The 65,805-nt window shown below is 40.8% G+C and overlaps 3 protein-coding genes and 1 long non-coding RNA gene across 5 annotated transcripts; all 4 read left to right on the top strand.

Moving 5' to 3' along the window:
- The first annotated feature begins 4,629 nt into the window (after positions 1 to 4,629).
- Positions 4,630 to 9,080, top strand: LOC133506293 (uncharacterized). Its single transcript, XR_009796467.1, has 3 exons — positions 4,630 to 5,752; positions 6,485 to 6,627; positions 6,725 to 9,080. It is a non-coding gene; the product is annotated as an uncharacterized LOC133506293 (long non-coding RNA).
- An 8,805-nt stretch (positions 9,081 to 17,885) lies between these two features.
- Positions 17,886 to 26,118, top strand: coq7 (coenzyme Q7 homolog, ubiquinone (yeast)). The gene is made up of 6 exons (XM_061830865.1): positions 17,886 to 18,670; positions 18,989 to 19,164; positions 20,896 to 21,010; positions 21,283 to 21,422; positions 24,222 to 24,290; positions 25,146 to 26,118. The coding sequence occupies exons 1-6, from the start codon at positions 18,586 to 18,588 to the stop codon at positions 25,221 to 25,223; spliced, it is 663 nt and encodes a 220-aa protein (XP_061686849.1). The 5' UTR covers positions 17,886 to 18,585; the 3' UTR covers positions 25,224 to 26,118.
- A 10,032-nt stretch (positions 26,119 to 36,150) lies between these two features.
- On the top strand, positions 36,151 to 40,831 carry notum2 (notum pectinacetylesterase 2). Its single transcript, XM_061830226.1, has 12 exons — positions 36,151 to 36,261; positions 36,344 to 36,637; positions 36,817 to 36,869; positions 37,344 to 37,439; positions 37,557 to 37,617; positions 37,705 to 37,826; positions 37,922 to 38,024; positions 38,511 to 38,699; positions 38,788 to 38,888; positions 39,355 to 39,502; positions 39,597 to 39,644; positions 39,817 to 40,831. The coding sequence occupies exons 2-12, from the start codon at positions 36,360 to 36,362 to the stop codon at positions 40,118 to 40,120; spliced, it is 1,503 nt and encodes a 500-aa protein (XP_061686210.1). The 5' UTR covers positions 36,151 to 36,261; positions 36,344 to 36,359; the 3' UTR covers positions 40,121 to 40,831.
- A 2,793-nt stretch (positions 40,832 to 43,624) lies between these two features.
- Positions 43,625 to 49,541, top strand: rps15a (ribosomal protein S15a). 2 transcript variants are annotated; one of them, XM_061830843.1, is made up of 5 exons: positions 43,625 to 43,771; positions 44,883 to 45,020; positions 45,133 to 45,212; positions 45,395 to 45,480; positions 49,411 to 49,541. In XM_061830843.1, the coding sequence occupies exons 2-5, from the start codon at positions 44,888 to 44,890 to the stop codon at positions 49,502 to 49,504; spliced, it is 393 nt and encodes a 130-aa protein (XP_061686827.1). In that variant the 5' UTR covers positions 43,625 to 43,771; positions 44,883 to 44,887; the 3' UTR covers positions 49,505 to 49,541. The 2 variants fall into 2 exon arrangements, with proteins under 2 accessions (XP_061686827.1, XP_061686828.1); XM_061830844.1 differs by lacking the exon at positions 43,625 to 43,771 and adding an exon at positions 44,002 to 44,140.
- Positions 49,542 to 65,805: the final 16,264 nt, after the last annotated feature.

The raw sequence follows: 65,805 nt of genomic DNA on the forward strand, positions 1-65,805 counted from the left end.
ATTTGCAACTCATTGTATTCCATTTTTCTATTGATCGATCCAGCCATCCATCCATCCATCCATCCATCATCTACCACTTTTCTGTGTTGGGTTGCAGGAGAGTAGCTTTAGCAGGGATGTCCGGACTTCCCTTTCCCCAGTCACTTCATCCAGGTCTTCCGGGGGGATCCCGAGGTGTTCCCAGGCCAGTCGAGTGATGTTGTCTCTCCAGCGTGTTTATGGTGGGATGTGCCTGGAACACCTCACCAGCGAGGTGTCCATTAGGCCTCCAAATCAAATGCACCAGCCACCTCATATGGCTCCTCTCAATGCACAGGAGCAGCATGTTGACACTGAGCATCTCCCGGTTGACTAAGCTTCTCAGCCTTTCTCTAAGGGAGAGCCTGCGGAGGATACACATTTCAGCCGCTTGTATCCGGGATCTTGTTCTTTCAATCACAATGTACAGTAACCTGATGTAGGGTCATGAGTTGTGTATTGCTTTTTTAATTTATCTTTAACATACTGTCCCATGGTGCGGTGGAGCAGCTGTAAAGCGTTGGCCTCACAGTTCTGAGGACCCAGGTTCGATCCCGGCCCCGTCTTTGTGAAGTTTATGTTCTCCCTGTCCCTGTGCCTGTGTGGGTTTTCTCCAGGCACTCTGGTTTCCTCCCACATCCCCAAAACATTCTTTTATTGGAAACCCTAAATTGCCCCTAAATGTGATAGTGCGAGCGACTGTTTCTGTCTCCATGTGCCCTGCGATTGACTGGCAACCAGTTCAGGGTGTATCCTGCCTCCTGCTCATTGACAGCTGGGATAGACTCCAACACTCCTGCGACCCTTGTGAGGATAAGCGGCTAAGGAAATGAATGGATACTGTCCCAACTTCATTGGAATTTGGTTTGTAGATTTTATAGGAAGATATAGGGAAGAAACTTATTCCACACGCCGCAGTAAACATCTAAGATGGTAAAAATAGCTCTTTATGTATCCATTACTAATGTCGGAGAGCATCTGCAGACAATTGAGAGCTTCAGCATTAAATATAAGCCTTCAGTGTAACCACTGAAAAATTATTTCAACAATGCTCATCAGTATACTTGTGGTGTATCCCTTAACTCAAAACACAAGTACTCCTACCCATAAAAAAAAGTGAGTGGAAATCAATGTGACAATCCTCAGTCACTATTTTTCCAACAATGTTGATGTCTCTCTCCCTAATAGAAGTTGGAGCAAGACTCCTACTCACTCTGGCTTCCAGTGACGCACAATGACACCAGATCATTATAAGTCTCAACACTGGAGTGGAAAGGGTGGCATAAAAATAGACGTCTTGAATTTCCTGTTGATGATTGCTGATCAAGCGCTTCTAAAAATATAAGCAGGAAAAACTGAGAGGGCCAGGTTTGGATTGCAGTTATGGTGTCAATAAAAGAACTATTCTCTCCCACGGAAGTGTAAAAAATTCTCGTCTTCAGGGTGGGATACGAATAGCATTAAATCTGATGTGGTACAGTGCTGAAGTGACAAACTGCAGATTATAATGTTCAAGATCTCCCATGAGTAAACTGCAGTTCACTGCTCTTTTATTATAAACATTTGGGACCCTTTCAATTACCTCCTGGACAGCAACGTGTTCGCCTTGGCACTATAGAACTGGACGCTTGTTCGCGAATGAGAGTCGGCTCCTTCAGAAGGAGACCAACTGGCTCATAGTCAGGAGTCCCGGTGGAGAACTGGCAGACACTAGGGGGCATGAATGGATTCTCCCTGGGCATGGCACGGAGCGACGGGAATGATAAGGTCCTCCCCCTCTTAGCTGGAGGAAAATAGTTTGCCTCATCTTGATCTGGATTCCCTCCATCCTCGGAACTTAAGTCCTCGTTTCTGAATCCTGTTCTTTGGGAAAACACATGTTGCAGACACTCTGGCAGGCCCATCTTCGATAGCCAATTCCATCCTTCTCCTTCGATGGTCGCCCGGAAGCCTGTCGCCACCACGACATGGGTGTGACGCGGCAGTGAATCTGCTGCCAGCTGGGCTGGGGAAGGAGTCGATGGGTGCTGTGACGTGAGAATCGGTCAGCAGCACGTCTGTCGAAACCGCGACTTGAGCATGGCTAGGCGCCTGATCTGTTTCCACTGACACATTAGCTTGCAGTGAATTGGTTGATACAGCGACGTGGGAATGGCGCGACGGTGGATCCGTTGCCACAGCGACGTGAAGCTTTCTCGGTAGCAGATCCGTAGCCACTGAAGCGTGGACGTGAGTCAGCAGAGAGGCAAAAGGGAACGCTTGGCTTGGGCGTCTCCACTGGCCACCACACGGAGGACCCGGGTAGATGGCCAAGCAGGTTCCCACAAACGGATTGGAGGGCTCGGACCTACCAGGCGAAGACACTCGGGAGCTGGAAACGCAGGGAGGTGAAACAAACTGACTGGGATTAACAATCGGGCGAAGAGATTCATAGTCGAAGTAATCTGAGTCATAGTCAGGCAGGTGGTCATATAAATCAAGGTCCTCCTCATTGTCCGAAAAATCAGAGTCCAAAAGAACATGAGGTGTTGGACGTGTCGTGGTCAGGACGTATTCAGAGCTCACAGGCGGAGCGTGTGACACGGAAGGGGAGGACATCATGGAGCGTACCCGGATCGGACGGGCTTGGTCCTCCAGCAGTCGGTCTGCCTCGCGTCGGTCCCGGCGACACCGGGTCTTTCCTGCTGGGTCCTGTTTTGGCCAGATCATTCTGTCACGAACCATCGAGATGGAGGGAGGACCCAAATGGAGGACTCGGGAGACATAGAGGTAATTTGGGAAAAACGTTTATTGTTCCAAGGTTAGGGATCAGGCAGACAGTCAGATGCAGCAGCGGTAGTCAGGACGTCGGGTGTAGAGAGCAGGTCCGTGGGCAGGCAGGAGTCAGTAGACGGGAGATCGATCAAAGAAGGCAGGAGTGTCAAAGGAGTCAGGCTTACGGGGTCAGTCGGAGAACAGGCGGAAGTCGGTACACACGGGTTCACGATCAGAGATACGGGAGTGCTGGAACGGGGCATGAGTTGCAACGATCTGGCGCCTGACCAGTTGTCCCCAGGGTCCTATATACAGTGGGGCCAATCAGCCAGCATGAGGCGCAGGTGTGTGCCTCCCAATCAGCGCGGCCACGCGGGAACCCGCACAGCCAGGGCTGGACCGACAGGACCATGACACTCTAAGACTGATGAGCGACCAGTCGAGAGGGCAGCCTGCTTTTCCCCAAAATTCATTTGAGGTAGCCTCCAGCTCTCCGCAAGCCTGAACAAGAAACGCCAAAGGCAGAAGAAGCGGGGGACACTAAAGCCCCCCCACATTAGTTCCTGCAGTTCCCCTTTTGGTGTTGTACATTCGTAAACGATTCCTAAAAATGAACAAATCTTTTTAGTGAACGAACTAAATGAGTTTATGAAATGATTTGTTCTTTTTGCTTGGTCTCTGCCCACAGGCGTGAGGCGAGCGAGTCTCCTAGGGGCGGAAACGGAACTCTTGAAGTGTTCTGTCACTCACTGATGAATATCACCAGCAGTGCCACTCCGGCAATTGACCATTGAAAATCCAGCATCACGTAGTACGGTCCAGGCAGGAGAGGGACTAAAGTAAATATAAATTAATCCATTCACTGAACTGTTATACTAATGACCCCGTCACACGTTCTGGTCAGAGTTCTATAACGTTTGAGGAAACGTTGGTAGTCGCCCATGGTCGCCAGGATAGCTCCAGAAGAGCGTTGTTTGAACGCTAGTGAACGTCAATGATCGCTGGGAATCGGCAGAGAACGCCGGTCCGGAAAAAAAGTTTTGAACATGCACAAAAGTTCTCACCGAGACCAGAGTTCATCAACGTTTAATTTTAAACGCTGCAGAACATTAAAAATGTTCGTGGAAGGTTTTACTAAGGTTCGCCGAGCGTTGCACGCATTTGGCTATCGTTATTCAGTCGTAACTCTAGCTTTACTTGGTTGTTTCTTAATCGTTTGCTTTGCAGTGAACGACTCACTGGCGACCTGTCAACAACCACTGAACAGTCCCGTAGCGCACATAGTGTGTAACTAAAGTCAAACGAACGTCGTTTGGAGTACATTGAGTGCCATTCGTGCGTCCATGCATATGGGTATAAAAACCGATGCTTTGTAAGTGAGGTCCATTTAATATTAAGCTACACTAGAGAGCATCTACTATGGAAGATCCAGAAAGCAGCAGTTCGTTTTCGCGGAAAAACTCCACCAGACTATCCTCAACAGCCCGGTCCAGGATCCTGCAATCCTTTCTCTGCTTCTTTTGTCTCTTTGTTGGACCGTCCTCACTAGGGTTTGCAAGGTGTTTAGGGTCCCCAGGGGGTGTCACACGGTGTGTGACTTCGCGGACGTGCTCTTCCTCCTGCTGTTGTTTTTCCTCCAAACACATTGCTTGTGATGAAAGAGGCTTAGCTTTCTTACTAGCAGCGCTGGTTGGTGAAGTCCGCGCCCTAACTTTTTTTCTTCTCGGCGGCATGATGCTCACTGTTCTAACTCACGGCAACAACTGAAGTGACTCTGGACTTTCCAACGTTTTAGTGCCGGTTCCACTGTAAAAATTACATGCCAGCAAAACGCTTTTCTGTCGTTATTCACCCATTGCTACACGCTCAACACGCTCGTCTTACGTTGACAAATCGCTCGTCGCACCCCAATGACACGTTTGCACATGCTAATGGTTTTTAGGGGTATCTTATTTGGTCGCTGTTACACGTTTTTTGTGCGTTAGACACGCTTTTTGCGCGTTAGACACACGTTAAGTCATGCGTTAGACACACGTTAATCACACGCCAGATGTGTCATCCGCGTTTGAGAACGCTGAAAAATAGAAAGACTGAAATACTCAGAGGACGTTGACCAGAACGTCATGGTGTGACGGAGCCTTTAGGAACTGAGGAACTGGGTGATTCATTCACTGAATTTGTGAATTGAGGAATTGAAAAGTGATTCGTATCTGGGGAGGGTCTGAAGTGAATTTAGCGATTCGTTCACTGAACTGGTGTACTGAACAACTGAAGGGGGAATCATTCGCTTTTGATTCGCCAAGAATTGATGTGCTAGTACAACATGTGATTTGTTTGCCAGAGGAATGACATACTACACAATGAGTATACTCATGAGTGATTTTAAGGGGAAGTCCTAACATCCTCGCTGGGATAGCTTTCACTAGCAGACATTTCTTCAAGATAATGGCTAATTTTGAGTCAGTCAAGCAAAAGAAAACCAGCACATATATCTAAAATAAGTTTAAATTAATCATGGACATCATGGTGACACAGCTGTAGAGCATCTGCCTCACAGTTCTGAGGACTGGGGTTCAAATCCCAGTCCCGCCTCTGTGGGGTTTGCATGTTCTCCCCCTGCATGCATGGATTTTCTCTGGGCACTCTGGTTTCCTCCCACATCCCAAAAACATGCGCTTAATTGGAGACTCTAAATTGCCCATCCGTGTGATTGTGTGACTATTGTCTGTCTCCATGTGTTCTCAATATCTCAATATCTGTGTCTTTAATGTGATTATCAAATCCTTTTTATTTCATAATAGTCATAATAATAATAATAATTCCTTAAACATATAGTATTTCTCAAAACACAAAGACACTTTCCACTATCCAGATAACAATAACAGTGAGTGAGTGAGCAGAAAACCACGGCGGGAGATATTGACATCAATGATGCTACGCACCGAAAGCCTTGCTGGAAGTAAGCAGATGCAGAAGGGTGGTAAGTAACTGAGCTCATTGCACGCAATGGTGTTTTGTTTTCTTTTCGTACTTTTAAAGTACATCACAACAGCAATGCATACAGTGCTCCAGTGAACGTGTTGAATGAATGTGAACCTCACAGATGGATCATTAACTGAATGAGGAAGCACTAAAATTATTTTATGAAAAAGAACCAAATGATTCAGTGAACCAATCTTTTGAATGAATCTTTTTAAGGAACTGATTTGAGCGATTCAGTAGACTTAAAAGAACTGCCGTGCCCATCACTAGTCCCTTTGTTGCTTTTTATTTCAAATGTTTTCACACCCCTTATTTATTATTAGATCTCAACATGTTGTTTATCAATATCATAATTACATGTACCAACCCATCAAAGTGTAACATGTACAGGTCAGAATGGCACTGTGCACTCCACTTCACAAGTTTTTATGGCTTCTCTGGGATACGTGGTTTTGGAAATGGATGGGTGGATTTGCTACTTGGCTAGGATATAGAATGTACAGTGCTATACTACTTCTTTTATAATGATCATAAAACACATTGATAGTAACATGAGTGTAATAAAACCAACTCAGTAGCAGCCCCGTGAATTTTAAATGTATGCTAATTCTATCTTTGTGTTTTATGCAAGGCCTTTTTGTGCTAGAATTTTTAAGATGTGGAACATTCTTTAAAGAAAACAGAAGTGATTTGGCTAAACACGATGTCTCCTCAATTTCCCCTCTCTTAGCAAACCAACTCTTTCTAGGATTTGGGATATTATTTTGGCTCTACTGTGATTGGCTGGTGACCAGTACAAGGTGTACCCAGCCTCTTGCCCAAAGGTATACAGTAACTTGGATAAGATCAACCACATCAATGACCCAATTGAGGGTAAGCGGTATGAAAAATGGATGGATATTTACTCTGTCATGCTTCATTCATCCATCCATCCATCTTTAATCTTTGAGCTTCTCACCCTATCTCTAAGGGATACCCTGGACACCCTGCGGAGGAAACTCATTTTGGCCGTTTGTATCTGGGATCTTGTTCTTTCGGTCACGACCCACATCTGGTGCCCATAGGTGAGAGTAGGAACTTAGATCGACTGGTAAGTTGAGAGCTTCGCCTTTCGACTATGGTCCCTTTTTACCACAACGGACTGATACAAAGCCCGCATCAATGCAGAGACTGCACCAATCCGCCAGTCAATCTTGCGATTCATTCTGTCATCCCTTGCGAATATGACCCCAAGATAGGTGAACTCCTCCACTTGGGGTAGGATCTCATCGCTGACCTGGAAAAGGCATGCCACCCTTTTCCGACTGAGGACAATGGTCTCAGATTAAGAGGTGCTGATTTTCATCCCAGCCGCTTTGCACTCAGCTGCGAACGCCTCCAGTGAGAGTTGGAAAACACGGCTTGATTAAGCCAACAGAACCACATTATCTGCAAAAAGCAGAGATGTAATACTTGTGCCACCAGACTGGACTCCCTCAATGCCTGGGCTGTTGCACAGGTGTGCTTTAGGCTGCCCACAATAAAAAGCCACCCTGAAATGTGCAATTTTGCTTTATAGTGTGTGTGCGTGGTGGTGGGTGGTTGGTTGGGGGGCAGAAAAGTAGTAAACGACCAGCATTTGACTTGTGCAGTAAAACAATTTCCTTCGCATAGAGTTGGTCAGGTTGTTGATTGTGGACAGCATTTTCAGCATTCCAAATTGACGCTCACTCATAACTTGTGACGTTGTCGGCATTGTGTTGTGCGCTAAAACTGCACATTTCAGAGTGACCTTTTATTGTGGCCATATTATGTCACACCTGTGCAATAATCATGCTGTCAAATCGTTGTGTCTTAAAATTTCTCACCTGTAGGATGGGATGGACTTATCTTGACAAAAGAGAAATGCTCACTAACAGATTTAGATTTGATTTAGAATTTGTGAACAATATTTGAGGGAAATGGGCTTTTGTGTTTGGAGAAAAAGTTTTAGATCTTTGAGTCCATCTCACAACAAAAGGGAGTAAAAACAAAATTTTCACTTCCATTTTTTTTCTCTGTGTAACAATTCCAAAATACTGCTACAATATGCAAATTCGTGAAGACAACAATATTAAAGGCTTTGAAGCAAGCCAAAGGTATGTAAAATGGTTTTGAAACAATTGATCTATTCCCACTTTCTACCATCTAATTTTAAAAAATGAACAGTACTATATACAGTACACACAATTATATATTTCCCCACTTAGGGTATCCAGACAGAAGCAGGCATCACTCAGCACCTCACTGCAAGGCCATTTGTACCACAGTACAGTATGTACTTGTCCACAGCTAACCCATAGTTTGCACTCTGTAAATCAGAGAAATGTGAGCCACATCCTTGGGCTGACAGGAAATTCTGTTTAAATGACATGTTTGATAAATGAGCATGACATCATTCATTAAATAGATCCTTTCCTTATCTTCCTCCATTCCCTTGTAATCTCAACAGAAAGATTATTTTAGTCAATCTTAAATACAATTAATCTTTCTCTTCAACATTCATTTTTACACATTTTAAAAGTAAATGTCAAAACTATCCAGTAGGCTCGTTCTGTCAAGCTTGTTCACATAAGTGTTGCATAGTCGCTGAATGACTTCGAAGAAATGAACAAAAGTACTATAAAATGGCATGTTTGAACCAAAGTGCTACCAAGCAACATGAGCGTTTCTGGGATTGTATAAACTCTGGGTGAAAGGCTTTACAGTAGTCTAAAACCATTTAGGATAGAAAACATTTCCAAATAAATGCTTGATATATGCAGATTTCTACATGATGAGCTACAAATTGAAAAGCAATAAAATCATATCTTTCAAAAAGATTGCATAAACCGATTTTTTTTACTGCTTCACCGTCATAAAGGTCATGGGCATGATGGAGCCTATCCCAGCTATCTTCAGGCAGGCGGTGGGGTGCACCCTGAATGGGTTGCCATCCGATCGCAGGACACATATAATCAAAAATCCATTCGTACACCTAAAGGCAATTTAGAGTCCCCAATTAACCTATCATACATGTTTTTGGAATGTGGGATGAAACCGGAGTGCTCGGAGAAAACCCACATAGACACGGGGAGAACATGCAAAATCCATACAGGTGGAGCTGCGATTTGAACCCCAGTCCTCAGAACTGTGAGGCGGATGCTCTCACTGGTCAGCTAACCCGTTGTCATTACATAAACCATGTCCATGCCCATTTTCTAAGGCGCTTATCCTCACAAGGGTCACGGGAGTGCCGGAGCCTATACCAGCTAATATCGGGTGAAAGGCGGTCTACACCTTGAACTGGTTGCCAATCAGTTGCAGGCCACCTATCGATACCATCACAAAAAAATACATTATACAATGCAAGCACAGTGACTAACGGGTTTGCATCGGGGTTTTTTTCTGTGCAAGTGACCTTTTACATGTGTCTTCAATAACGCTATATGAAAATGACATCAAGCTACACTTTACAACGACTCAAGTATGCAATGTTTTGTAAAGCTAAAAAACAAATATGTGTGTCCTTCTACCTTAGTGGCTTAGCTGGAAAGCATTGGCCTCACAGTTCTGAGGTCCCGGGTTCAATCACAGACTCGCCTGTGTGGAGTTTACATATTCTAGCTGTACCTGCGTCGGTTTTCTTCAGGCACTCCGGTTTCTTCACACATCCCAAAAACATGCAACATTAATTGGACACTCTAAATTGCCCCGAGGTGTAATTGTGAGTGTGAGTGTGGCTATTTTTCTCGTTGTGACCTACGATTGGCTGACAACCAGTTCAGGGTGTACCACACGTCCTGCCCATTGACAGCTGGGATTGGCTCCAGCACTCCCCCCTCGTGAGGATGAAGAAAATGAATGGATGGACACTAGCAGAGCACCGCTATTTTGTTCTAAATACGTTTTCAGTCAAAATCAATCTTTATTCTGAAAAATAAGTCTGTCCTTAGAAGGGCCAGACTGGAATCAATATTTTGAGTGCTATTTCATGATACTAGGGGCTATAACAGGAATGCAGGAAGTTTTTCACCAGCCTGCCTACCTACTCCATTTGTTTATGAATATTATTACATTTTTACTGAATATCTAGTGAGTTCTGAGAGGACACTTTTTAAAAATGTTACATCCCCAAGTCACAATAGGTATTTTAATCAACCACTAAACTTTACATTTTCTAAAATTGTGGTGTGAAAAACACACACACACACCACACACACACACAAGGAACTATGCCAGACAGACATGGGCCCATTTAGTCGACCAGACGTCGCTCCATGAAAGCAGTGATTTTGACTGTGTGGCATTCTCTTCAGCACACAAAATTGTGATGTGTAAACAACCCAATAATACAAGAAAAATCACTTTCTTCTGGTTTTATTTCAGTACACCAAGCAAAAAAAAAACATTGGATGGCTTTTCTGAAAATGCAATCTTTTTCATACCTTTCCTGAGCTCTCATGCTGTTTGACTTTTTAAAAGAATGTTACACAATTTCTTTCTTAACCCAGTTTGTTATAAATTTGGATTGGTGATTGCAGAAGAGTTGTTTTCTGAAAAGAATAGCATTTTATTGTCTTCACTCATGTGATACTTCTGAATGTCAACAACTCCTTCTCGCCGCTCTCTTTGTTACACAAAACATTGATATAAGAGAAAACTTCCTGAAAAGCTACTGGGCCTTGAGGTGTGACCAAATCTTTTGTTTGGAATATACAAATACCAATTCCGATGAAGTTAGGATGTTGCAAAAAACATAAAAAAAATAATACTGTACATTTATTTGTAAATTATTTTCAACCTGTATTTAACTGAATACACAACAAAGCCAAGATATTTAATGTTCAAACTGACTGTTCAGACTATTCTTCAAACGTTTTTTTTTTTTCATTATTGAAAATAACTCATTTTGAATTTGATGATTCCTGCAACACATTCCAAAAAAGCTGGGACAAGTGGATGTTGATCACAGTGTTTCATAACCTTTTAACAAGACTCAATAACGACACAATGTGTTATAGCTTTTAAGGTGGAATTCTCTCCAATTCTTGCTCGATGTACAATTTGAGTTGCTCAACAGCCTGGGGCCTACGTCAACAGAATTTTCAATGAGAGACAGGTCTGAACTGCTGGCAGTACTTGGACTCTTTTTATAACGAAGCCACACTGCTGCAACTCATGCAGAAGGTGGCTTGCCATTGATGTCCATTAAAAAGCCATTGCTTGGATGAAAGCATATATTACTCCAAAACCTGTATGTACTGTACCATTCATCATTATTAGGTCCTTCACAGATGTGCAAGTTACCCATACTATGGGTACTAAACCCGCCCCATGTTATCACAGATGGTAGATTCTGAACTTTGCAGTGAAAACTACCTGGATGGTCCTTTTTCTCTTTGGACTGGAGGACACGACTTCCATGATTTCCAAAAGCAATTTGGAATGTGGAATTGTCAGACGGCAGCATACTTTTCTACTTTGCTTCAGTCCTCCTCAGATAAGCTCCGGCCCAGAGTAGCTGGCGACGTTTCTGGGTTTTGTTAATATTTAATTTTTGCTTTGGACAGTAGTTTAACTTGCAATTTCTCACTGTAATAGTTAACAATGGTTTGGTGAGAATTTTTCCCATGGCAATATCATTTACACAATGATGCCGGTTTTTAATGCAATGTCACTTGAGGGATTTAAGGTCACGGACACTCACTGTTGGTCTTTGGTCTTGTTTCTTACATGCAAGGATTCCTCCACATTCCTCGACTCTTTTGACGTTATTACAGATAGTACATGATAAAACCCCTATAATTCCTTGCAATTGTACATTTAAAAATGTTCTTAAACAGTTGAACGATTTGTTCATGCAGTTGTCCACAAAGTGGTGAACCTCGCCTCGTCCTTGCTTATGAATTGTGTGTGTTTCTGTCGGCTTGTCCCTTTCAGGGTCGCCACAGCGTGTCATCTCAGATGAACGCACATATATGTTTGGCACAATTTTTACGCCGGATGCCCTTCCTGACGCAACCCTTCTCAGGGAGTGGAGGCCCCAGTGGGATACAAACCCACAACCCCTGGTTTACCAAACCAGTGCTCTAACCACTGAGCTACGGGGCCTCTTATCTTTGCTTATGAATAAGTGAGCATTTTGGGGATTCTTCTTCTAAGCCCAATCATGACACTCAGTAGTTTCCCATCAATTTGTTCAACTGTGGAACGATCCTTCCACGTCTCTTTTTATCCTTCCTCAACTTTCCCAGTCTTTGGTTGCTCCTGTCTCACATTTATCAAAAAAAAAAAAAAAAAAAAAAAAGATTTGCAAATCACTCCGGTTTCCTCCCACATTCCAAAAACAAGCAACATTAATTAGACACTCTAAATTGCCCCAAGGTGGTATTGTGAGTGTGTTTATTTGTCTCAATGTGCCCTGCAATTGGCTGGCAATCAGTTCCTGCCCGTTGACAGGTGGGATAGGCTCTAGCACTCCCCGCAACCCTTGTGAGGAAAAGCGGTGAAGAAAATGGATGGATGGATGGATGGATTCTGTTACTATTTACATTTTACACAGTTTCCAAACTTCACTAGAATTAGAGAGACAAGGTAACTCAGTGTACGTTAAATGATTAAAAATATTTAAAAGCAAGCATAAGTTATTTAAAATAGAGTATAGATGAATCAAAGACGGGAGACTAGAATTGCCAAAAATGTACAGTGCAAGAAAGATAATATTAAAATGGAAATGTTCAAATATTCTCAATCATAAGCCTGACAAAAAAAGAATAGTTTTCAACCTGGACTTAACATTGACACTTGGGGCTGACTTCACTTGTGTTTGCAACCTGTTCTGTTTTTGTGCAGCATAACAGTTCAATGCTGCTTCACTTTGTTCGCTTTTGACTTCGTGCTCTACTATTGGACCCGAGTCTGTAGATCTTAGATCCTAACTGAATTTATATTCCATGAGCATTTCTTCAGAGTATTCAATGTAAACCATTCCAGAATTTATGGACCTGCAGCAGAACTTTGAAATCTATTCTAAAGATGACTGGGAGCCAATATAAAGGCTTTAGAATTGGATGAATGATCTTTTTGTTCCACTCTTATAGACTAAATGAATACAATTTAAAGCAGCAAATGTTAGTATTTACCAAGGTTGCTCAAAATAACTGTGGGGCATGTCACTTGTAAAATTTCTGCCAGATGTGATTTCACTTTTCGGGGATGATACACAAAGGCATTCCTAATGAATGTAGCAATGTACACATGACTGTACATCAAATAGAAGCATTATGGTTTTACAGTTAAAGTTTTACAGAGAAACTTCTTGAAAGCATTCTTGGGAGAATATTTCAGCAATGTGTGAGATGCCCTCATGATAACGTGAGGCCAAATCTACAAACGATACCGGTTACCAGGTTCCTGAAATAAAATATCAGATGAAGGCCCAAAGCAGAGACCAGTCCTGCTCATAATTTGGTAAACGAGCATATATAAACAACATTACATTCAGGAGAACAGATTGTAACGTGCAACAGGCGTCCTCGTCAGAGACCAAGTGAGACAAGACCTGTCACGTCTCCTCGCAGTGAGAGCAGACATTGTTGACTCACTGTAGTCTAGGGGCTCTTTGCCTGCGTCCCACCACAGCTATGCACTTGTCTGACCAGAGCCTCGGAGCAAGGCTGCGCAGACTTGCATTTGTCCACAGAAGCATGCAAGCATTACACAAAGACACACATGTTGAAGCACAGACACTTTCTCCAGGTCTGTGGGCTGCTCTTTTATCCACTCATCAGTCAAAACAATCTCAAAGCAGGAAAACATGTATTTTGGAGCTTTTATTGGATGATTACATTTCTAACCTGCTTCTTTCATTTTATTTGGAGAGTGTTGACCATCTTCAGCCTCGCTCCACAAATGTGACCAAACTCTATTTTTAGGACCTTGATTTTAGAGTGTGTGTGTGTGTGTCTGTGTGTGAGGGGGCTTAGGGGCTGCAAGGTCACAAGTTCAAGAAAAATTGGAGTGATGTCTAATGATGTCTCTTCACTTTCAGAACATTGTCACTGTACCCTAGAGCAAGGCATGAATTGAAGAATAAAAGATTTTGGAAGCAACACACATAAACATCATAGTGAGCCAAGTAGGCCTACTAATCACATTACTGGTTGCACATTGGTGGTTAATTGTGCTGTATTAAATAAGCTTCTTTCAACGTGTTGCCACAGCGTGACATCTCAGATGAACGCTCATATTTGTTTGGGACAGTTTTTACACCGGATGCCCTTCCTGACGCAACTCCTCTCGGGGAGTGGAGGCCCCAGTGGGATATGAACTCATAACCCCTGGTTTACCAAACCAATGCTCTGTCCACTGAGCTATGGGACCTCAGCTAATTATGCTGTATTATGATATTGAAATAATTATAATAATCCATATCCATTTTCCCTTTTCCGGGTCGCTTATCCTCACAAGGGTCGCGGGAGTGCTCGAGCCCATCCCGGCTAACTTCGGGTACACAGGCGGATTACACCCATCACTGAGCGGGAATCGATCCCACGCTGGCCGCACCAAAATCAGGCGTGTGTACTCTATTCATTAATTTAATTGAGTTATTGGTTGGTTGTTTCCTAATTTACAGATACTCTACATCTACCTCCTTATTTTGCTCAGGATCATGGTAGGGAACTGATCCCATCCGAGTGTATTTAGGGTGGAAGGTAGAGACGACTATTTATTATCATTCACAGGGCATTCCATGTCAACTGCATTGAATACCATGTCAACTTCATTGAAGTCAGCTTTGTGAACTACAAAATTAGAAGTGGCTGTATACACAAATCTATAAATGCAATATGAACTCAAAGAAGAGTCAGATGTCAATATCTGTTTTCAAAGAAATGCTGATGTGTTTTCAAATCTTACACTCTCCCTTAAACTGTATAAACATGACCTTATGCGCAAAAGGCTATGGTAACAGAGCTATCCTCTAAAAAAGGGACAATTTGTCGGACACACAGCTTTTCTGTTATCAGGGTTGATACCTGTTGCGTACACACAAAGACTCCTGTACTGGGGACACATCAGGTCACCAACATTACCTAGCCACACGTGTTTAGGCAAATCCCACAGTTAGACGGTTTGGGAACACAAAACAGGTGTCTCACCACAAAACCAAAACCGAAACAAAACAACCCCCCCCCCCTTCCCCCCCAACACATACACACACAGCATACTTCGCCATTCACCAGTCTTGTTTACTCCTGACCAGCAGCTCTGCAGCAGTCAATCCATCATTCCATAGATTCCTATATAATAGCACTAGTTTATGTGCTTTGTTACAAGCAGTCATCCAAGTAGTATAAGTATGTGTAATGACAGCTAAAATTAGTGTAAAAACCAAAAGAAAATAAGAAACCTCTCCATTAAAAGATAAAAATATGTTTTTAATGCGAAAAAAGGGCTCGGTGCAAATACGAAAACAAATTACACTGTATCTCCATCAACTAAAAGAAGCGTTCATACAGCCGCTTACAATCTTATTCGTGCAACACTGCCATCTGCAGACCATTGACGATTCATCAGTTTGCCCCACAAACCTCTGCAAAGCAATTTCAATACCAATGCCATATTTTCAAGTCTGATCTTACATAAGAATCGTGAACAAAGGTTTCACTCTGCATTTGTTTGACCTAGAAGAGAAGAAGGTCCCCTGCCAAGACATAATTACAGTATTTGTGTATTGAGCTAAATGTGTGGTTTCCTCCCACAGACCAATGCAAAAACTAGGCCAACAATGTGAATTTTAAAATGCCCACTGTTTGGATTTGTATTATGAGCGTCATGGTCCTGCTTCTCTGCCATTTTGTTTTTGTTGACACTGTCTCCTTGGCGAAAGTTGATCGGTGCAGCCTCTTCCATCGCACCCATCAATCAATCTGGGTATTTATTTGCAGAACAAAGATGCCAGATTATTGCATTGCTTTTCATCATAGTCGGTTGGTTTTCCACACTTGTTCCTTGTCAACTGTTCATCTTCTAGTTCCATCTTCCACTTATTTACTGAGTGTTTTTTCATTCTTTATATGGAACTTTGTGTGGCACGGTGACACGGTGGATCAGTTGGTAACGCGTTGGCCTCACAGTTCTGAGGTCCCGGGTTCAATCCCGGACCCGTCTGTGTGGAGTTTACATGTTCATGGGTTTCCTCCGGGCACTCCGGTTTCCTCCCACATTCTAAAAACATGCAACATTAATTGGACACTCTAAAATTGCCCCTAAGTGTGATTGTGAGTGCGTGTGTCTGTCTCAATGTGCCCTCCGATTGGCTGGCAACCAGTTCAGGGTGTACCCAGCCCCCTGCCCATTGACAACTGGGATAGGCTCCAGCACTCCAGTACTCTCACCCTAGTGAGGATAAGCGGGGAAGAAAATGGATGGCTGGATATGCAACTTCTGTGACCTTCTGCTAGTGTTTTTACCTTGTTTGTTTTTTCTTCTTTCCACTGTGGCTCCATCCACTTTTAGTTATTTTTGCGCTTATAGTAGTTATGAATGTTTTTTCCCCCACCACTTTGTATTGAGTATTTCTTTCTTGCATTCACGTGGTCATGCACCCTTTGCAGCTTTGTCAAGATGTCATGAATGACCTTCAACCTGTGAATAAACCACCACACAGAAGATAAAATTTGAAACTGTTAGCGCAAGTGTTATTCAACCACAAACTCTTAACTAGAATGGAGCAGACAACAACTACAGTCGTTGGAGAAAAAAAATAACTGTACACTAGAAGATTGCACCCAATTGGTGGAGTAATCCAGATTAAAACAACATAGATAAAAGTACCAATCAAAGAGTACTAAATTTGATTTCAATACAAAGACCCAAAAAAAAAGGGTTGGATGGACCCACAGCTGGAGGAAGATAACAAAAAGCTGAAAAAAAATCTCAATCGATACAAAAACACCAAACTCAAAACAACAAAAATACTTTGTACACACAAACAATTTAAGTACAGCTGGTAAACCAAATATAGTTTACAAAGCACAAACAGAAAAAGAACCTCGCCATCCTAGCCTGAATTCTTGGCAGCCATATTTGGCCCTGTTTCTCAGCCTTTTCAATTTCCACATCACATACAGACCTGAGTCCAAGATTGTCAAATCAGATGCCCTATCTTAATTTTACTGTCCTTTAACTGATGTATTTACTTCAGTGACAATCGTAGCTGTGGCCCCAATTGTTGGCCCGTCCCAGTGGGATGTGGAAAAAGAGTGTCTGGACACTGCAAGAAACGCTCAAGTGTCTGTGTGGTGTCCGAATGACACGGTGTTTATTCCTGTAGATTATAGACCAGAGATGTAACAATTGGGGACACGGATCGAGAGTAGTATGTCATCCAGGATTCAGACATACTCAATTTCTGATTGCTTGGAGGTTTGGGCATCCATGACCAAAAAAGGGACATATTACAACCAGGATTCATCTGTCCCTACTTGGTCTGTGCTCGCAATATATCTTATGGTGCTACAGCTGGTCTGCTGCATCTTTTGCCCATCCCACCCTTGGTCCCTGTAACTCTGTCATTCTCAATGTGGTTGTCTGATTTTCCAACACAGCTGACTTCATTCCCCTTTCCAAATTTCCCTTTTGTCTGGAGAAGCACATTCTCCCAATCCACAAAATCCCCTATGGCCTGGTCTCAGAAAGGGGATTTCACTTCATCTCTCAGGTCTGGTTTTGCAAAGCAACGAGAGCTTCTCCAAGTCTGTCCCCCCCAGGACATCATCTTCAGATCAACAGTCAGACCGAGCAGGTTAATGAAGACTTTGTAAGCCCACTCCTTTGAGTCTGCCACCATTTTGTTGACATTGATCTCCATCGTATTTGGTGGGATCCCCGTGCCATTCCATTTCATACTGCTGCTCACAACCAGCAGTTCACTACTCTTGAGGAGACTTCATGGCCCTCTAGTGCTGAATGCTTCCTCTATCTCCCACCAGCGACTTCCACTTGCTCCCTCCATATATAAAGGGCCATCCATTGTGGAGGGGTTTTGTAGCCATTCTACTTAGTGAACATTGATTGGGGGAGGCTTCTGCCTCGCAAATGCTTTGACAGGGAATTTAGGGGCAGCGTAAGGAAGATGCCAGAATAATGCATTGCTTTTCACTAGTCAACAACCCATGAATCCAAACAACCAGAGACCAGAGAGTTTTAGTGGGAGAAATAAAACAAGGTCAGCGTTCAAAGGAATAAACAATCATCCTGACGTTGAAAGACTTTCCACGGCAGAACATGATATACAATGAAATGGAAGCATTTCAACATATGATTGTTAGAAAATATGAACACGGAGGATATAAAAGAAAAATAAATGAGAAAAAAATTAACAAAAAATGAAAGCATTACAGATTTCATTTCTCATATAAGAAAAAAAATTGAACATTTTTCACCTTCTATTTTTATCTATTTATTTATTTATTTATTTATTTTTTCGTCTGTAGGGCAACACAGTGGATGGCTGTTTTACCACACCTGCCTCACAGGACCGGGGTGGGCTTCCCCCCACCCCATATCCCAAAAATGCACAATAGGTTCATTAGCGACTCTAAACTGGATGTATATCTGGTTAATGATGAATGGGTGGTGAAAATCCATTCCCATAATACAATTTGCAGCCGCAGTTGAACAGGAAGAAGAGGAAAAGTGTCGCACGCGCGGTGACGTCATATGTCCGCGACACGTCAAGCCGCTGGCATTTGTCAATGACAGGTTGCGTTTGTTTTCCATGTATTGTTTGATAACTTGGATGGTTGGAACAGAAAACGGGGGAGCATGCATAGAGCCGGATACACTGTGTTACACGACTGGACAAACAAGGCCATCCCGGTGATTCTACGGCGGAGTTCAAAAAGCAGAGGTACACAAGCAAGGGAATGATTTTACTGCTACAGCGTCTAAAATGCAAAGCTTGTTAAAAACAAACGCCCTAATATACTGTAGTACAGCTGTCTATTTTTTCCACTATTAATAATAACTTATTTTCGGAACAAGTGTAGCATAGTAGATGCGTCACGTGGTTATTTCGTAAGTTTCAATGTTATGAAAGTGTAGACTAGTAGAAGGGAAGGAACAGTTTCATGGGCGGGGGCATAGCTTGGGGTGTGAAAGCCATAAAAGTGCCTCCAAATTGCAATGATACACGTGTATGCGCCCTCCGTAACATATCTGTCTGCAGCGTTCCTGTGGAGCTCACGCGATTACAGTGTGGTTCCGCCCCCTCGTGACAATGCAGAGAAGGAGATGCTTGACCGCATCCTCCGTGTGGACCATGCTGGTGAATATGGTGCCAATCGCATCTATGCCGGCCAGATGGCAGTGTTGGGCAGGTCTCGTACTGGAACTCTCATCCAGGTAAGAGAAGGAAAGAGAGGTCATAAGCAGGTGGAAACATGGGAATAGAGGTGAAAACGTTAAAAACATTCGATATCACAATTCTCACCTCATACAGTGCTGCTCACCATTATTACAGTGTTTTTTTGTTTGTTTTTGCAGCGCTCCCTTTTTGGAGTTCAAATTATTTTCAGCCCCAATACTTTCAATAAACACACACTGGCTTGGTTTGCAATAATCAAAAATCACTGCAGTGGTTATGTTTACAGTTAAATAATTACACTGGGAAGTTTCTAAAGCCACCAAGAATGAGCTCAAATTCAAACTTTTTTTTTTTTTGCAGCTCAGGTGCTCAACAGAGCAAGGAAGTCAGAGCACATAACGCCAATTCTAAAGTCTTTACACTACTATGCTCCAATTAAAAGATCCTGAATATAAAAGTTTGGTACATTTCCATTTATTTCTGAAGATATCATACAGATTATGCAAAAAATGAAGGTAAACCACTAAGGATGGGCAAAACTGTATTAAATAGTGGTGGGAATCTATTCGTTTTAAAATTTGTTAATGGATTATTATGTGTAGCGAGTACAAATCGAGGAAATGTGATTAGTTAGATTGTTTTGACTTAAAACATTTCTTCATTGTTTTGACTTAAAACAGTCTAAAAAATGAAGTTTTATTACGACTTTGTAATAGCTCATTTAATCAAACAAAAATATTGAAAGGATGATTCATGATTCATTTGGAGTTTGGCTGATGAATAAATAAATGTGAACATGTTCAATATCAATAAAAATGTTTCTCTCCCCTCTGTACAAAAAAAGATTACAGTGGAGCCAATTTTAACAAAGTGACATTATAGAAATGAAACGTCTAAATGAATTTTGAGCTGACAATATTCACAATTAGCCATAATCAAGACTGAAATATATTTTTTGTCAACTTTAGAACGCACTCATCAGATTGCCGTTTGTACTTGAGGCTCCAAGACCGTCTGAGTCACTTATTGACTACACTGTAGTTTATGAGTAAAAAGGAGACTACAGGGAGTCGTCAGGTTAAGAAGGTCTCGACCTAAGATGTTTCGACTTTACAACGCCCATCCCCCGTCCGCAATTTTGTCTGGCTAATTCTTGTCCGTGTTTGTGCCCCGGGAGTATATTCACATTTTTCGCCCTCCTTTGTAGGCATTATCGGCCCAAAGAAGAAAGCTGTGTCTTTTAGCAATGCTTCTGCAGCCAAAAGAAAATCCATTACCATGAAAACAAAGCTCAAGATCATAAAAAGATTGGAGAAAGGAGAGACACTAACACTACCAAGGCTTCAGTTATGGTGACAGTTATTAAAGACAATGCCTGTATTGTAGCGCATGTGAAGGGTTCCGTTTCTATGTCGGATGCAATGATCACAAAACCAGGTTCTTTGATACTTGTCGAGATGGAGAGGCTTGAGGACCAGGTTCCTTTGCAGTAGCTAAGCACAGCCTCCCCTTCTTCTTCTCCATCCACCTCTCATCAGTAATGCTAAGTACATCATCTTGTTTATTTCAATGTATTTGCTTTTTATATAAAGTCTTTTAAATTCTGACTTTAATGGTGGAATCCGACTTATGTCGAAATTCGAGTTAAGTCGCTACTGTAGGAATGGATTTCAGTCGTAGACCGAGGACTCCCTGTAATGCCACTGGACATAAAGTTGTTCAACTCATCACTAACGTTCACTTTGTGTGATACTGTTTTTTTATCACAGGAAATGTGGGATCAAGAAAAGAAACACCTTGAGAAATTTAATGAAATACTTGCTGAGAGCAGGATTCGGCCAACAGCACTGTTACCTCTTTGGAATATTGCAGGCTATTTATTAGGTTAGTGCGACTTGCAGAACTTGAGAATTTTAACATTGAACAAAAGTGTTGCATTCTGAGTGAAGTGGTATGCTTTTACCTTTATTTAATTTCCAATTAAATCCAAAGCTTTTTGCTGGTCATAATAAAATACCCACATCTGTTTCAGCACAAATCCAACTTTTTGTTAAAGGTGTCCTGTTATGTCTTTGTGTGGGTTGATGCTTTTATCACAGTTTTAGTCTCCTTAAGTCGGAAAGGTTATGTGTCATGCTGCAACTCTTCTTCTCAAGGGGCCTCAACAGCAATGATGGGGAAGGAGGCTGCCATGGCCTGCACAGTGGCAGTGGAGGAGAGCATCTCAGAACACTACAACAGCCAGATAAGAACTCTAATGGAGAAGGATCCCGACAGATATACTGAACTATTAAAAGTGAGTACTTTCTTTTGTGTCATACGCCACTGTCCGCCACAGATATTTGTTTGAGCGTAGAACACGGCACCATTTTATCTGATTTCCTTTCACATGTACTCTATTACCAGTACTCGTCATCCCACTAAAAATGTATATCCTTGATCATCTATCTTAAATTTTGTAAAGTTGTGATTTATTGTCAGCTCTGATTATCCTCTCCTCGGCACCTCTATTTATTTAGTTTTGAGACGCCCCTTATTTACATGGATGTTACAAAAAGGAGACGACAAGCAAAATAGTTTGTTCATGTGCGTGTGCATGTGTGGAAGATAGCTGAATACATGTGTGGTCATCATTTCTTTAACAGGCAGCAGTTCTAACAGTTCTCATGATTAGATGTTTTTGTTCTTGCTATCTCCTGCTAGGAGGCTGCCACGTTATCTAGGGCAGAGCAAAGCATTTCTTTATTGGAAGCAAATGTATGATAATTATGATCACAATTATTCCTACATTTATTTTCCCCTTAAAGACTCTGTAAAGTCAAATCAGAGATTTGTTTCTACATACAGTTTACATGTGAAGATAATTGCTGAAAACACGCAAAGACTAAAAACCATGTACAGTAGTACAGTAATTTTTTTCTCACCATTTCAGTTTTCCTGGTTCTTTTGGGGGAATAGCGTATCTCCGTTGTATAGAGAGAATGGCTCGATTCGATTTTTTTTTTTTTGCTCACTTAACAGGGACTTTAAAGTTCCTTTTTTAAAACAGTTTCACTTTTAGTCCTTTTGAACAGCAGGAGGCAGTACTACCTTCACTACAGCAGTCCAGCTTTCCTGAGCGAAAGCGCCGCAGAGAGATGAATAACATTTTTAAAATGTGAAAGCAGTGTATGGCGTCACAATGGCTGTGTGACATTGGCCAGCTGCAAATATAACTTAAATCAGTGTGAGACAAATGTATTTGACCCAACTCTATTTAAAGTTTTGCCCAAAATTAACTGCTTATTATTTGATTAGATTTTTTCCTGTAATAGATACTACACCAGTATGTTTGAAATCAAGTAATGAGTAGATTTAAAATAATCAGTAAAGTAACTGTTAGGTTTATAAGGTAACTGTGGCTACACTGCTTAAAATATTTTTTCCATTTAAAACACTAGGGGTTGCAGTTTTTCCATGGTAACAAGTCAGAATGAATATGTGAGACCCTAACCCTTTTTAAGAAGCACCCGCCAGGTTTCATTTGTTGAAAACACGTAATAAGTGACATAATGCTGTAGCTTTCCTCCTTATCTGTAAACTATATTATTAATGTATGACTATAAACAGAGCAGTGTAAAAAAAATCCTGCTTTTCTAATATCAAAGTGTTGACAGTTTTGATATGTATCTTAATGTTTTAGAGTGCAGTAATGTTGTGCTCCACTCCATCATATTGAGAGCTAATTGTAGTTTAAATTTCAGTGGCCAAATGGGACAAGCTCACAAACTGAAAAATGAATGAATGAATGAACTTACTCATTTAATGCCAGCTGAAGTTTCTCAAACTGGGAAAGCTGTGTCCCAGCCATTTTTGAAGGCTTACAGAAAATGTAGTTCTGTAGCTACATAAGTCACGAAGCTATTAAAAGAATGATTTAACCCTTTTCTTTCATCAGTAAAAAAGTACATTTTTACCTTTTACCATTCTGTAGTAAACAGCAGTTGAAAATTAAGTTTCTTGAAAATAGTAATTTCCAAGGAAAACTGAGAAAGAGCTTTTGTGAAAGGATGCATTTCAAGCAGAACTTTCATTTTGATGCATTTTACCCCAAATATCTAAACAATGCTTTCCTACTATATAATAACATAAACACCAAAATAACAGTTTATTGCAAGAAAAACACTGAACTGATGCATGAACTTGTCATGAACTGTGTGTGTGTGTGTGTGTGTGTGTGTGGTGTGTGTGTGTGTGTGTGTGTGTGTGTGTGTGTGTTACGTGGCTACGTGTGTGCATGTTCACATTGAGCCTTCTAAAAGTCCTTTTTTGTATGATAAATGTGAAAACAGTCTCCTTTGTGCAAGGGGACACAACAGGACACTTTCCTTGGCGCAGACAGACTTGGTATTTTCTCAGTTTTTTATCTTTAAAAAAAAAAGATCTTCTCATGATCAGGTAATGAGCAATGTTCTGGTCAAGTTCATGAACTTCATTCATGTGTATGTTGTATTTCATAACATACTCTGGCTTGGAAATGGGTACCTTTTGTTTATGTCCTTTTTTTCTCTCCACACATCCACTGTTTGCATTGTGTGGCAGTTTTGTTATGAGTTTATCCTGCCATGCAAAAATGCTGCCATTGTTGTAGGCAACTTTTCCCTCAGTCCTCAAAGTACAATTTTTTTTGTTTTTTGGAAAACACTGAAAACTTAACTTTACATTTGCGGCACTAAACGATAAGGTTTTTGCAGACATAACTTTGTTGGTGGCATTAAATTTGTTTTTTTTTTGCATTTTTTGCATCATCATTTTGAAATACTGTTCGTTTTGAATAAAGGGATGGAAGTAAAAAAAAGTTTTTATATGCCATTCAATAATTAATTATAAAGATAATTGACAAATTAATGGGTTATTAAACTAATCGTTAGGTGTAGGTGTAAACTTGACACTTTTTAAAATTATAACTGGTTCCAGTGATTGAAATTACTGATTACTGAGCTGCCATCTTGAAGTCTAATTTTATAATTGTCATCAAAGTTATCTCATCTAAGTCGGCAGGCTGATTTAACTATTGTGTTGTGTGTCTGGCACGTGTGTGTGTGCGTGTATTTAGGTTTTGAAAGAGTTCCGAGATGATGAGATGGAGCATCACGATATAGGATTGGAACATGACGCTGAATCTGTAAGTATTGGGATCTGTTGGAATGGAAATGTAGTTCAATAGCTACAGTGAGTTTTAAAAAGTATGCACACCCCTGTTTAATTTCCAGGTTTTTATGCTGTAAAAACTGAGACCAAGATAAATTTAAAAACTTTAAAAAAACAAAAGTGGGGGGGATTATGAACTGTTCCAACTATCAGTCAGTATTAGCACAAAACATTGAGGCTTCTGGTAGAAGGCTAAACATGAACAGGAATTTCATTTCTTTTCAAAGAAAGTGGAGACATATTGCCACATCCCGATGTGACACCCTGATAGATAAGTATATAAAACATTTGTAGACTAAAGTATTTATTTGACACTCCGGGCACCCCGGTTTCCTCCCACATCCCCAAAACATGCAACATTAATTGGACACTGTATATTGCCCCTAGTTGTGATTTTGAGTGCAACTGTTGTCTGTCTCTACGTGCCCTGTGATTGGCTGGCAACCAGTTCAGGGTCTCCCCTGCCTCGTGCCCGAAGATAGATGGGACAGACTTCCAAAAATTCCGCGACCCTTGTGAGGATAAGTGGCTCAGAAAATGGATGGATATCATTTTCCCTTTAAAACATTTCAGTTTGTTTTTCAGTTCAGTTGTATAGGTTATACTTCATATCGAAGGTGGAAAAGGTTTTGAAATAATTGTTGGTAAAAAGAAAAACTAAAAAATAAATTACATATGGTGCATTTGAACAGAGCTGTGTAGAATTATTTGTATCCACCGTATTGAACTTTTAAAGTAGTCATGAATGTGTTTTTAAATTTTGTGCAATTTTTGTCATTTGTTCTTACTGGACCCATTGACCAATATTATCACTTTCTTCTTGATTTAGGTCCCCGGATACTGGCTACTTAAAAATGCAATCCAGTTTGGGTGCAAAGCTGCAATTTATGCTTCTCAACATGTGTAACTTTGTATATAAAAAAAAATAAATAAAACTTTGCATGCATGGTAAGGTAATTGAAGACTCTAATTTGCCCGTTTGTGTGAATCTGATTGTGAATGGTTGTTTGTCTCTATGTGCCCTGCGATTGGGGGGCAACCAGTTCAGGCTGTACCCCACCTCCTGCCCGAAAATAGGCTCCAGCTACCCCTCCTCGCAATCCTTGTGAGGGTAAGCAGCTTAGCAAATGGATAGAAGGATGGATAACACTTTGCTTGTTTTAATACGTAGAATGTCTTTGCAGTTCCAATATCACATACAGTTGAGAGACATTGAACTATTTGTGAAACGTGAATTATTTGGAATTACCTAGATTTCTGCATGACTTGGCCAAAACATGTGAGCTGACTTTCATCTAAGGTAAAAAATAATTGGACACACTTTCGGCCATCAGATACACAGCAACCTCTGATAAAGACATGAAAGTTGAAATGATGCTGTTATTTATACAAAAAGTCAGCTCAATCTCAATGTCACTATTCCATCAACCGTGTAGACCAAGTCATATCTGAGGGTGATTCATGTTTGACACGTTTAAAAACATTTTGCAATGTTGAGAGGGTCACTTGCTGGCTCTTTTCAGTTTGTTCATTGGAAAACAAAATTACCGTTTGCAAAATAACCAACCTGTGGACATGCTGTAGCTTATGAAGTGATGAGTTTCCAAGCAGCTTTAGAGTTAAAAGTCCACCATACGGTGCCACCTAAGACATTTACAATGATCAGATCTGAGCTCATCTCTTACTTTGTTTTACTATGACCGCATGTTTCATTATTACCTTTAGAACATGTATAGACATCCTCTTTAGAACTTGTTTTATATACTTGATTTTATGAACCAATAAACACGGCACTGTCTATGTGTGGTAATAAATACTTTTACACAATTGTATTCTACACCATATGTGACTACGAGTGAGAAGAGGTACATGGAAAAGATGTATTACAACATAGCCCACCCAGCAAGTTTCGGAGGTGTAGATCGTCTCCATACAGCTGTGCAAGAGGAAATGGGGTGAAAAATAAATCGGAATGAAGTCAGAGAGTTTTTAGCCAGTCAAGATGCTTACATATTGCGTAAACCAGCCAGAATTAATTTCCCAAGAGAGAATTTTTGTTTCCAGACCTCTAAACCAGTTCCAAGCTGACCTCTGGGACATGCGAGATCTAGCAGAGTACAATGACGGCTTTAAATATCTACTGACAGTCATAGATGTGTTTTCTGAAAAAAAGCCAAAGACGCAAAGCTTTGAAGGATAAGATGGCTCCGGAAGTCGTAAAAGCTTTTGAATCTGTTTTATTAACTAGCAGTACACCCAAGAAGCTACCAACTGATGAGAGGAAAGAATTCTTTAACAGACGTTTTCAGAATTTCATTTAAAAAAATAAAAAACATGGTATTATTCATTTTGCTACAGTAAGTGACCTGAAAGCCTCTGTGGTAGAAAGGTTCAACAGGACTCTGAAAACTGGAATGTGCTTCTATTTCACAGCTAAAAACACAGAATGTTATATCGATATTGTGCAAGATCTTGTCAAAAGTTATAACGATGCATATCAAAATATAAAAATGAAACCCAATGAAGTGAATTCATCCAATACTTTTCAGGTTTTTCAAAACCTGTACGGTAACTTCGCCATAGGTCTTAGTGAGAGATTCAAAATACCATTTAAAAAGGGAATATGACTAGATCCAAATTGAGAGGAGTTTGTGACAAATATGAGCAGCGATTTACAGATTAATTATTCATAATTGCGGGTTGCATACCCCATTTACAAAGTGATTGATTATGATGCCCATCCCATAAAGGGCAGCTTTTACGCCTATGAACTCCAGAAAATTGAGATATTAACAGACCAGACATTTTACATCGATAAGATTGTTAAGAGACGGCCCAGACGCGGGCGTACGGAATTTGTTCTACGCAGGAAGATCTGGCCCAAGAAATTTGACAGCTGGAAGCCGGCTTCTCAAGTTGTGGTTATAAAAACAGCTGCGAGTACGGATGTCACCCAATATCAGTATGAACCCCACTCTCGAGGGAGGTTCTGATGTGACCTTACCAATTCAAGCTCAAATGTGCTTATGGAAAATACAATCGCTGAATACAGAGTGAATTTGTCTCATCATGTAGATCTCGAAGGGAACTGGGAAGTGCCTCTGACAGATCTCATACACGGACAGTTCAAATTCCCTGAACACCAAGGGTCTTTTGACATTGTAAACAATTTGTCGAAAGAAGATGACTACTTGCTTCATGTCGATGAAAAGAAATTTAACATCGGGACTTTTCACCTAACTATAGGTTATTATGAATTTATGTAAAAATTCTGGAGTCCCTTTTAAAGAAAAAACATCAGAAGCCAAAATGGTCTACTCACATCTCAAGGGATGACAAGTGGCTTTGTTGTGGGCCTAATTGGACAGTTTCCCCATGCCTGGCTGATAGAAAAGCGGGTTTCTAGCATCTATTGGTCTACACAGACGTGATAGAGCATCAAGCCATAGATGATCCGTTTGCACCAATATTAAGAACGGTACAGATAGAGGGTGCACATGGGAATATTGTATTTAAAGGTTTCAATGGCCATTATGAACTACCTGTTTATAGAAGACCTGTCGAGCCAAGCAGGAAGGTTGCTATCTGGTTTCATGGCTTACCGATTCAATATGGCTCCGGGCCAGGTTCCATTTTTGCTAAGTTATTCCGCTTTGTAGTCCCATTAGTCCAAAAAAATGTTCTAACATTCTTCAAACTGCCGCGTAAAAGATAGCAACATACGTGACAGGGCGTGTGAGACTACACCAGCTGCATAGCAGGTGTAAAGTATTGTTTTTGTTGAAATTTATTTTACTTATTTCACTCATCACAAACCAGGTTATTTTTGGTGCCCTAAACATACAAAAAAAATCATGAAATGTTGCACTTTTTGGGATGTTTTACAACTGCTATTAATGACACCTTGGAAATTAACATGACTTTGACATCATCTCCACTCCTCATCCTCCCTCCCTAACACTTTTGTAAGAAGCATGTTAAAAAGTGTATCTTATTCGGTCCCATGAAGGTGATGATGAGTGACTTACAATCCGTTGCCACCAGAGGCAAAGAGAAGTATTGCCACCGAGGCTTGGCAGCACGGCAGCGTAGTGAAATAACATGCACCAAGCAGCTGTTCAAACTTGGGCCGCGAGTAGTGACGGACTTTTTTTTATCCCCTCCAAGATCTTGAACAATCAGCTTTATGACCATGAGGATTCAATGTTCAGCGAATTACATAACAAAATACGGACGCCGTGTAACATTTGGTAGCTCTGCTATTTATAATCACTTGTAAAACATGCCAGTCTATTGGTTTTTGTTAAGGTTTTGGAGAGGATCCGAAAAGACGAGTGGTAAAAAATTCCTCCCGAGATGTGTCCAAACTTGGTGATCAACTCCAATGATGGTCTGACTATAGTACTGGCCAACAATGGGTTTGCCAAGTGCCAAGTGCCAAGTTAAATTTCAACAGAGGATCAAATACTCATTCATTCATTCATTTTCCAAGCTGCTTATCCTCACCAGGATCGTAGCAGTGCTAGAACCAATCCCAGCTGTCATCAGGCAGGCGGTGGTGTACACCTTGAACTGGTTGCCAGCCAATCGCAGGGCACATGGAGACAGACAATAGGCGCACTCCCAATCACAGCTAGGGGCATTTTACACTGGTGGCTGGATTTGACACCAGAGACAAAATTGTACAACTCCACACGGCTGGAAAGGGCTGCGGAGAAATTGCCAAGCAGCTAGGTGAAAAAATGTCCACTGTTGGAGCAATCATTAGAAAATGGAAGAAGCTAAACATGACGGTCAATCTCGATCAGAGTGGAGCCCCATGTAAGATATCACCTCCTGGGGTCTCAATGATCCTTAGAAAGGTGAGGAATCAGCCCAGGACTACACGACAGGATTTGATCAATGACCTGAAAAGAGCTGGGACCACCGTTTCCAAGGTGACTGTTCGTAAGACAATAAGACGTCATTGTTTGAAAACACGCATGGCACGGAAGGTTCCCCTGCTGAAACCAGCACATGTCAAGGCCCGTCTTAAGTTTGCCAATGACATTTGGATGATATGGAGGAGTCATGGGAGAAGGTTTTGTGGTCAGATGAGACCAAAATGTAACTTCTTGGTCATAATTCCACTAACCATGTTTGGAGCAAAACAAATGATGAGTTCCACTCCAAGAACACCATCCCTACTGTGAAGCATGGGGGTGGTAGCATCATGCTTTGGGGGTGTTTCTCCTGCACATGGGATCGGATGACTGCACTGTATTAAGGAGAGGATGACCTCGGCCATGTATTGTGAGATTTTGGGAACAACCTCTTTTCCTCAGTGAAGCATTGAAGATGGGTCGTGGCTCTTTCAACATGACAATGATCAGGAGCACACAGCCAGGAAAACCAAATAGTGGCTCCGTAAGAAGCATATCAATGTTCTGGCGTGGCCTAACCAATCTCCAGACCTAAACCCAATAGAAAATCTTTGGAGGGAGTTGAAACTCTGTGTTTCTCAGCGACACCCCAGAAACCTGTCTGATCTGGAGAAGATGCGTGTGGAGGAGTGGGCCAAAACCCCTCCTGCAGTGTGTGCAAACCTGGTGAAGAACTACAGGAAACGTTTGACCTCTGTAATTGCAAACAAAGACTACTGTACCAAATATTAACATTGGTTTTCTCAGGTGTTCAAATACTTATTTGCAGCTGTATCACACAAATATATATGTAAAAAATCATACATTGTGATTTCTGGATTTTTCTTTTTAGATTATCTCTCTCACAGTGGACATGCACCTACGACAAAAATTGCAGACCCCTCCATGATTTCTAAGGGAGAACTTGCAATATAGCAGGGTGTTCAAATGCTTATTTTCTTCACTGTACTTAGTGTCGTAGTTTCTCCAGTATGTACTGACAGTGGCACCTTGAAAGCTCTTGTGGGACATCACATTTGAGTGTACATGTGGCCAATCAAGTTATTTTGACGATCAATAAAACAGACATTTGTAAACTATTATCCACACATTCAGTCTTCATGGGCATTCCTTGTTTCATGCCAAATGGTACAATTTGCTTCAAGGGATTCTTGCTGATTGTTAAAAAGTTGAATAGCATGAAGAATTTGGATCACTACTTCTCATATGCCCTTAATTTTGTTTAATAGCTTATTTTTTCTCAACAGTCTTTATAAGCAGAAATGTCATAAAGATGAGTTGTAGCCTGGGTTGACAAGCTTTCATCTATTTTCTTTTGCTGTTATTTCAACTGTGGTGGATTGCAAAGCAGATCTGGACTTTAAGGGTCAGCATGTCGCATGACCCCCAAATTTCCTAAAAATAACTGATTCAACTGTCCTTCCTTTCAAATAACACTAAAACTGGAATGCTTGTTTTCATAACAGTAGGAGATCATTTAAGGCTGAGTGATTTAATGATTTAAGATTTGCAACAGAATACGTTAAAGCAATTTATCAATTCATCTTCCTGAAGGAGAGGGAGGACAAGCCCTTAGTGAACTGAATTTTATTTGTTGTATTCACTTGTGGCACATGTAGTAATATGAAGAAATATAATGAGATTTTTCCAATATCTGAAAGCTATGATTTGCTCAACATGGCTTTGCAAAATTGTTGTATAGCAAGATGACACTGAATACTTTTGAGAGTTCTGTGCAGGCTGTGTCCGTGAGAATAAGGAAATAAAGGTACAGTAGATCTGTATTTTTAGAACTGCCACAAAAAAACATTTTTAATTTGTGAATGAATGGATTTTGAACATTTTACCAAGATTAACATCCACATCATTCTGTCTTCATCATGAGTGTGTAAATTATTAACATTCCTTTCTTTCAATCGCTCACATTCAAAGGAATTTTCAGAAATGAAGAAACGGGCAACAGGGATTTGCACCGTCCAATAAAACTTAGCTAAGCAAGGACAGTCTGGGACAGCCATAAATCATTTTCATTGTAAATCTTCTGTCTCAACAGCAGTAAAATTTTTCGGATACAGGTAGGATTGCCCTTTGGCTTTAGCCTCTGCAAAATTTTCAGTGGCCTGTCTGTGGTCTATTGTAACTTACACTCAGCAATGATTTTGTCTGAAGTACTGATTTATATTCTACGTCTGACAACTTTCATTCTTGGTGATTTTTTTTTTTTTTTTACAAGGCTTCATCTCATCCTAGTATTTTTAAAATGATGGATTGCTTTTCGACTTTATTGTACAGTATGATCTTTGTTTCATCTGCATTGAGTTCCAGGGCAAATTCCTTACAAAGTACAAGCTTTTTTTTTTTTTTTTGCTACAATATCAACATCAGTACACATTAAACACAATTGGAGGTATATTAAAAAGCCTTTTAAAAAAGTTAGAAAGACTATAATAACAAACAGCTGTAAAATTAATACTTACAGTGTCCCCCTTGTACTTTTCAACCTTTTGCCACATTTCAGGCTTCAAACATCCATCCTTCTATCCATCCATTTTCTTCACCGCTTAGGCTCATGAGGGTCATGGGTAGTGCTGGAGCCTATTCCAGCTGTCGACGGGCAGGAGGCGGGGTACACCCTGAACCAGCCAATCGCAGGGCACATTGAGACAAACAGCGCACTCAGTGTCTAATTAATGTTGCATGTTTTTGGAATGTGTGGAGGAAACCAGAGTGCCCAGAGGAAACCCATGCAGGCACGGGGAGAACATGCAAACTCCACACAGGTGGCTCCGGGATTGAACTGGGGACCTCAGAACTGTGAGGCCAACGCTTTACCAGCTGATCCACTGTGCTGTGGCTTCAAACGTAAAGATATAAAATGAAACCTTTGTCAAGATTCAACAAGTAGGACACAATTGTGAAGTGGAATGAAATTTATTGAATATTTTACACTTATTTAACAAATAAAAACCTGAAAAGTTATCTTGACCGATCCTCCCTGAACTTCTGGAGTGAGTTTGCTGCACTGAAAGTAAAGGGGCTGAATAATATTGCACGCCCCACTTTCAGGTTTTTATTTGTTAAAAAAGTTTAAAGTATACAATACATTTTGTTCCACTTCACGATTGTGTCCCACTTGATGTTGATTCTTGAGAAAAAAAATTGTATACCTTTATGTTTGAAGGCTGAAATGTAGTGAAATGTTGAACAGTTCAAGCAGGCCGAATACTTTCACAAGGCACTGTACCTAATAGTTTCAATCAAAACTGAGGAATTGCATCTTCATGAAAACATTTTTTGCACAGCTCTTGCATTGGATCTCATTAAATTGTGCAGGTAATGTTGTTGCCAGGTAGAGGAGATCACACTATAGGCCCACTTCCAGTAAACTTTGTGTATTCACTTTACAAACATACTTTGACAGTATGACATTTCTCATTGAAATAATGCCTACAGCTTGGCAGGGAGACGCTTTATTCATCCAGTGAGGGGAAATGATACAACAGCAATAAGTCATTTTCAGGTCCTAGCTGCTGCAAAGTAACATAAAAATTATCATATAGTGTTTTTCTAACGTAAAGTCACCATTACTTGCCATATTTTTAAAACTAAAAATAGTGTTACATTATCAGCCCAAGTTAATTCAAGTGTACTTTTATTTGGATGTGTCACAAAAGATTGTCATTGTGACAATAACATTTGACAGGCCCTCCCACATGACAGCGGAGGGTGATAAACATGAATGCTATCAAGTCATCTTAAATTTGATTTGTGTATAGAATCATGCATGCAACTTGAGGCTCCCAGAAATGAAACGCAGTTCATTTCAACAGACTCACTCAAGCTTCTCAAACATTTGCTTAAGCGGGTCAACTAGCAGCATGTGTGCTTCCAGGAAAAACCCACACTCAGCCATGCAGGCAACTTTATATATAGTAAACACTATACATTTTACTCTTCAAATTGGCATGCTTGGCGCATACCTACTTCTTGCATGATGTCACTGCATGCTTTAGTTGTGGGAATCTAAAGGTAGCACAACTGCATTGGTGTAAATACCGTAGTAAAATGTACTTAGGTAAGTTACTGTTTTTTTTTTTTTTGCTGGTTATGCATTAATGAAACAATGCACCACTGGTGGTCATCTAGTTTTGCATGACTACAAGGCCCCTTTGAATCATCACGTCGTATACCCAAAGCACATCTAAAAGCTGCTCATTGGAGCATGTTGCGTGTCCCCCCCACTGTCAGAATAGTGGCTCGCTCCAGCCACTACGGAGTTCAGCCTGGAATTATAGGCCTCCAGACGCCGTGTAAATTGAGGAATTTGCGGAATGAAGTGAACAACATACCATTTTTCAGTATTTTTGCCCCCCCCCCCAAAAAAAAGAGACTGGCTAATATGTCATTATCCATTACAAAGCTTCACAAAAGGATTTTGTCATGACAAATAAAGAGTTTGTCTTAGTCTGTCTCTAGAATCTTTCTTAAAGTCTAAAGCACATTTCTCTCTATGATAATTACAAATTTGCCATCCTTCTGTCATATGTTTCACATGGTATGAGTCTTTTGACATTACATTTGATTGTAAATGTAGCATTTATGCCTAATTATGTTTAGTATTGGGTAATGTGGTTGTAAGTGGTTCCGGAAAAAAGTGCTTTTATCCCTTTTTTTTTCACTAAATTAGTTGCCCCAAAACTTTTCCAAAAAATCTACCCTCTTTATAGCTCGTAGATCCATCAGTCTTAGAGGGTGACAACACAATTCCACTTAGAGCCTGTTTTTATATTTTATTTTAATTATTATTATTTTACCCCAAGCTTGCTGAAACCCAGTATTTCTCTCCAGGCCATTTTGCTGCAGTTTAAATGATACCAATGTGTGAACTACCGTGTACATCGTATCTATTAAATATGCCTAGAATTCATGTGATGTTGGTCCAGTGCCAAATTGAACCCAAAACAGCAAACATGCATAAAGCATTAAGAGGCCAATAATTACCGTTTTGACACATTATTTCACCAACAAAAGAGCTTGACGTGTGGTTGAGTTAAAAAAAAAAAGATAGAGGGACTGAATAGCAGCAATGCCATCTGTGATTTTCTGGTGAAATGCTGATAGATTTTCAGCAGCTTCTTTCATTTTTTTCAGCTATTTGGGGGATCTGTTAAACAGATTTTTGCTCTGATTTATTAGAAGATGGTCTAGACAACTGAAGGAATGAAGAATTGTTCAGCTTAGGAGCTCAAATTCAATACAGTGATGTCTTTAGGGTCCTTTTTTACTGCATTTAGGTGATATGATCTCACACACATACTGTATTCTAGTGGCTTTGTTTTCTTTCTGGCCATCGTTTGAAATTGCAGGAATGCTTGAAAATAAGTCAAAAATTCATTTTTTTTCCCCCCTGCCAGAACAATAATGGCCAACCTTTCAGTCTTGTTTTTGGTCTTGGTCTTGATTATCTAAAAACAGGCTGCTCACTGTTTGATTACAATGGTAATAATTACCAATACTGTCATTCTCATCTGTGGAGGCTTCAATCATGTCTTGAATTTTGAATCTGGGAGAATTGCAGACCTTTCAAGCAGGGCGTAGCTTGAATGTTTATTATTGTAACATTTACATTTTTTGTGTGCCTCACTGTTCAAACAACCCTGCATTCCCTTCAGCCCCCATAGTCCCATACAAAGTTTTTTATACTTGGCCTTTCAGGCATCCATCATTTACTGTGATTGGGATCTTAGGATGGTGTGCATTTCATTGATGAGAATTTCAGAACCCCAAGGCTCATGATCAGCACTATGTCACCATAGAGTCATCCCATGGGTACAGCAGGGGATCAGTTTCAAACAGTCTGTCTGTCTTCATCAAACACACTCTCCAAGAGTCTGCCGGCTCCAGACCTGGATCGAAACACAGCCGCAGGTAAAACCCTTATGAAACTATTATTAAAACGTCTCAATCAAAATCACAGAAAGAAATGTTGAACTTTACAGTACACACGTCTCAGAAAAAAATGGAATCTCTATTTCAAATTCTACCAACATAAAAGTGTCATATGCTAAACACGGTCAGCCAGAATGTTCTATGTGAGCATATCTGATACACCTGCAAAATGTAATGAGGACACAATCAAGAAATTTCAAAGATAATAATGCCCCATTTGCACGTTTACAGACAAAGTTTATACCATTATTTAACAGTAGAATTGACAACCTTTTTTGAGGTGGAGGTGGGGGTAAGAACTCCACTGCAACATTCTGCTAGTTCTTTCTAATGTGTTGCCCTTCTCATATACTCAAATGTAACCAAAATTTGAGATTAAGACAGATAATTATGAATGCCATTTTATATATAGTTTCAGATGGTCACATATTCATCTACAGAAAAATCAATTTAATGTGCATACTTGCCTTTTTCTGCCTAGCACAGAATTAACTCCTGTAAAACATAATGAATTGATGGCTGCTTGCATCCATAACAATTTAAACACAACAATATCCCTTTTTTTTAAAATACATTTGGGATTAAGAAGAAATACAGGTATTTCATTTTCTGTCTTTAAATTTTAATCTTTTATCAAGGAGAAATTATGTCCAGCGCCGACGCGAGTGTTGGGCAGTGGAGCAACCAGAGGACGATGAGGGGAAAGAGGGGGAAGAAAGAAAATGACGCGGGGGGCAGGCGGAGAAGCATGTTCTTGAGCAGTGGGCAGATGGAAAAGTGCTCTGCTGTTCAATGTGTGCAAAGAAATGTGCTAAGGAGATCTTTTCTCCTCGTCCAGTACCTCCCCTTGATGTGTGTCGTCAGTTGGAGCTTCAGGATAAAATGGGAGGAACTCTGATCCATATGGTGCCACTATAAAGCTCACCGATGATTTGCAGGCTTCACCAAGACATGGTCCAATCTTCATTACTATTCAGGACTGGCATCATCGTCTTACACCTGCTACCAGAGATCTCATCATCTGGCCAACTTCTGGCAAACTTCAGCAGCTTCCTTTGCTTATTTTTAAAATAGGTATGTCCTCTTCACATTTCAAGTTTACATCAGATTGTATTGTGCAGTTAAAGAATAATTGTGAATGAATTCATTATTGCAGTATATCATCAGCAGATATGAGGATACTTGGCCAGATTACTTTCTTGCTTTTGCTGCGGGAGAACTTGTGTAGGAATACAAAAGTTCAGACCACCAAGAAATCCTCACAAGGGAACCAAGCAGCGAATGGCATCCAGGTGTTACCCGAGGCTGTTCTCTCTGCTGCGAGTATTTCAAATAATCGAGCTACTGGAGGTACCACTGGAAGCGAATCTACCAGGGATGATGCTGACGAAATGAGGCTGCACTTTCTTAAGAACCCGCACGTTACATGTAATGATGGAACACCAGCTGGGTAAGATGACCCTTTTCAAATACAATCTCACTTATATTTCCAATATATTCTGTTAATACACAGCACAGTGTTAATGCAATTTCCTTTGAGGGATTATAACAACTAGAATAAACTGAAATTTAAGATGCTGGATAATGATGCTTATTTTGACTCATTTAGAACTATTTGGGGTTCTACAGATTTTACCTAAAAGAGATCAGAGGAAGCCGCAGATGGCTGTTATTTCTGGAAGGTGAGTATTTCAAAAACACTCTGGTTAATTTGGGCCCCCAGAGGTCAGCTTGTTTGGGCGTTGATGCCCCCTTTGGAATTTAGATGGGAATGTCATCTTCTGTTTTTCTCCTTCTTTGGTTGCTGTCTGACTTCACTCTATTTCAGATGGAAATATCACAGATGTTTCTTCAAGAGGTCTCATATAATTCACCTGATGTGTATATTATAAATACACCCTAGTGGAATAAGTTAAGAAATTGATTTAGAAAATGTGCAATTTTTAGACTATGGCAAATATTTTGTAAATGCAACAGTCAAGTTCTGAGACAGCATTGATAGCAATATCAAATTGAAGGATACAGGCATGAGTCAGGGCTAGAGATGCATTCATTGCCTTGTAACTCCCAATTCATCACTCAGATGTTAATGATGAAGAAGCATTTGGTTCTCATTCTGTGCACGAATGTTTCATATTAGTCTTCCCCATTTTTAGGCGGCTGGTGCTGCTACAGTAAAGAGACCTGTGATTCCAGATACCAAAATATCCCCAGACTAATGAGCTCATCTGGTTGGCCCCTCACAAAAAGTGGTAAGTCAACTTATCGGACAGTATTCAGTCATCCACACTCCTGTAAACAATCTTCTTATTTGAATGTTTAATGGGAGATGAGGAGCTCTGTTTAAGAACTGATTGCTTGGTTTACAGGACATGGCATACTGTCAACTCAAGTAGCAGAGAATCCTTATTGGCACAACACAAATATTGTGTAAGAATCTCTATAATCGCGTGTTTGAATAACTATGGGATGGTTTACAGATAGTGATATAATCAGTGAATTTGTCCTTTGCTGTAGAGTCATCCCATACTGCTCCAGTGATGTTTGGAGTGGCACTGGGCCTGCTTTGAGTCCTCCTCCTCCAAAACAACGACTAGGGAGGGAGAAAGAACAGAATAGAAATGCAAATGCAAATGCAAGTATGTCCCTACAGACAGAGAAAAAAATATTTAGTCATTAATAACCATAGCATGTGTGTACCTTACCTGCATTCACTGTATTTTTTTTTCATCAGCCGAGTATGCTTTCATGGGATCTCTCATCATCCGAGAGGTCATCAAAGACCTTATTCCCAAAGGAATCAAGCAGGCCAAGGTTGTTTTGTTGTCTGGCGCAAGGTAAGATAATTTCACTGCTCAATCTGTGATACTGACTGGACTTTTTGTACACAAATCAACTTCTGAATCATTATCAGAACACTTTTGACCATCATGATCTTGACAGCCAACTTTGAACATTGACCAAATGTTGGAGCCCTTTGAGTCTAACTTAGTCCCAGCCACGTAATCCAATGTTAGTTTGAATTTCCATTTGATAGTTGGCATGTTGGACTAGTGGTAATGTAGTGATTCACAGTCATAACCCCATTCACAACTGCCTTGTGATTGACTATTGATCAGTTCAGTGTGTGGTTTTGTCTTTCACACGTTTGCAAAGATAGGTTCCAGCTCCTGACCCTTGAAAGTGTACTGGACAAGTAGTACAAAAATGGATGAAGTTGGCATCTCCATCGATTAGATATGATACCAAGCAAATAATGTAGATTATAGTTTCTTTGTTTTTTCTCTCAAGGCCATGTCGTGGTAATTCAAATCTTCTTGCAGTGCCGGGGGTACAGGAGTCTTGCTGAATATTGAGAGAGTGGCTAATTATCTGCAGCAACTTGGTGCAGAGGCACAGGTCCGAGGTCTGGTGGACTCTGGCTGGTTTCTCGAAAGTAAACACCAGAGATCACCGAATTGTCCCGAAACAGTTACCTGCTCACCTGAAGACGCTATCAAGGTCGGCCTAAGGTAAAACCATCCAAGCTGTCTGTCTGGCTGTGTGTATCTATACACAATATCAAAGATTAAGCAATGTATGTTGTGTGTTGTTTCTCAGGTTGTGGAATGGTGTGGTGCCTGATAGGTGTCGCCGCCTCTACAAGAAAGGGGAGGAGTGGCAGTGCTTCTTTGGATATAAACTGTATTCTACATTGACCTGCAAGTGGCCTCCAAAACCTGTCAATAGCAGATTCAGTTTGCTCCGCTAATTATTTTTATGTTTTGCAAAGTTGTCAATACATTCTCCCCGTGGGTGGCAAATTACAAATGTGTTATTTTTCTTCAATCCCTCATAGACATTAATTGATTTGATTTCTCTTTTGAATTGTGTACTTTTGTTGCTATTCATTATCATCACATATTCAAACTAGTGTAAAGAACAAAATGAAGAACTTGTGCAAGACGGATGTAAGGTATTGGGTTTCTCAGTCCAAACATTTCTAAAGACAATACGTTCCACAGAAAGACCAACGGTAGGTTTTTGGACAGAAAAGCAAAATGATAGTTGTCATGCACTGATGTCTATCCAGTCCTCAAGCATTTTAGCACCGTCATAGCATTTCTCAGCATTACTTTTCTGCAGAAATGACAGTTGCCATTTTTGTACCTGTTATTTTCTCTGCAGCCCCTCTATTTGTTGTCCAGTGGCTGTTTGATGAGGAACAGTTGAGGGTGGAGAACATCTACATTGGAGGACAGCACATGAGCAATGAACAGTGGCAGTATGTTCAGAACCTCGGCAGAGAGTTGAAAAACTCCTTGAGAGACGTCACGTATGTTCCCAATGAAAACTTCAATGTATCCTAATATAATTTAGCCAATGACCCTAAAAATGACAGGCTATTTTGTGTTTTTGTGATTCTTTAGAGCGGTATTTGCTCCTTCCTGCCTCTCTCATACAGTGATTACCAAAAGGTATGATTGGACTTGACTTGACAATGACACAGTACACATTTTTATAAGCCTGGACTAATTAAAGAATGTTTGTTCCTACTAACTAGACATGGACATTGATACCTTATAAGTTATCGCTACTCACTTTTGTCTTTATTTGTCTCCATTTATTGACTGTGGTATGTGTTTTTAGCAACTGGATGACTTTCCAAGTTCGAGGCACTTCTCTCCCACGGGCCCTGCACTGCTGGGATAGGAGCTTGGAAGCCACTCGTAACAACAGAACTCCAGCCAAAGGCTGTCCATTCCACCTGGTTGATGGTTGCCATTGGCCTCAGTGTAATCCAACCTGCCCCATCTTGGTGGACCAGGCAACCCAACAGGAGCTCACCTTGCTCCAGATGTTGGCAGCCATGGGCCTTGACCTTCGGAAGCTGGGCTTAAATCCTAAAAGAGATGGAGATGTCCTTACAGGCATGGGCAGCAATGGTGGCTAACATTAAAAGTACAAACGAGAGGCATAGTGAGATGTTAAATTAGTAAAAAGAAAGAAAGAAACAAACACAAACATCTGTCATGCCAGTATATGCCGCATGTCGACCTTTAGACCTCAGTCTCAAAGTTTTTCCACCTCATTTTCTCCTTTAAATTAGTACAGAACAGGGTAAGTGTTTCAAGTTCTATCAATGGGCAGACAAAACAAGCTTTGAATGAGTATGGTGGAAGTGAGTGTCAACATTTTGTACTTTTTTTTTTTTTTTTACTATCATGGCATAGAGTGTTTGTGTATCCATCCATCCGTTTTCTGAGCCACTTATCCTCAGAAGGGTCGCGGGAGTGCTGGAGCCTAACTTGGGGCATGAGGTGGGGCACACCCTGAAATGGTTTCAAACCAATCGCAGGGCACATAGAGACAGACAACATTTGAACTGACAATCACACCCAGGGCAATTTAGAGTCTCCAATCAATGCATGTTTTTGGGATGTGGAAGGAAATCGGAGTGCCCGGAGAAAACCCACGCAGGCACGGGGAGAACATGCAAACTCCACATAGGGGGATGCTGGGATTTGAACCGCAGTCCTCAGAATTGTAAGGCCAACACCCTAATCAGACGCTCCACTGTTCCATATATCTAATCCTCCAATCTACCGGTTATTGTTTGATTTAGCATAGATGATATTTAAAATCTATCGAACGGACATAAAATTTCTACCTACTCTAAACTTTACACATGCAGCTGCAACACGCTGACTAATTCTTGTTTGTGTGACTTATCAATAGCCAACAAGGCAATGCTCACATATTTATGTACACATATTTTACTGCATTATAATGTCTTTCCTATGCTTGTTTTCCATTATTTGCATTACAAGGGTATTATGATTCAGTCAAATAATGATTCCAATAAAGATTTTATGAAAATAAATCAGTGTGTTCTTTGGAAAAAAAAATGCAAACCACGTCAGTGTTTTCAAAACAAAATTAAAATAAGGTCCTTCTTTGCTCACTGCATACTGTGTTTTGTGTAATATGCTGCTGTGACATTCTTCTCTTTGCATATATATACATAAAAGTAGGAGGCTTTTCCAGCTGACTTCAGATGACAGGTACACTGTGCACTGGTCGCCAACCTATTGCACTGCACATACAGGCAAATAACCATTCAAACTCACATCCATACTGTCAAGTAACCGACCAAGCATGCGTGGTTTTGGTATGTGGGTTTTACCTGCAGAAGACCCCCAGAATCAAACCCCTAATTTCAGACAGGTGAGGCAGATGTGCTAATTACTCTTTGCCCCCCCCCCCACCCCGCATAAAACGTTCTTAACATATTGATAGATTGATCAAATTCCTTATTTTGAACAAAGTGATTTCAAACAGAGCAATTTAAGATTGAAGTAAACTAAAAATAAGGTTAAATTGTACATATACAAATAACAGGAGGAAGATGTGAAAACTTCTTTACTCCTTCCCTGATTTCTATTTCATTATAATCTTATGTAACTTTATATATATATATATAAAAGAAATAGTGAATACTATGTACACCCTTATTTCTATAGATGACAATACAAATCAGCAATGTCTAAGTTATAACTGAAAAGAAAGAAAAATCAACAGCTTCCACAAAAAATATAAAAAATACATATCTGTATAATATACATATACTTTTATTTATTTTTCATCTAGCCATCCATCTTTTTTTGCTGCTTATCCTCACGAGGGTCGCAGGAAGTGCTGGAGCCTATCCCAGATGTCAACGGGCAGGAGGCGGGGAACACCCTGAACAGCCAATCGCAGGGCACATGGACACAGACAACAGTCACAATCACAATCACGCCAAGGGGCAATTTAGGGTGTCTAATTAATGTTGCATGTTTTTGGGATGTGGGAGGAAACTGGAGTGGCTAGAGAAAGCCTACGCAGGCACTAGGGAAGAACATGCAAACTACACACAGGTGTGGCCAGTTTTGAACCCTGGACATCAGAAGAGTGAGGCCAACGCTTTCCAGTTGCCCCACCGTGCCACCTATATTGGAATTACTTCTGCCCCATGTTTTGCAAATGTTTATTTTTGTTTAAAATCTATTTGATATTTGGACAGTAAAGTCACTGATGCTGTAGTGTTACACAGGCCTGCCTTTCGTGCGGGCAGCATGGCATCGATTCCTGCTCAGTGATGATGCGACTGACGGGCGACCAGTTCAGGGTGTAGTCCGCCTTTTGCCTGAAGCTAGCTGGGATAGGCTCCAGCTTTCCTGTGACCCTTGTGAGGATGAGCGACTTGGATAATGGAAGGCGGCATGGTGGCTCAGTTGGAAAGCGTGGGCCTCAGAGTTCTGAGGTCCCTTATTCAATCCCGGACTCGACTGTGTGGAATTTGCATGTTCTCCCCGTGCCTGCATGGGTTTTCTCTGGGCACTCCGGTTTCCTCCCATTCCAATTGCCCCTAGATGTGATTGTGAGTGCAGCTGTTTGTCTCTATGTGCCCTGCGATTGGCTGGCAACCAGTTCAGCCTGTGCCCCGCCCCCTGCCTCCAGTACTCCCGTGACCCTCGTGAGGATAAGTGGCTAAGAAAATGAATGGATGGATGGATGGATGGATGGATGGATACTTGGACATGGTTTCATTACATTGTCTTCAGCTCTACACTCAGTCTTTTACGTGGTCTCAAATATTTAATCTGCAGATTTAAAAAAATATTGTCATTCAGCATTTTATTATTTAGAAAAGTAGCTCTGCATTTTTGGATCCTAAAATTTGTCACATCCCTTAATGTATACTCTTGCCCCCCTTTTCCGTATGTTGCGTGACAAGAAATTGTTACTGGCTCTGTAAATTAGTAGTGCTGTTTGAAATCCTACAAGATTATTATTATTATTATTTCTTTTAGATTTTATAAATAATAGGTTGGTGTGGCGAATGTAACCCACCTTTTGGACCATTCTACTGGCTCTTCCCCCTCCCAGTATGAAGAGTGGCCATAGCTGAACTCTCGTACAGCTTGCTCCACACCCCAATGCAGTAATTTAAGTACGGTAAAATCAGGGAAGGAGTGTGGAGTGATTTGTTACCTAAAAAGTATCTTGATTTGGCAATCACAGAGAAGCTTCTACATATTTTCATCCGTGTGTATTTAATGAGACTTCCAGAAAGTTGTATCATGTCATCCCAAGAATTTTTATTTTCCACACCCTTCCCAAAACAGTCCCCTTCATCTGCAGGAGTGCTTGATGATTTACGTATATCACGAGGTGCAGTGAAAAGTTATTGATCTTAATACGGGAAAATAGTGTCAAAGTGCAGTAAATTCTCACCCAAGGATCGCTCTACCCGCTGCCCCCCCCCCCAAACTACAATATATGTAGTTATTCATCCTCACCACTTAGAGGCGCTAACTATATTATTGGAGACACCTTTGTATTCCCAGAATTCCTGAATAGAAGCAATATTTTAAAAATGCAAATAAACGCCTGAAAATAAACGCCTGAAAATAAATTTTAACAATAATATTATGAAGCGAAGTTGGGTGTAGAGAACATTCGAAACGGGCATTTTGTGCGTGTTAAAAGACGGTTGCACCTTTCCCATAATGCATTGCAACAACCTTCTACTTCCTCTTTCCGCCATATTGCAGAACCGGTGAGATGTGTTTTTAGTATTGCAATGTAGAATCTAGTCATTATCGAGTGCATCTTGTCGTTAATACTTCCACCTTGATAATATGGTTGATGTGTGTTTATATGATGACTTTTTGAAGTGGTTATGGTTACTCTTATCACTTCAGTGCATCATTTGAGCGACCTTTTTCTGTTGGCCATCCGTTCCGCTCGGGCCGAGCAGTGCTTACTTTATAGGCGCCCATGAAAACGGTTTGGAATGAAGATAGCATTTCGATTCCTACAGACGATTGTTTGCAAGCGGTTTGTGTGCCGCGAAAGTTGTACTCACTGGGCCATTTTCGAAGAGTACTTCAGAGGGACCTCATAACGAACTACAGCTAGCTTAGAAGTGCGTTTGGGAAACTGGCCCTATGATGGGCCATGGTGTGGTGGGCTTTCCAGCTAAATATATGTGCTTACGTTTATACCGTAGTAGTTTTGCTATTGAAGTGCAGTTGCAACGCAAATACTTTAAATTTGCTTTCATTGGTTATTCGTCAAAGCCTGCGGGTGTGTTGGTCGTGTTTCATGTCAAGAATGTTTGCGTTTGAATTGATATTGGATCGTAGATTCATGGAAAACGTAATTATACCCATCACTACCTGAAGAATACAATAAACATGACTAAATGCAACTTCCTTTTTTGGAAAGCTCAAGCTCAATTATTATTGTAATTGGTTAAGAAGAAAACTAAAAAAAAGAGAGGTATCAGGTCTTCATTTAAGTTGAGCTATTGTTGCTGTCATTATTTGCACAAATAAATATACCTTTTTAAGTTTTACCATACATTACGACTGTGAAACAAATAAGTACATTTTGTTGTGGACTTCCAATCAAACTGTCGCCTCCAAATTATGCACTTGGTGTGTGTAACTCCATGCAATATGATGAGCATTGTCACAGTACTGTTTTTTTTTTTTTTTTAAATACGGTTGTTTAGCAAAGTGTTGGAATGGTCAAGTCTGAAACCTATCCAAGGCATTAGTATAAATGCACAATGTTTAGCAATCCTTTTTTTTTCTTTTTTTGTATTAAGTGAATGGAAAATATGAATCCTATATTTGTTTCATGTAGCATTTTGTTTTCTGTAGGCATCATGGTGCGCATGAACGTTCTCGCAGATGCTCTTAAGTGCATCAACAATGCTGAGAAGCGCGGGAAACGCCAGGTCCTCATCAGGCCCTGTTCCAAGGTCATTGTGCGCTTCCTAACCGTCATGATGAAGCACGGTAGGTGTTCATTACATGTGGGTTCCCATGCTTAGAAAAATATGACCGTCATGCCTGTTAGTCAGACTTCTGAGGATACGTTGCTGGGATTTTCATATTGACATTCTTCCAGGTTACATTGGTGAGTTTGAGATCATTGATGACCATAGAGCTGGGAAAATAGTCGTCAATCTCACAGGAAGACTGAACAAGGTAATGTTTTTGACTCACTTTTCATTGAGCCAATTCCCAAAATCACACTCTGAAGTTATTAGCTTAATGACTGTGGCTTTCTGACTTCTTTGCCCATCAAAATACAAACCAACTACCAAGTTCAATTTATTTTTGGACTGCTTCTCCAGTTAAGTCTTTTGTGCTTTTCCCCCCGTTCTCAGTGTGGTGTGATCAGTCCACGTTTTGATCTCCAGCTCAAGGATCTAGAAAAGTGGCAGAACAACCTTTTACCCTCAAGACAGTTTGGGTGAGAATCGCATCCTTGGCAATGCATTGCACTACTTATCAGGTGCATGTAAAAAATGTAGACACCAAATACTATTTGTTATTAGTTTGATACTGTATGGGTTGATTGTGTAATCCTGCAGCCAACTATGCGCGCATGACCAGTTGACATTGGCTATATCCAACTGTTACTTAAAGGCCATGTGTCATCCCTATAAACATTCTAAAATAGATATTGTAGTGAAAAATACATATAACATTACTCACTTCAATGTCTATATGAAAAAATAAATGAGCGGAGAGCGTGTCACCCATGCGCAATGTTGCAGAAGTCTCATTCTACGACATCCAAGTGGTCGCCATATTGGCTGCATCCTCTGTCCGTGATGTCACCCGGACGTTTGCCAATTAAAACACGCGGTGCACCCTATGGGAGATGAACACGCCCCTTCTGACATGGAAGCTCTTTTCAAAAAAGAAAACACCACACAACCGAGTGAAGTTACCGGGGCAATATTACACTATTGTTTGGAGCAATATTCAAATAATATGCGATCATGGCCAAATCGCCTCCCGTCCGATCCACTTCTGCAGCGGAGATGAGGCATCACGGCTCATCGGAGCCGGCTGGTGTGGCTCATTTTTGGCTTAAAGGTGGCTTATCACGGAGCTGAGCCGTGCTGCTTTAGGGGGTTGTTCATTGACGCCGCAGTACGCGATGAAGAACACCGTTCAGTCGGGGCGCTTTACTGCGTTGTCGTCGCACGCGCCTGAGTACTGCATGGTGGCAGCGTTCTTCAGAGTCGCTGCCGTCTGGGAGCCCGTGCGCTTCGCTGGAGAAGCGACGCAGCAGTACGAGGCGCACATCGACACATTTCGCACACGGATCTTTTGTTACGTTATGAGAGACGGATTGCAATATAAATGTTAGTGAAACATTCATTGGCACAATATGACATGGCTTGAGCATTGTTTTGAGTGACCAAACCTTACATCATATTTGGACCACAGCAAAGGGGTTCAAATCTTGTGTAATAAATGCGACCACACCACAGGATGTTTTTTTTTTTTTTTTTTTTTAGAATAAGTGACTTGATAGTTATTCAAAAACATTCTCAAGAGACAATTTGCTGTAGTTATGGACTCTTCAGGGACTGCCATTGAGAAAGCAAGAGATGTATGGTAAATAAGAACCCTGCTTACTAAAGAACGCTTTTGTACGGATGTGCAAATATGTCAGAAGAGGCCATGATTGGTCAAACCAAATGGCAATCTACCCGCGTGATCGACATTGGCCACACCTGAATCAAGTGACAAGATGTATCACGGGCTGTCTTATTTGGTGGGGTATATGCAGCCGCGATCAACCATAACTGCCTCTGAGATTGACTGGTAGATCGCGATGGACACATGGGGTACCCCTGATCTAAATGGTATCTTCCATTCTCTTAGTTTTGCTTCTAAACTGACCACATTTGGGAAACGAGCGCAAAAATAGGTGGTCTGTCATATTCAGGTTGCCCACCTAAAAAACTATACATGCGGTCTGTTGAGGGCCATTGTTTCAATTCAGCCACTTGTTACACTGCTAAACTGTTGAAAAAAAGTTGCTCTATTGTGAGAGCGAAAAGCTTTGCTACTGATTCACGTGACTGAATCATTTCCACTGATTTGTCGAATGAGGACTTTCATCCACTTTCATCTGCTTTCTCTCATCAAATGCTGTTTGTACACTCTTAGGGACCGTATGAATGTTCGATCATGAAAATTGACAGTTAAAGCAATGTTCAAGGTTAGATTAAAATGAACATGTCAGCTGCTCCTACCCTGCGTGTAAGTGACTAAGGTTACAATGGTTGCGTGATATGCTCCTTGTCACCTTCGTAATAATACACAAATTCAAGGGTACTCAGTTAACGAGAATATCAAGGGCTAACGTTAGGTGAGTAAGGAGAGAAAATGTTAGTATGACGAATTGGTCCGTGTTGCAACAAACTGGTGTTCGCCTTGCAGTTCAGTATGAAATGCTCCCACAGCTTTGCCATTTTGTCTTCTGCACATGCAATATTTCTCTATTCATCTTTGCTGTTCCCACACCAAGCAACTGAGATTCACTTGACTTTGCACTTTTTGGTGAGGACTCAATCGCATTGTCACGCGTTTGTTGAGCTCGGCAACACATTTTGGAACATTGTGTGCTTCAGTTAAAAGAAAAACATTGTGATTCAGTTTTGCATTTCTTTCATGAAGTGCAAAATGTGAATCTAGACTCAAATAGTGATGTGGAGCTGTCAAAGGTTATGAAAACTGTATTTTTGGAAGGAATTACTCAATGCTAAACTCTTTAACAGCTGTAACACCAATTGTTCCGGATGTTGAATTGTCACGGTGGCGTCATCTCATTATTAATAACTACTAGTTAACCTTTATTAGTTGCACCGTGACGAAATTTCCATCATTTTGCTAGCTAGTGCAGGAAACTTACATAATGTAAATAGCATGCAAGGGAAGTATATAAGTACTTTCACAAAAGGCAGATCTGCGTAAACTATTCACTCTATTGGCAGTTAATGTCTATGCAAAATAGTGTTGAGTTTTGACTTTGGAAATCTGTTAAAATATAATGCAGTAACAGTAGGTTTTTCCCTAAGAAAGAATAAGTGTGATGACAATATTGATCCAAATAATTGCGACGATTATTTTGACCATAATCATGCAGTCCTGTGCTGTGTACTTTGTGAAGGCTGGCTTGCTGCTTGCTTGTATCTCATATGCTCATGAAACAAGGTGGTCATCGAGACACCTTAGTCGGGGTTGGGCATTGTTTGAATTTGAGCAATTTCGTTTCCTTATTTTACGCCCGGTTACAAATTATGTATTCCGATTCTTATAGGGGGCTGGGTCACAAAAGTTTTCATGGTTTAATTAAAGGGTGTCCAAATTATGTGCATGTCTTATGGACCAAATTGAAGTGTTTGGACATACATTTAAAAAAAAAAAAAACATTCCACCCCCAATTTCTGCATTTCAAATGTATATTTGTGAATTCCTGGACACACTTGAAAAACGATTGGTCTCTTCATTATATTGAGAATTGTAGACTCATCCTAACCCTGCTATCTGTTGTAATGCAGTGTGCACAAGGACTATGCATCACACTTAAAGACAACAAACAGGCCTTATATTCCATTGCATTATCCGATAATTAGAAAAAGGATTTCTACATATGATAGCACTTCAACTTTGCCCCAGATTTTTTTTTTCTTCTAATGCTCAGATGCAGGACATTTTTCTCATCCATGATTTTAAGTTTAGTGTTTCACTGTCATTTCTATGCGTCGTTAGTCAAGCTGCACATGAGCTGGAGTCCTACTGTTGCTCCGCTTTATTTAGTATTACTGTATTCATCTGAGCAGCCATTGGTCTATCTTATACTGTTATGGAAAATGTCAGTTGAGTTAGATGGTAACTTGGAGGAGGCTACAGCCATGACATGGTGTTTTTTGCAAAGCTGTAAGATTATAATTTAAGTTTAACCAACACTTTGGAATGTTACAAATTGTTCAATTTACAAGTCATTTTTCATTTACTTAAGTTGTATTTAGTTTGAAGAGTCATCCTTTGACTGGCATATGGTCTTGAAACTTGGCTTTGGGAAACCTTGATTTAATTTAAGTCGTATTAATATCTGGTGTAAAATGTTATGTTTTGGCAGCCTTTATCATTATTATGGCTGGATTTGACTATTTTGTTTGTCCCGCTGAATGTGATGTTTGAGTTGAATGAACCCTGACCTTAAATCAAAAATTCTGCTGGTCTCTGAGCATGGAAAGTACACAAGAATGTAAATTGGGATTTAACCCATTGTTTTCACACTTTCTAAAATGCATTTGTATTTGTTGTGTGGAGTGAACTGACACAAATTGTGAATTCTGGCCTTCTTTGTCTGCAGATATATTGTACTGACCACCTCAGCTGGCATCATGGACCATGAAGAGGCCAGACGGAAACATACAGGAGGCAAAATCCTGGGATTCTTTTTCTAAAATGTAAACTGAAAATAAACTCAACCAGGGAAAAATTTTTGGTCCTCTTGACTCATTCTATTTTGTCATTGTGCATTTTTCAGGCTGGCTCAGAAAAATGTCCGATTGTCATGAGTGAAAATTACTTTTGTTTGGGTGCTCAGAGCCTCTGCTATGGAGGCCTGGAAGTGAAAAATACTGTATTCAAATATAGCATCAGAATTAAGGATATGCTCTTGGAAAGTGGACATGAGCAATTGGTTATTTGCTGCAAATCAGATAGGATAGACTTGGCCGCAGTTTTGACTAACAGATCATTTTGAGTCAACACAACTCTTTGATGGTTGCAGCTGCTAAACTTTATTTTTTTCTCTACAGGTTTCTGATCCACTTTATCAAATTGAGTTGAGGTTTTCCTGGGTGATTTCGTATAGCACCACTTTATCATTTCGCCTTCTCAAATATTGTCTTCTAGTTAACTATAAAATGAGTATACTGCAAAACCTTTTGCTGTTAGTTTTACAGTGAACTGTAGGGTATCAGAATACTATTCTACAAGCTGCAAAGTACAACCTGCTGTACGAGGTTAGCTTGCGGCGTTACCTTCGGGGGTCATCTTGAGGTTACTATCCAGGCCAGTGGTGGTCACGCGGCATCCACTTCCCATACCGATGACCATGGACTCAGAGTCGATTGTTTTAAAAGTTCAGATTTGATTGATATACTACTTAAATGTGTATATGCTTTTAGTTACTGAATGATCTTGCTCACACCAGTTGCAGTTAAGTGTGAATTGTTCTATGTTGTGCAAAGCCACAAATGCCTACTGATGCCGTCCTTTAACCATTTCCAGGGTCCTCTGTGGATTTAGTCTCGTCTCTAACCACCTTGTAGTATATGTCTAAGCTCATAGCAGACGAGCCCTAACAGGCTGCTAATGGAACATCGCTGTCTAAATTTAAAGAGAACAGACGGACTGCCTCCCTCGTGGTTTCAGAGCACTGCACAAGTCCTGCTGCAGTTGCTGCTTGGGTGGCAGCTTTACTGCTCTACTGGCAGGTTTGCTTCACCCGTGATGTAAAATGATCTATAACATCTAAATTTGACCGAGTTGGTCATTAAAACTGACCTGTTCATGGTCCTATTAGGACATCTAAAAGCCTCCAAAAAGTCTTCCCTTTGGGGACAAAACAATCCTAGAAAGCAATCTCCTAGAAATGCTGTTCAGCTTTTAAATAAATTGTTTCCCGTGGAGGTTTGATACAGTACATTCTACATCAAATACTGTGAAATTCACACAGCCTCAAATATGTTTTTCACCATGTCTTGGATGATTCACACAGTCGGGGTAAACATCCACCCATCCATTATCTCACATTTGATTTTATTTTTTTAAATTTTAATTTTTATCCCGCAAGGAGAGTAGTTTTCACTCAGTAGACTATTTTTTTAAAGATTTTCATTTGGGCTGAGGAGTTTCGCTAAGTGGCCACACGATGGCAGTAGCAGTGCGTCTGATCCCTGGAACTATACTGATGCCGCATCAGGCTGGCCAAGCGCTGGAAGACGAATTATGATAGATTCTGACATTACTGAATTAAAATTGGACGAGCAATAAAGGTCTGAAACGCGGACCTAGTCAAAAAGTAGTCTCCTGATGGCGTAAATAACTAATGAAGGGGAAAGATGAGGACAAATGAAAACGTGAATCCAGTCAACTGATTTTTGGCGTGGCTTGAAATGTGCTTATTTAACATGCTGGGTAAGAATTTATTTGACTTTGGCAGGACCTTTGCTGTATTTATTCCTTGCAAAGTGCCTGTAAGCTTCTTCTTTGTGCGCAAGTGAGTAAGCATTTAATCACTGTTCATTGTCAGCTGACAATGAAGTTGTGGCAAAGTTGCACAGTGCTCACAACAGCAAGAAATGTTACATTGAGACAAAGCTGTCTTACCCAGACGTTGCTTCTTCCAGAAAAACGTGTTCCCTTTGATAAGGTTGTCAATTGGCTACTGTGTATGCGATAAATAAATAGTAAACTCAAATAGTCAATGCTAAATTACCAATGATGCTCGCAACTGAAAACAAAAAAATACACCTTAATTGTGTATTTTTTCAGATTCAGTCAATGATTTCTGGATTTCAGGATGACACAAATAAGGGGATATGCATTCTTTAAGGGGTCCCAGCACCAACCCCGTCTCGGGGTCCTACACATCCATGTACCTCACTAAGCTTTAATATTAATACTTATGAAATAAAATGGCTGGCATGGTGGTTGACTCACAGTTCTGGGGACCTAGGTTTAAATCCGGCTTCGCCTGTGTGGAGTTTGCGTGTTCTCCCCGCGCCTGCGTTGGTTTTCTCCAGGTTGTCTGCTTCCCTCCCTCCCACATCCCAAAAACATACATGGCAGATTAATGGTTAAATTTGTGTTTCTTTATATGTGCCCTGCGATTGGCTCGTGACCAGTTCAGGGTGTACCCTGCCTTTTGCCTGAAGATAACTGGGATAGGTTCCAGCACACCCGCAGCCCTTGTGAGAATAAAACTGTATGGAAAATGAATAAATAAATAAATAAATGAAGTCAAAAGTGTGAGCTTGAGAGAATTCCTGAGCTAAAGTCCTTCAAATCTTTCTTGAGGACTATCTAAAAAGTAAATCATCACAATGCTTTTAATGTAATTGATAAAAATATTAATCAACATTTAATTCAGTTGACCATTTTGGTCACTTTAATATCTTTGAGCTGTTTTTGATTCTCTCTTCTCTGATTCTTTTCAGATAAGTCCACTTAATCACAGTTAAAAGATGGAATAGTCCATTGCATGAGAAGGGATGATCGATCATGATAGATGAAGACAAAAACAATAAAAAAAAAAACTAAAAATCAATTTTTTATGAGACATTTGGAGTTGCCAGGCAATCAATTGCTTAATGGCAAGTCTGCCAATCTCCATAACACAACACATATGCCAAATATCATTCTTCTTTCCTTCTATATTAAATAAGGGCATGAATAAGGAATTTCTTCTCTGTTATGGAATACATTGGGCTGTACAGTATTTATCAAAGAAGCCATCTTTGCTCATTACTGTATGTCTGATTATATCTTGTATTTCTCATAAACTATGTAAATCACACCGTGTCCCTTACATTCGGTTTATTTACGAAGACCATGGGGAAGTATGAACTGATTGGTCATAAATGAATATGAGGAAGAAAGAGGTATGGGATACTGTTGCTATGGAGATGGCTATGAGCGCTTTTGACTTTGGAGCTCGTCTGCGGGTTACCCAATTATCCAGAACATTTGTCATTGGTGTTCTTCATCAAACTCATGTGAGCCCTATTTTTTACGTCCTCGCTTTATACAGTGGGGTGCACACTTATGCTGTAACAGAAAAGGGGCCTTGACCAAATTGTTCCCACTTAAATGGAACTATACAAATGTCCACAATGTCTTCCAAAGATAAAGTATTAAGAGGGTGGGAGTGTCTAGTGTTGTGTCAATACTTTTGTCCATATCCTTGTTTTTTTTTTTTTTTTTTTTTTTTAAACTAAAGAGCAAAAGCAATAGTAGCGTCTTCTAGATATAAATCAACACTAATGTTTCGAGATGAAACAGTGATAAACTATGTCATCCAATCAGTATAGTACATGCTGATAAACTTCACGTGTTTCACTTGCTTCCCCTTTTTTTTTTTCACGTGCACCCTCTGTCTGTATGCCTAATTTAACAGGTAGTTCGAGGGTGGTAGGAGGTTCGGCTGCAGATACGTGGGGGAGCAGTATGATAAATGGAATCGCTAGGAAGCAGTGAATTTATAGCTGTGAATGCAGCAATCCATCGTGGCGCGTATCCCGTAGCTGTCCTCAAGGGCGTCATGCTCCTCTAGAGCCCCATCTTAGGTGACCGACCTGGGGATCCCTCTGCTTCGACTGTGGAAGCGGCGCGATGTTGCAGCTGTCCGAACTGATTGTTAGGCGCCGGTTAATTAGCAGGCAATGAACACTGGCTGTTAATGTACACATAATACAGGGAGGCCAATGAGTGCCAGCGAGAGGGTGAGCTTATTAATTAGAGTTCTCATTTGTTCGCCATAGATCACCTGGTCTGGCCGCCTCTGCGGATGACATCGGCTGTTGAAATGTAAATTACAGCGTAAGACTTGTTAAATGATGAACTTTCAATGACATTCAATGGGAAATGTTGGCATACTATAGTTCATACAGTGGCGAGTGGTCAGGGCCAGCAAGGCTCTCTGCTCTCTGCTGGCTGAAACATGGCTGCGCATTTCCGGTAATGTGTCTGGATGTTTGATATTTTGTCCAATCAGATTTCAGTCTCTGTGTTGCCGTGGGATTACATTTTGAATTTGTCCTCCTAGGACACAAAATTGTCCAACTCTGGCTGGTTGCTCAGAGCAAAACTTGTTACAGATACATACAACTCGCAAAACATGCCTGTAGCAATATGCAGACATTTATTAATGAGCATCTCTGGTGGGTATGATGTATTTTAGCCACATCTTTTGTATTATCCACGTTATCAGTTACTTTTTAATCCTGCAGGCACTGTATGACAAAGTATAATTCTGCAGATCGTCTTCTTTTCCTTTCGGCTTGTCCTGTTAGGGGTCGCCACAGCGTGTCATCTTTTTCCATTTTTCCATTTTTCATTCCATCTCCTGCATCTTCCTCTTTAACACCCACTGTCCTCATGTCCGCCCTCACAACATCCATCAACCTTCTCTTTGGTCTTCCTCTCGTTCTTTTGCCTGGCAGCTCCATACTCGGCTCTGGACATGTCCAAACCATCTAAGTCTGCTCTTTTCTAACCTTGTCTCCAAAACATCCAATTTTGGCTGTCCCTCTAATGAGCTCATTTCTAATCCTGTCCAACCTGCTCACTCCGAGCGAGAACCTCAACATCTTCATTTCTGCCACCTCCAGTTCTGCTTCCTGTTGTTTCTTCAGTGCCACCGTCTCTAATCCGTACATCACTACTGTTTTATAAATGTTGCCCTTCATCCTAGCAGAGACTCTTCTGTCACATAACACACCAGACACCTTTCGCCAGCTGTTCCAACCAGCTTGGACCCGTTTCATCACTTCCTTACCACACGCACCATTGCTCTGGAAGTATAATTCTGCGCATGCCAATCAAAATCGGACGTTCCGCTCCTTCACAAGGGCCAATGCTTGAGACAGTTCTTTTAGAATGGCATCCATCCATTTTCTGAACCGCTTATCCTCACTAGGTTCGCAGCTATGCTGGAGCATAGCCCAGCTGTCTTCTGGCAAGTGGTGGAGTGCACCCTGTACTGGCCACCAGCCAATCACAGGGCACGTATGAACAAACAACCATTCACACTCACATTCACAACTGTGCCCAATTTTGATTTTGCTCATCTTCTTCTTTTCCTTTCGGCTTGTCCCATTAGGGGTCGCCACAACTTCCCTTATAAATGACAAAAAGACCAACTGTCACTATGTATAAGCAATCTGTATAACTTAACTGAAATGACTTTATTCTCAGTCAAGACCTGGTGAGGCGAGCTTTACTAGTCCCAATTTATAGGTTGTTGTGGGTGAAAGCTACTTTACGACGTCTAAACAAAACAGAAAGTAACTATTAAGCAAAGTCATGGGTGGGAAGTCCTCAAAATTGCACGGAAAATGTGTAGAGTGCAGTTAAAATAATGTAATATAAAAGTGAGCAGACAAACCGCTCTCATCAAGTTTCTTTGCACATTATTCAGACATTTCTGCCAGCTCGGAGGAATACTGTTTACTGCATGCTCAGCTCAACATGGTGGATGCTTCACAGGAGGTCAATCTTACTAGGAAAGTATTGTATACTAAAACTATAGATGTCTGTGTTGTGGGGTTTGAAGCTTACAATGATTTAGAATTGCATTGCATCAATATATTATTTAGGAATATGAGAGGCAGATGGCCAGTTACCATATGACAGTACAGACAGGTATCTACTACTGTATCAACCACAATAATAACAAGTGCATTATCAAAAGGATACCTCATTGGCAGGAACAATCACAAGGCAGAATCAAGCTCATGTATGGGATCTCATTCGATGGTGAATGTACAGTGTCATTTTAAAGTGTCTACCAGATGTATATTGAAATCTCAGCGATTCACCATCCACGAACCCATCTACTTGCATTTTTTTCTGTAGAATCTAACTAACAATGATTTGCCAGAAAACTCGCCTCGACGTGATATCTGTAACACTATTAGATGCTACCGAAATAGCCTTCTCTTCCAAGGTGCCATGTTAGCTAAAGTTAATAGCCTGCTTGGTAAGAGAACAACAGCGTGATGTGAAATTTCAGGAGGGCCGACAGCCAGGTGAGGCTCCTTGTGGGGTTGAGGTTGGAGAGAGCAGGATGCTATTCTTCTAAAAGATGGTGCAGGGAAAGTTCCAAATCGCTACTGCTTGTGGTGGAAGTTAACGGCTTATTAGCTGCTAACAGCTAACAACATACCGTAAGGTACAGTAAGTGCCCAAGTAAAGATAGCGTTCTGAGAAAAACGAACCCAATTGCAATGAAGTTGGGACGTTGTGTTACACAGGACTAAATAATACAATGATTTGCAAATCATGTTCAACTTACATTTAATTGAATACGCTACAAAGATAATTTATTCAATGTTCAAACAGATAAATGTTTTTTTGTTTTCAGCAAATTATCATTAACTTGGATTTTTATGTCTGCAACGTTTTACAAAAAAGCTTTGAGAGCGTCATGTTTACCACTGGCTTACATCACATTTTCTTTTTAACAACATTCAATAAACTTTTGGGAACTGAGGACACTCATTGTTGAAGCTTTGTAAGTGGAATTCTTTCCCATTCTTGAATGACGTAATGCTTCAGCTCTTCAACCATCCGGGGTCTCCATTGCTGTATATAAGGCTTCATAATGCTCCACATATTTTCAATGGGAGACATGTCTGGACTGTAGGTAGGCCAGTCTCGTACCCATGCTCTTTTACTCCGAAGCCATGCTGTGATAACACACGCAGAATGTGGTTTGACGTTGTCTCGCTGACATAAGCAGGAGCGTCCATGGAGAAAAAATGGTGCCTGGATAGCAGCATATGTTTCTCCAAAGCCTGTTTGTACCTTTCACCATTAATTGTGCCTTCATAAATGTGTACGTTACCCATCCCATTGGCAATAACACAACCCCAAACCATCATAGATCCTGGCTTTTGAACTTCTCAGGCTCACCCCTTTCCCAACAGGTGAATGTGCAAGTATTTGGACAATTCCAACTGTAGACCTCTTAAGCTCTTAAGCGATGTTGTCTGAAATCGGTTGACATTTTGGAAACCAATGTACTTAACCTACCAGTGGGAGACCACAAGACATATGTGGCAAATGCACACGGCACTCTAAACTAGAAGCCTGTCTGGTGTAAAAAAAAAATGACACAAAACGCAATTCTAGAGTTCCTTTAGGGGAATGCTGTGTTAACAAATACAACATGAGACTGAGGCATAAAAATATTTTTTCAGCTAAAATGCAGATGCTGTCAATTTTTTTTTCATGTTCTTAAACTTGCATAGGCTCCAGCACTCTGGCAATTCTTGTGAAGATAAGTAGCCATGTTATTTTTTTCCCCTTGCGATTGGCTGGCAACCAGTTCAGGGTGCACCTTGCCTCCTGCCCAATGATAGCTGGGATAGGCTCCAGCACTCCCCCGACCCTTGTGAGGATAAGCGGGTCAGAAAATGGATGGATGGATGGATGGATGAGTATTATCGTGAGACGGTGGACGACTGGTTAGCACAGTTCTGAGGACAGGGGTTGAAATCCTCGCCTGTGAAGAGTTTGCATGTTCTCCCCGCGCCTGCGTGGGTTTTCTCCAGGCACTCTTGTTTCTTCCCACATCCCCAAAACATGCAATGTAGGTTAATTGAAGACTTTAAATTGCTCGTAGGTGTGATTGTGAGTCAAAATATTTGTTTGTTTACAGATAGTATCCCGTGTGATTGGGTGGTGATCAATTCAGGGTGTAACCTGCCTGTTAGCTGGAATAGCCTCCAGCATGCCCATGACTCAAGTGAGGATAAGCAGTAGATGAATGAATGTTTGAAACATATCCTTTGTGCATGTTTTTAATTCTTCAAATGAAAAAAATCCTGAAACAGTGACAATAAAGTTCTTTCCTATTCTGTTTGAGATTTTTTTTAAAACCAATATTTGGTTATGTATTTTGTGCTGGTTGTTGGAGCTTTTCATGTTCTGACGTTTGGTCAAAAAAGTCATTTTGTGGAAATGTGTTCCTTTGTATTCCTACAATATACAAAAAATGAAATACTGCATAGAAATGAATGCACCTTACCATTTCGTAGGAAACATTTATCAGAAACAATTTCAAAATATGACTCAATGTTGGGAACTGCACATACCCATAAACTGCCCGACAAATTTAAATTGAAAACCAATTTATAACAATAACATTCATTTCACACATGCTGGCATCTTGGAAATGTGGAAATTGGAAAAGTGTGGCGTAATTCACCTTGCGGTATTCAAGTGGCGCTCGCTTCTTTCGAGATATTTGGTGTCTTTTCCACCAACCAGCTCAGGAAGTGTGTGGAACCAAAATGTGGTCTCCATTTCGATTGCACCTATAATTTCAAAGAAGCTTAACTAAAAGAGGATGATATTGTAACATACCTTGTTGCGCTGGCCTCACCGCTGTTTTATAAACTTTGCTCTTCACCCTAGCAGATACTCTTGTTCCATAGCACACCTGAAACTTTCCTCCAACCATTCCAACTTGCTTGGATTTATTTATTCACTTCCTTACCACACTCACCATTGCTGTCGGACTGTTGACCCCAAGTATTTGAGTTCCTCAACCCCTCACTATCTCTTCCCGCTTCTCGTTTATGCACATATATTCTGTTTTACCTTTTCTGATCTTCATTCCTCTCCTTTCAAGTGCATTCCTCCAACTTTCTAACTTCCCCAACCTGCCCCTTGCTTTCACTGCACATCACAATGTCATCTGCAAATATAATGGTCTGTGGGGATTCCAGTCTAAACACATTTGTCAGCCTATCCATTACCACTGCAAATGGGAAGGGGCTTAGACCTGATCCCTAATGCAGTCCCACCTCCAAATTGTTGTGACACATCAACGGCACACCTCACCATTGTTCTGCTGCCCTCATACATGTCCTGTACTAATATAAAATATTTCTCCACCACACCAGACTTATGCATGCAGTACCACAGTTCCTCTCTTGGTACTCTGTCATGGGCTTTCTCTAGGTCTACAAAGACACAAATTGGGTTCTTATGATCTTCTGCACTTCTCCATCAACACCCTCGTGGCAAATAATGCATCTGTGGCACTCTTTCTAGGGGTGAAACCATACTGTTGCTCATAATGACTCCCTTCTGTTCTGAGTCTAGCCTCCACTACTATGTCCTGTAACTTCATTGTGTGCCTCCTCAACTTTATTCCTCTACAGTTCCCCCAGCTCTGCAAATCGCCTTTGTTCATAAAGATGGGAAGTAGCACGCTTTTCCGTCATTCCTCGACATCTTCTCACCAGCTCGAATTCTGTTGAACAAAATAATTAAAAAAACTCCTCGGCCACGTCTCTGAGATGCTTCCATTTCTCTACAGGATTATCATCGAGACTAGCTATCTTTCCATTTTTCGTCCTCTTTAGTGCCTTTCTAACTTTCCCCTTACTAAATGTTGCTACTTCCTGGTCCACATCACTTGCATCTTCTACTCTTTCTCTCAAATTTCAGTCTTTCATCAACTTCTTAAAGTATTCTTTCCATCTATCCGGGACACTACTGGCACCACTCAACACATTTTGGTCTCTCTCCTGAATGACCCTTACCTGCTGCACATCCTTCCTATCTCTATCCCTCTGTCTGGCCAACCTTTTTCTCATTCTTCAGTGTCCGACCTGACATGCATATGCCTCTTCCCAAGCCATGATGGATCTAAATTATTTCGATGAACGTTCATTTTAATCTCAGTTTCAAAAACTGTATCTTTATCTGCCTTTAAAACCTAACCCTTTATTTATCCAAGTAAGACAATTGAGACCTGATTTTCATTTGCAATTATCTTGCATTGGAGTACTGGGAAGGTCAACGACAAAGTGGAGGTTGAATTGAGGTTGGCCCGTAGTGTGCTACATTTTAGGCCCCTGTGGATACATCTTTCCCAATGACATCACTTTGTCACTAAGCGTTGAAACATAGTTGAACTGTTCAGGGGGGGAGTGTGATCAGACATGGGCAAATACAACTTGTCCATCAAAGCATTCTGGGGGTCATGTTCATGCTTTTCTGTTTAATTCAAGCATGTCAGTGTATTTGTGGAGATCGCAGCTGTAGGAACGTGGCAAGTGGCGTTGAGGGTAAATGGGGGTGGTGCGGATTCTTGAAGATGTCTGAGGTCAGAATGTGTTGACAGCTCCCTGAGGCAGATGAGAGAGCAAAAGATGCTGTGGCTCACAACACAACACTTTGCGTTTGTCACTAAAATAACCCTTTTTTTTATGGGTTTGTGCTTTATATGAGTGGAGATGTTTTTTATGGAAGATGGGCGTATATATGTACGTGGCTATCTGTAATGAAAATAGAGTACAATTTATAAATGTATACATATAGAGCAAGCCATGCCTGTTAATGTGTTTTTCAAGCAATACTGTTGAGAGTGACGCTTTCCTTTAAATCTAGATGTGCCCCTAAGTAAATGACAATGACAAAAGACAACATTTAAATCCAAGCTCTCACCCCCCACCCCCGCCCCCAGGCTTTATAACTCTTGTAAAGACAATAATGACTTCGCTCCTTTTGGTCATCTATCCACCATCAACATCACTTGGCCTCAGCCTTTATAGCTTGCAGGTGAAAAGGTCAAAGGAGCTGTGATCCAGACAGCTGTCCCATGATGTAGGTGCCCCCCCCTCTTCACTTGGCAGCCTCCATATTGATTTGATTAGTTGCTAATTAAAACTTGGCAGGGTGGGTTGGGTGCAAAAGAGATCGTTCAATTAGCGGGGTGTCAGAGAATCTAATCTCTCACTTCTTCTCCCCCTGTCTTTGCCTTCCTGCTCTATCACACATCTCCATGCTGTTTAATGAGTATAAAAGATGTAAGAAGAGGGAAGGGAGGATAACTCTCGAAGCAAAGACACAGCACATTCTCCAGGAGCTAAAAGCATCCAGTCCTGTAATCCTTAAACTAATCTTTGCTTAAAGATGTGGTTTGTACATTGTAAAGAAAAACACCGTCTTTCAGCGGACGTTTGTATGGGCACATTGCCTCCGGCGAGCCTTGATGCTTGCACCGTTCTCCTCTTTTGGCACAACAACTGACCAACACATGGGCTGTTGGAGCTTTAGAGGTGTGCCTCTGGCAGCAGGAGTTATGTGCTTCAACATCCTCTCAAGAAATCCCATTTATTGTTTGTTGTTTTCTTTCCAAAGTAGAAGGGAGCCGTGTTTTCTTAGGAAGACGGTTTATTCCCATTTGCACTAAGCAGGCGAGCAGAGATGAGCACATTTCAGCTCCATAATTTGCAGCAAACTGTATGTGTACCTTTTATAAAACAATCTTTTTAGAAATCATTTTAAATGTACATAGATTTTCACATCCACCTAGTAATCTAAACCCTATAGTGACTCATCAGACCTTAAAAACTAAAGTGAACGTTTCAGCATGAAAGTACAGTTATCTGCTGCCTTGTATGTAGTAATAATAAATAATGTATGCAGGCAGACTGACAGAGTGAAACAAAAAGAATGAAGACAAAGTTCATGTATTAACTATATCCATTACATATTGCACAAATCCACAGGAACCGTAAAATTAATGGTTATTTAGTAGCATATGCGGGAAGGAACGTGTCACGTTTACTCGATTACATTTAGTCTCATAACATTTTGGATAAATTGTACTTGTCAAAATATTTTGAGTGAAGCATACATTTTACTTTTACACTAGTATTTACGTTAAGAAGAAACTGTACCTTATTTAGCAATACTTGCGTGATCAATTTTTAGACTTTCGTTCCACAGTGACGTTTGAATGAAATTCAACACATGAAAGTCACGTCCGTACACAAAGTCTATTCTATTGTGTTTTGTGGGCGACTCAAACTGCATCGTGACAGCACCTCACAACTCATTTTTATATTACAGACTACAAAAAACAGATTAAAAATGCAGCGTAGCTTTGTCACGACCGAAACACTTTTGGCTTTGTTTTAGCTGTGCATATGGCAACATTAGCATCTTTTTCTCTCTCTTTCTGCAAAAATGTTTCTGCCTCATCCATGTGTTTTTTTTCCCCACTGAAAAATGTAAATGTTGGCAGGTGTGTGTAGTCCCATTGAACATGAGTTTGAATGTGATATTTTACTTCTGAACACAGCACGTGCCAGCTATAAGGGGGAGTGCATCCCTCTTCAACCAGAATGGAATCCATCCATTTGCTGAGCCGCTTATCCACACAAAGGTCGCAGGAGTGCTGGAACCAATCCCAGTTATCTTCGGGCAGGAGGCGGGGTACACCCTGAAGTGGTTGCCAGCTCATCGCAGGGGACCGATAAACAACCCTTCGCATACACATTCACACCTACGGGCAATTTAGATTATTCAATTAATGCATGTTTTTGGGATGTGGGAGGAAACCCACACAGGCACAGGGAGAACATGAAAACTCCATACAGGCGGGGCCAGGATTTGAACCCTGATCCTCAGAACTGTGAGGCTGAAGCCCTAACCATTCATACACTGTGCTGCTGTAACCAGAGTTGTTGATTTAAAAAAATTAATTGGAAGTTGCTCAGTATGTGAGGAGTTTTTCAAAATTCAACATCACCGACAAAGTCAGTCAATTAGTCAACTATTTACACGAAGCCGCTTGGCATGCTGGGTATTCTAGCATCAACATCCTCAATACTATAACATATTCAGTTGTAGTATTCTCAAACGGCATCCAACAAAATAAACTAGGATTATTTAATTTTGCGGGGTCTTTTAAATTAATTTGGTATACCCCTACAGACTTTACTATTTTATTTTCATGTAATGTGTTGCATTTTGTGTTTTTGTGTTTGCCGTAATCAATGAAATCATGGCGATATAAAAACCCAGATGATGACAAGTTTGTCCAAGTGGACTTGCCATAAATAACTGATCCGAGATGTGCACAAAGGATGTACTGGCTTGCACCAAAATAAAAAAATGTACCAAACAAGATGAGATAAGCAATTCGCTTCAAACTTTGAGAAACAAGACACACAAAATACCTCTTTCATAAAGCTGAAAAAATTCCAAAGTGGATGTTGAAAACCGCCAATTCCAGATGAAATGGACTGAAGACTATTTATTTTGTTTACTGAACGCAAGAAGTACTAAAACGGTACTCTATTGATGTGGATATAAGAGAACTTTAACCAAGTCGGAAACAGTAAACAACTGCACGCTCGCTGTCATTGATTGCGAACAAAACTAAGCACTTTGTCACTTAGGCCATTCAAACCGTGGCTCTTTCAGACACATTAACTCTTTGCAGAGCGGATCTACTTGGAAAGGATGTTGCAGGAAAGCTTCTGGAAACCTGGGAAAAGGTTTTACACCATGTTTAATTTTCTACTTTAAAATAGACTCCCTGATGTCTCTGTGGTGGTTCTTGTAGCATTAAAAACGTATGTGTTCTTGTTTTGGTTATGCACAGGGGTTAAGAACATTGAACAGGGTTGTAAAACTAGTTTTTTAGTCTAGCTACAATCATATTAAACATAAATATCCAACACCAAAATGCTAAGTGTCTACTAACTCTGGGATAACAATAGCAACAGTGGCTTGTGAACAAATGAGTTAATGTCAAGCCCTACTGATGAGGAAAATGTTATTGACTTCCTGCATCTGCTAAAAATCAAATTTTTTTATTTTACTTACATATTTAAATGGTAATTTTTAAATGACAACAGATTTGCTTGTTGTCCATTTTGGAATTATATTGATTAATTTTAACTATAAACCAACCTAACAACCAGCAGTAAGGTCAAATACTGTAGTAGTGGCTTTAAAATAGTGGGAGCCCTACATTTGTTATTTGCAGAAATACCACTTGTTTCAACTATTGTCTTTGCAGGTTGGTGTCATTTAATACATTTCAGCCATGAATGTTCTAACTTGTGAATGTAAAAACGTCACGTTTTCAAAGTTTATGTTGATCTTAAAGCAAATGTACATTTAATTTCTGTTCATGTCATTGTCAGGTAGCAGCAGGAGATTTGGGCTTTCACAGCACTTTTTCTGCAGTGACACTGCCCTGTCGTCTTCCATGTGAACCCCAAGCTTTTTCAACGAGCTCCCCATCATCTTAACAGGGACGTCATTGTCAAAACAGATTAGCAACTGCCTGAGACTCAAATCTCTGCTGACATACATAAACACTCACAATGTCTCCTACAAGGAGACTTTTCAGATGACTAGAATTCACAGCCCACGCATATCTGGTTTACATTTTGCTACATTACACATGATCAACAGTTCCTAAACTCACTTCTACATTCACAAAAATGCATAACAGCTCTTAGAAATGTCTTCAGTGTCAAGGCTGGCTGTCCCCACCTCACTCACCCTCTGCTTCTGCTAAACCAGACATGCTCTGCATTCATTAGTTACCTTCACCATTCTTATATCATATTTACAACTAGTAGTTAATGGGACTGCAGGGACTGAGGATTGAACCGGCCCCTGGCAGATGGCGAGCTGGCATAGCTCAAACCTGATTGACTGTGACTTTTATGCAGTCCCTTTTGCAGTACAGCAGCTTGTCTAAAATGTCAGCAACCTGCCAGCTGTGGCTGCCCTTAAAAGTTAATGGAAGGCCTGTGGATTTGGAAATATATTGTGATAGAAATTCCTCACTTTGTCGAATGATTAAAGAAGCAATCTTGTCTTTCATGTTTGTATTTTTTTCAATACAAAGGGACATGTACATTATATAAACAAAAAGAAACTGAGGGAAAAAGAAGTAGGAGAGGGGGAGACCGGCGGCTGTCTTCATGCCCCCGCACTCTCTCTGAAGTTGAAACGTCAAAAAGCAGGCAATAAAGAAAGTCTTTCAGTCAGATTCGGTAAATTTCCAGAATCTGAATATTTCTGCAACCTACCAAACCGGTCCTGAGCGCACAGGCTGAACCTCAGGGCTATGCGCTCACATATTATTATTATTAATATTCCCAATTACATCTGTGTGTGGATGCTCAATGGCGGATGTAGAGAATGGATCTAGCTGCCAGCATTCAAGGAGTATGAATCAAGGTTGACTTGATGGTCTCTGCACGGTGGTTGCGAATCACTGTTATATTGTACATTAGCCTACGACAAATGCTACTACAGTCTTCTTCTTCTTTTCCTTTCGGCTTGTCCCGTTAGGGGTCGCCACAGCGTGTCATCTTTTGCCATCTTAGCCTATCTCCTGCATCTTCCTCTCGAACCCCAACTGCCCTCATGTCTTCCCTCACCACATCCATAAACCTTCTCTTTGGTCTTCCTCTCGCCCTTTTGCCTGGAGCTCCATCCTCAGCATCCTTCTACCAATATACTCACTCTCTCGCCTCTGAACATGTCCAAACCATCGAAGTCTGCTCTCTCGAATCTTGTCTCCAAAACATCCAGCTTGGCTGTCCCTCTAATGAGCTCATTTCTAATCCTATCCACCTGGTCACTCCGAGCGAGAACCTCAACATCTTCATTTCTGCCACCTCCAGTTCAGCTTCCTGTTGTTTCTTCAGTGCCACCGTCTCTAATCCGTACATCACTGTTTTGTAAACTTTGCCCTTCATCCTAGCAGACACTCTTCTGTCACATAACACACCAGACACCTTCGCCAGCTGTTTCAACCTGCTTGGACCCGTTTCTTCACTTCCTGACCACACTCTCCATTGCTCTGTATTGTTGACCCCAAGTATTTGAAGTCGTCCACCCTCGCTATCTCTTCTCCCTGTAGCCTCACTCTTCCCCCTCCACTTTTCTCATTCACGCACATATATTCTGTTTTACTTCGGCTAATCTTCATTCCTCTCCTTTCCAGTGCATGTCTCCATCTTTCCAATTGTTCCTCTGCGTGCTCCCTGCTTTCACTGCATATGACAATATCATCTGCGAACATCATGGTCCAAGGGGATTCCAGTCTAACCTCAACTGTCAGCCTATCCATTACCACTGCAAACAGGAAGGGGCTCAGAGCTGATCCCTGATGCAGTCCCACCTCCACCTTAAATTC

The sequence above is a fragment of the Syngnathoides biaculeatus genome, chromosome 9 (genome assembly GCF_019802595.1).
Source record: "Syngnathoides biaculeatus isolate LvHL_M chromosome 9, ASM1980259v1, whole genome shotgun sequence".
Lineage (NCBI taxonomy): Eukaryota > Metazoa > Chordata > Actinopteri > Syngnathiformes > Syngnathidae > Syngnathoides > Syngnathoides biaculeatus.

Excerpts from the sequence above, each read along its gene's own strand:
- coq7 (XM_061830865.1), top strand. The coding sequence starts at position 18,586 with ATGCATAGAGCCGGATACACTGTGTTACACGACTGGACAAACAAGGCC. Across the intron at positions 21,011-21,282 it reads TATTGCAGGCTATTTATTAG|GGGCCTCAACAGCAATGATG; the intron begins GTTAGTGCGACT and ends CTTCTTCTCAAG. Across the intron at positions 21,423-24,221 it reads GATATACTGAACTATTAAAA|GTTTTGAAAGAGTTCCGAGA; the intron begins GTGAGTACTTTC and ends GCGTGTATTTAG.
- notum2 (XM_061830226.1), top strand. The coding sequence starts at position 36,360 with ATGAGGATACTTGGCCAGATTACTTTCTTGCTTTTGCTGCGGGAGAAC. Across the intron at positions 36,638-36,816 it reads AATGATGGAACACCAGCTGG|ATTTTACCTAAAAGAGATCA; the intron begins GTAAGATGACCC and ends GGGGTTCTACAG. Across the intron at positions 37,618-37,704 it reads TGGCACAACACAAATATTGT|AGTCATCCCATACTGCTCCA; the intron begins GTAAGAATCTCT and ends CCTTTGCTGTAG.
- rps15a (XM_061830843.1), top strand. The coding sequence starts at position 44,888 with ATGGTGCGCATGAACGTTCTCGCAGATGCTCTTAAGTGCATCAACAAT. Across the intron at positions 45,213-45,394 it reads TCACAGGAAGACTGAACAAG|TGTGGTGTGATCAGTCCACG; the intron begins GTAATGTTTTTG and ends CCCCGTTCTCAG. Across the intron at positions 45,481-49,410 it reads TTACCCTCAAGACAGTTTGG|ATATATTGTACTGACCACCT; the intron begins GTGAGAATCGCA and ends CTTTGTCTGCAG.